General features: G+C 41.9%; 7 protein-coding genes across 9 annotated transcripts in view; 2 read left to right on the top strand and 5 right to left on the bottom strand.

Moving 5' to 3' along the window:
• Positions 1-1,423: 1,423 nt before the first annotated feature.
• Positions 1,424-5,063, top strand: LOC124049026 (ubiquitin-conjugating enzyme E2 G1-like). Its single transcript, XM_046370312.1, has 6 exons — positions 1,424-1,715; positions 2,252-2,354; positions 2,444-2,541; positions 3,787-3,965; positions 4,199-4,308; positions 4,483-5,063. The coding sequence occupies exons 1-5, from the start codon at positions 1,673-1,675 to the stop codon at positions 4,283-4,285; spliced, it is 510 nt and encodes a 169-aa protein (XP_046226268.1). The 5' UTR covers positions 1,424-1,672; the 3' UTR covers positions 4,286-4,308; positions 4,483-5,063.
• Positions 4,707-7,985, bottom strand: LOC124049025 (actin-related protein 2/3 complex subunit 3-B). The gene is made up of 7 exons (XM_046370311.1): positions 7,851-7,985; positions 7,298-7,397; positions 6,922-6,998; positions 6,458-6,526; positions 6,168-6,294; positions 5,963-6,057; positions 4,707-5,827 (listed from the first exon to the last, which is right to left on the bottom strand). The coding sequence occupies exons 1-7, from the start codon at positions 7,854-7,856 to the stop codon at positions 5,765-5,767; spliced, it is 537 nt and encodes a 178-aa protein (XP_046226267.1). The 5' UTR covers positions 7,857-7,985; the 3' UTR covers positions 4,707-5,764.
• Positions 7,986-8,037: 52 nt separating this feature from the next.
• Positions 8,038-10,492, bottom strand: gpn3 (GPN-loop GTPase 3). Its single transcript, XM_046370310.1, has 8 exons — positions 10,267-10,492; positions 9,724-9,832; positions 9,472-9,639; positions 9,196-9,320; positions 8,962-9,077; positions 8,714-8,810; positions 8,478-8,606; positions 8,038-8,319 (listed from the first exon to the last, which is right to left on the bottom strand). Exons 1-8 carry the CDS (start codon positions 10,312-10,314, stop codon positions 8,254-8,256), a joined length of 858 nt encoding a protein of 285 aa, XP_046226266.1. The 5' UTR covers positions 10,315-10,492; the 3' UTR covers positions 8,038-8,253.
• Positions 10,493-12,823: 2,331 nt separating this feature from the next.
• Positions 12,824-15,539, bottom strand: vps29 (VPS29 retromer complex component). Of its 2 annotated transcripts, XM_046368222.1 has the most exons (5): positions 15,409-15,438; positions 14,627-14,638; positions 13,685-13,876; positions 13,325-13,560; positions 12,824-13,172 (listed from the first exon to the last, which is right to left on the bottom strand). In XM_046368222.1, exons 1-5 carry the CDS (start codon positions 15,409-15,411, stop codon positions 13,055-13,057), a joined length of 561 nt encoding a protein of 186 aa, XP_046224178.1. In that variant the 5' UTR covers positions 15,412-15,438; the 3' UTR covers positions 12,824-13,054. The 2 variants fall into 2 exon arrangements, with proteins under 2 accessions (XP_046224178.1, XP_046224180.1); XM_046368224.1 differs by lacking the exon at positions 14,627-14,638 and having other exon boundaries at positions 15,409-15,539.
• A 257-nt stretch (positions 15,540-15,796) lies between these two features.
• Positions 15,797-24,953, bottom strand: noc4l (nucleolar complex associated 4 homolog). The gene is made up of 15 exons (XM_046368225.1): positions 24,767-24,953; positions 24,481-24,601; positions 22,451-22,557; positions 21,448-21,555; positions 20,987-21,136; positions 20,660-20,762; positions 19,720-19,754; positions 19,565-19,615; positions 19,354-19,465; positions 17,442-17,502; positions 17,077-17,187; positions 16,787-16,950; positions 16,531-16,613; positions 16,323-16,436; positions 15,797-16,070 (listed from the first exon to the last, which is right to left on the bottom strand). The coding sequence occupies exons 1-15, from the start codon at positions 24,917-24,919 to the stop codon at positions 15,945-15,947; spliced, it is 1,599 nt and encodes a 532-aa protein (XP_046224181.1). The 5' UTR covers positions 24,920-24,953; the 3' UTR covers positions 15,797-15,944.
• A 291-nt stretch (positions 24,954-25,244) lies between these two features.
• LOC124047896 (tRNA pseudouridine synthase A-like) lies at positions 25,245-28,934 on the bottom strand. The gene is made up of 6 exons (XM_046368226.1): positions 28,757-28,934; positions 27,861-28,093; positions 26,929-27,066; positions 26,636-26,738; positions 25,626-26,323; positions 25,245-25,428 (listed from the first exon to the last, which is right to left on the bottom strand). The coding sequence occupies exons 2-6, from the start codon at positions 28,059-28,061 to the stop codon at positions 25,390-25,392; spliced, it is 1,179 nt and encodes a 392-aa protein (XP_046224182.1). The 5' UTR covers positions 28,062-28,093; positions 28,757-28,934; the 3' UTR covers positions 25,245-25,389.
• An 11,843-nt stretch (positions 28,935-40,777) lies between these two features.
• LOC124049027 (sarcoplasmic/endoplasmic reticulum calcium ATPase 2-like) overlaps positions 40,778-69,935 on the top strand; it is a 50,038-nt gene continuing 20,880 nt past the window's right edge. The window contains exons 1-6 of one of the 2 annotated variants that reach the window (XM_046370314.1): positions 40,778-43,365; positions 43,734-43,751; positions 43,841-43,923; positions 47,684-47,788; positions 57,153-57,291; positions 69,346-69,426. In XM_046370314.1, the coding sequence (XP_046226270.1) occupies positions 43,248-43,365; positions 43,734-43,751; positions 43,841-43,923; positions 47,684-47,788; positions 57,153-57,291; positions 69,346-69,426 (544 nt within the window). In that variant the 5' untranslated portion in view covers positions 40,778-43,247. The remainder of the gene's footprint in view (positions 43,366-43,733; positions 43,752-43,840; positions 43,924-47,683; positions 47,789-57,152; positions 57,292-69,345; positions 69,427-69,935) is intronic. The other variant, XM_046370313.1, reaches the window with a different exon arrangement.

A 69,935-nucleotide genomic window follows, 5' to 3' on the forward strand; every position in this document is an offset into this window, starting at 1 on the left:
ATTTGTGCACAACATTTGAGAGAAATAAGCTTTTGGTGTGTATGGAAAATTTATGGGATCTTTTATTTCAGCTCATGAAACATGGGGCCAACACTTTACATTGCAATTATATTTTTGGTTCAGTGTAATTGTATCCATTGGTATGTTATAATTTCAAGATATAAAGAAGGTAATGTTCCATGAAGAAATATTGTGTAGCTTTCCTTCAGCTGTTTAAAAGTATTTATGCAGTAATGGAAGAAATGTAAAATGATTTATCTTGCTACATCCATTTTAGGACATCTAAATGAATTATAAGTCACCATTCATTGATCCTGGGAGAATATAATTTATGTCTCATGAGTTTAGATCAATGTTGTACCCCATCAGAATCCAACATATACGCTTGTTTTACTCCAATGTTTGGAAGCAAAGTAAATGTAAACAAACACTATATGGCCTCAAAACCTAGTTAAAACTATAATTGTGATATCATGGGTTGTCAGTTTTGCAACCACAGCTTTGTATTTGAGTGGTTTACACATCCCTCAGTATTTCTACCTAAACAGGGACGGGGACAAAACTATTGCACATGTCTTGCTCTTTCTTCTTGGCGTTTCAGAGTAGGGCACCGATTAAATGTGTTATCTTTTGGGGGATAGCATTACAGGAGTGGTAGATGCACGTCGCTTAAATCGAATGATTAGAAGGAACTACGCCTATCGGTTTTACTGTCGTTTGATGAAGTGGTTCTCCCGATTTATGTAAAAGTTGGGTATGTGAAATATGCTGTGAGACCCTATGTACAGAAATTGCTGCAGAGGTACAAATGTAAAACATTGGACACGTGGAAAGTGTAAATAAATAAATGTGTAGTAGTTGAAGAGTCAGATTAAGCATGTTTCTGTAGTTGTGAAAGGAATCACCTTCCCAAATCCCCGGAGTGCCCTGTAAGGATGAAGGTCGCAGTAGCTCGGATCAGGACTATCAAGCAGGTTTTCTACGTAGAGACAGTGAAAATTGTTGAAGGGGTGAGTAGAGTAGAGATGGTAGTGGATGTCCCACATCTACAGTGAATGCCATGCAGGAGAAGGATCCCGACACACGAACAGTGAAGAAGGTGGACTTTGTTTCGTTCACTTGCACTAGTCAAACGAATCAAAAATCGAATTAGAAGCGGCAAATAGGTTTCTGGGTCTTTACAGCCGAAATGTTACACGGACTACTGAATGAAGAGGTTGCTGTGCTGTGTATGGATCTGGATAGGCATTTAAATCCAACTGAAGGAGTACAGTGTTTTGTTTGAAATGTAGCGTGCATTTGCTTAGTGTTTTTGTTGTTGTTGGTAATTAGTATGAATTTGTTCATCCAAAACATATTTTGTTTTTGGGGTGTTTTTACTACCTCGTATAATAGGTGGCGGCAATACATCTAATGAGTGTAGTCTGCCAATAAACCTCGAAGAAGACTACGAGCAAGGCGCATGCGGTGTTAGTGTGGGGCTTTTGCTAGCTTAGCCGTGTAACAAGCTGTGCATCCCTGCGCGAAACGATCAACCAAATAGGCCTTATTCTAACATCGGAAGCAGGCTACTGTAGTTGGGTATCTCTCTAATTCTTTGTTGTGTTATATTTTATGTTAGAGTTAGGTCAGGTCCTTGTCTATATTAGTTAGCTCAACTAATCCACATAAAATGACTGATCAATCATCACTGCTGCTTCGAAAACAACTAGCAGGTAAAATAGCTCGCTACACAACCGTTAGCTAACTTAACGTTAAACTACCACGCTTTTTACCGTTAACTTTCTACCTAACGTTAGTGGCTAATCACTTGTAGTCGAATTATGCTGGTTTTGCTTGTATTGAATATGTCAACTTAGTTAGCTATTTACAGCTATTAGCTACGCAATGCAAATTCACAGCTGATAAATGTTTAGCTAGCTAACGCGTGACATACCAATTTTTTGCTTGTAGTTAGCTAGCAAGCTGGCTAGTTAACTAGCGAAACACAACATTGATAGTAACGTTAACACGTTAGTAGCTATTTTGCTAAGGCTTGTGGAGTAGTGTACCGGGTACGTCACTTCAAAGCCAGCTGTCTCAAACTACATACGTTTCCATTGTAACTGGTTAGCTAACTAACAAAGTGAGTTGAATTCCAGTAGGATGTTTGAGAAAAGCTTGACAACACGCACGGCTAACGTTACAAGTAAAGCACATTTTCCAGGCTGGGGTATTGGGTAACGTCAGTGTGTTTGTTGAATCATTTTAGAGCTCAACAAGAACCCCGTGGAGGGATTTTCTGCTGGTCTCATAGACGATGATGACATCCATCAGTGGGAGGTTGTCGTTATTGGCCCTCAAGATACATTATTGTGAGTATGTTTTACTAACTTCGTGTGTTTGGAAAAGTCATTTGCTACCGTCCATCTGATTTGCAAATGGTCTCATCTTCTCTTTACAGTGAGGGTGGTTTCTTTAAAGCCTACCTGACCTTTCCCCATGACTACCCTCATAGGCCCCCGAAGATGAAGTTCATCACAGAAATATGGCATCCCAATGGTAATTGGTTTCATGTGCTATTCTTACTTAGGCCTTTTGTATTCCTTGTGGAACATAAGCCATCGTGGAATGCTTCCATCCCTTTCTGTGCTCGCTCCACTTTCACACCTGCTGCCAAACTAACCCAGATTTAGATGCTAGATTGTGGAGACAATTTATAGATCGACAGGTAAGGGTGCTCTCGAGCGGCTAGGTGTTCTTTACTCTTCGGCCATCAGATTTTCCACCACTGCACTCTGTACTCCTCTGTAAACTGGCCCTCTCTGTATACCGGTGCAAGACCACTGGTTGATGCTTATTTATAAAAACCATCTTGGGCCTCACTCCTCCTGTCTGAGATACCTACAGCAACCCTCATCTTCCAGCACCCATTCTGACAGTCACATTCTGTTAAAGGCCCACATCCCTGGATCGCTCCTCTTTTCAGTTCCCTACAGCTAGCCACAGCAACAAGCTGCAAAACACTCAAACTGGAGTTTTATCTCCATCTCTACACTCTTACTGACACTTGTGGCTGCGTCGTGTTTTTGTCTCTACAATTTTGTGCTGTTTTCTGTGCCTAACAATGTTTGTGTTGCCATGTTTTGTTGTCTTAGGTCTCTCTTTATGTTGTGGTGTCTCTTGTTGTGATGTGTGTCTTGTCCTACATTTAAATTGTTTATCCCAGCCTGTCCCCATAGGCCTCTTGCTAGGCTGTCATTGTAAATAAGAATTTGTTCTTTGACTTGCCTGGTTAAATGAAGATTAAAAATATAATGTGCTATCCTCTCTAGGCCTAGCGATGTCAGACCATCTGCTCTGTGCTTGGTCTAGGTGGTTTTAGGTCTTCCTCTTTAGCATTTGCCTTGTGTTCTATGTTAGGGCCTGTTTTGTGATTGATTTATTGTTTCTTCTTAGTGTGTGTCCTATCCAGCACCGTTTCCTCTTAAGTTGTGCTTCTATTGGGACCTGTTTTTAAAATTTCCCACAGCCTGATGTTGCTGATGCAGTCTGGCCAGTGGACTCCCAGAAGTCGAATAAGACGGTGTTTAATGAATGACTTTAGTTCAGCATGTTCGTAGTAGTTATCCATGTTTCAGATCCGTACAGAAGAATGTATTTGACATTTTGAGTTAGTCTTCAGTTTTGTTTCATGTGCCATCTAGCCAAAGATCTGTTTGTCAGCTGGTAATATAATAATATATAATAATATAATATGGTCAGCACAGGTTGATTCCTGTCCTCCCCCTCTCCTCCCTCTCTCAGTGGCAAAGAATGGTGACGTGTGTATCTCCATTCTGCATGAGCCCGGAGAGGACAAGTTTGGCTATGAGAAGCCTGAGGAGCGCTGGCTGCCCATCCACACTGTAGAGACCATCATGATCAGTGTCATCTCCATGCTGGCCGACCCGAACGGCGACTCACCCGCCAACGTGGACGCAGCCGTTAAGTCCCATAAATTCCACCATACATCTTCAGACAGGGGAAACATGCATTCCATTCAGTTAGAAAAGGCTGAAATTATGGTGCTAGTTTGTTTTTATGGTCTCGATGGGAAATTTCACTGCTCATGATTTTTCTTGATATTTGGTAGTGCTGAAGGATACTCCACCATTTAGTTGATTGTAGTGATTGTTAAATCCAGGGTTTTGATGTACAGTTGTATTGTGCCCTGCAGAAGGAATGGAGAGAGGATCCTTGCGGAGAGTTCAAGAGGAAGGTGGCTCGCTGTGTACGAAAGAGTCAGGAGATGGCGTTTGACTAGGCCCCCTCCTCGACACAAACCCAGTGAGTCCCTTTCTCGATCCACACAGCTATAATTTCACACATGTTGCAGAAAGTGAGACCCATTCAGTGCCTTGGTTGGTCACTAAATAATCTTCCGTTATGTGTTTCCTAGTCAGTCTTGATGCTCCTTTGTCTGTTATATTTTGTCTGCAAACTAACTTTTTTCTTTTTTAGCTGAAATTTTTACCTTGGCGGATACATCATGTCACTCTTCAATAAAGACTTTTGCACCAGTGTTCTGCTCTTAGGAAGATGTGGAATAAAGAAGCCAACCCCTTTTAGTTTTGTAAATAGGTTCAGGGTCAAGTAAATGTGTGTAGATAAACATCCCCCTTGTGGTTATTGTCCAGTTCTCACCTTATACTTATTTATTTAGATGATCATGACAATTCAAGATGTTTTGATGAGCTTATTCTTTATTTTCAACCTGCCACTGAGCCATCTATTTTAGACTTGTCTCTTATGCAATTTTGGAGTTCAGAGTATTTGAAGAGATTGTTACCAACAAAGGCTTTCATTGCCCGTTTTATACCCCTGGAAGCCCATCCCCTCAAGTGTTCTGCAAAGTCCTTTCAAAGAGGTCAATACACTCTGCTGCCTTAAGTTGTTTTCCTGTAAGCAAAGGAAACTGTCTCCAGTGATGTCACCATCTGTCTGGATACATTTGTTTGATCAATATGTTTGGGGATAAACCAAAAACATTAGCATGATGAACAGAGAATATTTTTTTGTAATAAAGATCATCTACAATTTTATTGTGTATGTAAATATGTACTGTATCAAATTAGTTGTACTTTAGGGTGAATGTTTGTACTTGATTCTCCTTGCTGTTATAGCTTAGATATTTAGGGACATGTCAATTTGCCCATTCTTGTGAATCATTTGAGCTTTGGTCACATGTACACAGAAGAGTAATCTTATTTTAGATTTGGCTCAGCCTTTTTGTTTTGTGTGTAGTCTTTAAAGGGTGTGATGAATGAAGTGATGTCACTTTTGGTTAAATGTTTACTCAAGTATAGACATTATCCTGTGCAAGTGGATTAGACTGGCCCTCCGCAACACAATTGTGTTACACAAAATATCTAATAACAGAAGTGGCGATGGATTGTTAGAACAAGAAATAAAACTTGTAGCTCAATAGTTCTACCCATTCACCTGTGTGACGTGAAATTGTAGGCATTTACACCCACAGTTAATGTCTAACTTGAGCCCAATAAAGTTTTGAAAATTATCTTCATGATTTACACAATTAAAAGAATACAATGCTGTTCTTACATTTTGTCAAAGATGGACAGGGACACATTAAGCACCAGCTTAACATGATCAATGAAACAATATCGCGTCCATGTACTCTTCTTATTCAGTATAAAATAATCTTAGCCACACGAAAGCAGAGGCCCGAAAAATCCATCTGCCTCGCATTAGTTTAGAATAACCTCCAGCACTCCTGAGTTGTCTACTGTCCAGGAGCTGAAAGGCTTTTGTTCATGAATTGTTTCTTGACAAAGCACATCCACCACTGAAAAAAAAAAAGTCACAGTCCAGGTTAGTCCATTAAAAGCAGTCCGCAATTTCACTTTATTGTCAATGTTAGTACTTGAGTACACTTGGGATTTAGTGTGACAGATCGGGAAGTCAAATTTTACCGTCTCACCTTGCTGGGTTTGTCTGTCTGGGGGTCAAACACACGGTCACACAGCCTCAGCCCCGTCTCCTGGCGGATCTGCTGCAGGTACGCCCTCATTGTCTCTGATCAGGGACAACCAGAAACCAAATCAGATCAATTAAAGAGAAGTGATTAACGTAATACTGGCATTCCCACATCTCATCCTGCAAGGACTTCTGCTAATGCTCCTTACCCTCTTCCTGCTTGTTGCTGGGCTTTGCATACATGGCGTTGAGAGGGAAGCCAGGTTCTCCAGGGATGGGGAAGTTAGTGATTCCCAGAGTGTACATTTCCTTCTCTCCCTGACCCCTGGAGCTGCACTGTAAACACAAATAATTTGGGAGGGGAGTTCACAATACAAATGTCTTTCTTTGCATTATTCTGAGGACCTAACATTCTATAACTTAGGGAGGGGTTATTTGGATTCATTAGCCATTTAGTTCATTAGAAAATCATGTTGGCAATCAAATCAGATTCAGTTACCTTCTGTAGCTTCTTCAGACATTCAGAAATGTAAAGGGTGACGTAGATCAGAGTCCTGTCTGCCTCGTTCTGGGAAGGGGGACAGGTTGTTAACTCCAAGAATACACCAAGCCTTTTGTATTCTCATTACTACTGACTTTAGTCTATCTGTTATCTGATAACATGAATAGGTGTATGCGAGCAGAGCCTAGTTTCAGTCACCATCCAACTTATGGGCAGCATTGGTTAGAATGCTAACAGAGCTATGAGAAGATTGTATTGCCAATATTGTAGTGTCAATATTCAGAGGCAGGCTGGGGCGTGTTGGAAAACTAGGGCCAAAGCACTGTAGCAAGAGGCCTAAAAAATAGGTACTGTAAAAAAAAAGTCACTTCATTAAAACAGACAGTATTCCTTACATGTCAGGTGACTACTTTTACAGTCACCATTTTAGTCATAGACAAAATAATTCAGTTTTCCTTTACCTTGATTTCATAATTCTTAAAGAAGACGTTGGCTTTGAAATAGTAGATGGCCTCTTCAATGATGTCAGAATCTTTGGCTGAAATAACACGAGTATTGAGTATACAGGAAGTTAGGGAATGATGGACAAGTTCTTCAAAATAAAGAGAATGAACACGCGAATGACTCGTGACACCAAATAAGGAAGAAACATGCACCACCAGGCAACCAAAGTCAGAAGCGAATGAAAAAAACTGATGTGCAGGTTGAAAGAGTATGGAAAGCTCAATTATAAATCACAGAAAAAACATTCATATCACACATGAACTTTGTCCATTATTGTACCCTATTTTCTAAACACCATGTGTGGATGGTACGAGTTTGCAAGCTGAAACGTACTCTCTTTTGCTGCAGGGCCCTTGAACTGGGTTTTTAGTGGCAGCATAGCCATGTTCCCCACCATCTTGGTGTCCCCATCCATCAAGCCAGAGTGGTACGCCTGCGAAGCAAATTGAAAAAGTTGATGTTTGTATAGTATAATGGCCCTTTCGGGAGATTAAGAATGTGTTCTTAACCGTCTTGCCTAGTTAAATAAAAAATAAACAGGATGAGAAGCCAGTGTACCTGATAGCTGTCAATAATACTAGTAGTTACAAAAGAGCAGATTAGCTAGCTAATGTAGAAACTATCCATATTAGCTACAAGCGCTAACATGTTAATTTGCTAGTTTTCATTTAAATTGGCAACTAGTCTGTCTCACTATCATGCAATATTGTACATCAAATTATGTAGCCAACTTCTTCTGGGGAGGTAAAGGCATCACCAATAGCTAGCAATTCTACTGTCTGTACGTCATTAGGGTGCATACAGGCACAATTATCATACAAATAATTCCATTTCAGTATTGCAACTGTTAATTTAAGAGGTGGTCATAATATTGTAATTTACTTACCGGCATTTTGAGAAATAAATGTCAATCTTTTAACTCAGCAAAATAAAAATGTTTCGTTTGCCAGAACACTGCTTCCGCCTGTCCCACCCAACAGAATTACAGGAAGTAGATAGATGCGGTGTGTAGAATATTTGAATGGCCACAGGGTGGTGCCAATTTAACATTTTCAGAGCAATACTTGTGTGAAAACTGTTTTACAATAGTTTTTATTCAAAAAAATAAGGGGGGGTTGCAATATCAGGGTCACAATACACTATACACAATCTTAAAATGATAACTAAAAACATTTTAAACAGACATAATAAGTCTATAAATAAATATTATGTGGCATGATACTGCAATTAACATTTCCCTCTGACCATTAAATGTTACTCTTTTCTTTCTGGGCCTCTTATGTCACCTCTCAGTCCTCTACTTTGTCCTGAAATAAATCATCATAATTTGTGTTGTCAGGCTCCTCCTCAGGCTCCTAAGGACAGAAAAACAAGTAAAGTGAGTGAAAGGTTTTAAGTAGTTGGGAGCGCACTTAGTATACTTAGAAATGTAGTACATTACTTCCAAAAGCAGGATTATAGTTAAGCACTAGGCATACGTTTCAGTCCACATAGTTGATTTTTATGTACTTACCTTTGGCTCCTTGAACTCCAAGTCTTCTCCGTATTGTATGGAAAAGTCAATGTGCTGAAGCACTATGTTGATGCCTTCCTCATCTGTGCGGTCAAATGGCAGGAATCTCACCATGCTGTAGTCGTCAATCTGGAAAACAAACAAACATATATATATATTTTAAATGAATTCCAAATTCAGAAAAAAACATTGCTGCCTTTTCTCTGAGCATGGCTGTGTGCACAGCAGGAACTTACCAAGCCACAGATGGCTTTGGTCAGCTTCTTGAACTTCTTGCTCCTAATGGTGACAGAGTTGTCCTCCATCATTGAGTACATGTCTGGGTCCAGGTATCTGCATGGAGAGAGTGAGATCTGTCAGTGTCAGCCAATACAGGTCCGCTAAGCATGCATTCAGAGCCAGACACAAACAAAATCAGATAAACAAAGACCACAGTAACAGATAAACACATAAAAAGGAGGAATGCTTTCGTTCTGGCACATACTTTTCAATTTCCTTTTTGGCCTTGGGACTCAGCAGATCCATTTTAGTCATTATGTTGACTGTTGGAATCTCCAAAGAGACCATGGCACTCAAAGCAGCCATGATACCAGAAATGAACTGGGATGGGAGAAAATTGTTTAGCAATTAACTTCAAATACTACTGTCAGAGCATATTATTGACAGAGTAAAAGTCAGCATGATCAGGAATAAGGTGGGTTAATAGTGGCCAGATTACCTTGAAGGTCTCCACCATGAACTGCGAGTCTACCAGGAAGACGCCACAAACACGGAATTCCCATTGCTGGAGCTTCTCTACGAGCTGCCTCATCACAGGGAGGTGTGTGTAGAGCTCTATTTGACCTGCAGACATCAACAACCCCATCATAATAATTTTAGTTATTACCACTCTCACTACAACATCAGCACAAACTTCTCAACAACTATGATCATCATGTTCAAAATCAGATCCATCAGTCATGTTCCTTGCCCCTCTCTATGAATAGGACTTTACCAGGACAGTCAAACAGTATGTAGTCATCCTCCACGTGGCCCAGGCTCTCCTCCAGCCAGTCAAAGTTGTTGGCAAAGTACTCCATGCAGAACACCAGCCCTCCATTTGGGCCGAACCTCAGTGACTCATCCTCCATCACATCATCCACCATAATCAGCTCCCGGATATCTGAGGGTAGAAAAACAACCAGTCAGTGCCACTCACTGTAATATAAACAGGACTATCACAGAACTCCTCAGAGATGTGTTTTACCTGCCATGACCGGGTAATCAAAGTGTTCAGCGGCTGGGTCTAGGTTGACCACCTGTACAGAGCGGTTTATGGCTTCTGCATGCTGGATCAGTGTAGAGCAGTAGGTACTCTACAGATAGGGGAGATTAATAAACCACAGCGGACTGAAATATCTGTGACAAAAACATACGTGATGATATGATAACTTTTAATAGGATAAATCAAGCAACATCTACAGTACAAGCATATTAGAAAAGTGCTGGAACTGCATTTCTGACATTGACAAGTCATGGTCAATGGCAGTGCATGTAGCTCAGACCTTGGATGTTGCAACTAAACTAGTAAGCGCTAACTATCTTAATATGTGAATTGGCTTTAATTGTAAAGCATAGCCTAGCCCTGCTCGTTTAGCTACATTTTGGAATGACATGGAACAAACAGCAAACACTTAACGTTAGCTAGTTACTAGCTACCCACTGAAGCTAACAGTAACGTTTCAGTGTTGTGGATAGCTAACGACTTTAGCTAAAAACATTAGCTAGCTAGCTTAGTTAGTTATCTTACCTTTCCACTTCCCGCAGGGCCCATCACGAGTTGAGCATAACGAGGCATTTATACTATAATATCCCAAGGACTGAAACTACACAAAACTATTTTAGTCGCTTAACTATTAAAGAGTAATGTTGCTAAACCATATGTCGGCGGCTACATTCACAGCCAACATGCTTGCAGGCAGAAGACATTCGCTAACTACGGGTATTGTGTGAAGACCAAAAGTTGTCGTTCGAGTGAGCAGTAGATTTTCACGCATGCGTACAAATAATCTTACCTACACACCAATGTCAAGAATCGACAGCAATTTAGATTTTGTCAGTCAATATTATTGCTACTGCTGGTTTTGAATGAAAAAAACAGGTGATATTTGCAGAAAATGCCAAGACTATGTCAGAGTGCATCGGATGAAACACGATGATGGTATCTTGCCAAAACTTTATGGCTGTCTCAGTGCAATAATGGTCTTGATGTCATTTTCCAATATTACCTGTTTTGAACACTATGTAGGACAAATTACATTGCACGTTTCTAACCATGTGTCTATGTCCCTTATTGAAATAGTACAATTAATTATTTTAAATGATATATTTAAAAGTTATAGATTACATTCGTTTATAGCGTTCAATTAAATTTAACATTGACATAAAGTAATAGAATAGGTCAATTCACTTCGTCAATAAATACATTCAATAGATCAAGACAATGAAAATACATATTTTCTATTGTAGAATTTCATAATTCAAAGAAATGTAACTTTAGGAAAAACAACATGTTTTCAATATCATGATGTGTAGATTGCAATCTGAGACGAGTTTTCTAACGGGGACTGTGGCAGCGCGTTAATTTGCGGGAAAACTGAGATGACAAAATAACCAATAAGCACTATAATTATGTGGAAACAGCAAGCATATTTGTGAGGTACATCTTTATCAAAATATTTCAAATATCAAAATGAAGAATGTTGCATATTTGCAGGCAGCAGTGTGGTTTCCCTTGGAGTAACAGCCGCTCTTCTTGCTAGGGCCACTCCTCTTGGTCAACATCAAGCTCCAAGGCAACCAGAGCTCCAAGGCAACCAGACCCTTAGTCTCAGTAGGAAAGCAAAACCATATTAACATTCATGCATAATGTTGTAGTGTTTTCCTAAAGCCTTAGGAAGGCTCAAATCAATGGGGACTCATGCTGTCCATGTGGGGTCAGACGACATTAGGAACACTAGCTTGGAACTACTGAAAATTGATTTTAAAGAATTGATTCCCACTCCAAAAAGCAGCAAATTAATGCAGGCCCGATGCAATCACTGGGCCACGTCTGAAAGATTCAGCAGGCTACTGGCATGTCACACTTGGCTAAAAGACTACAGCATTTGGAGCTGACACCAGGACAAAAGCATTACATATCCACGATTGCTGATGCTTACAGAGCATGCACATAAACTCATCCAGAAACATGACCTAAAATGTGCTTCACAGATGCATCAGGACAGAGAAAACTAGGGGTTACTCTATAACCATGGTGGACACATCCTGCAAGGAGGTTGGGGACAGTGAAGTACTACAATGATGATGATGTTTAAGATTGGTGGTCATACCTGTTTGAGGCATAAGAAGTGTTCATAGGATTCACATTTTTTTTGTAGGTTCCATAAGGGAGAAGGACCGAGTCCTAGATGTGCATCCAGAAGTTGGATGAACACCCATGTTAAGTCATGAGACAAATTAACATCATTCCAAAATTCACAGCAAGACCACGCCTCGACCACATTGTGGACCAAAGGACATATGGGTCAACCATTCTACCAAATATCCCCAATCAACAAATGAGGTGTATGGCGTTTACTTTTTTAGAATCTGATGTCAAAAACGGTCCTTTTTCTTTGCCTGTGGCTAACCCTACAGGACATCACCAGGTTAATCTGTGTCAAAAGACAGGAAATCCAGAAAGCAGGACTAAAGTCCTCAGGGCAGTTTTTTACTACATGCTTACATCTGTGCCTTTATCAGTGTTCATAAAAAGACAACCTGGAGTTAAATGGCTGATGACTGAGTGAATGCATGAGCTCACTGTCTATGGGGGAGCAAGACCACTTATTCTCAATCATATGACTGCATCACTCATTTGTTTTCAGTGTTTTTACATGTGGTGTAATTTTCTAAGTGTTAAAGGGATACTTCGAAATGTTGGCAATGAGGCCCGTTATCTACTTCCCCAGAGTCAGATGATCTTGTGGATATCATTTTATGTCTCTGTGTCAAGTTTCACGAGCCAATGCTAACTAGTATTTGCACAATGACTGGAAGTCTATGGGGTATCTGCTAGCATACTTCATTGCCAAAATCCTGAAGTATCCCTAAAAGGGTTTTCTTTGTCTTACAATTTAATATGAACAGGTGGCTGAGAATGAAATGGGATTCTTATTGTGGGTGAAATTAGTAAGAGAAGGCTCACTACAGGAAAATAAAAGGCCATGGACCTACATGTACTTACAGGACATTTTACATGACAATACATATAATTCAAAAAGTGGCACCAAATATTTATTTGAATGACATTATGCAAACACGTGTGACAATTGCATTTTTTAATTTTATTTTTACAGACACCACATGGTGGGTGGAACACATGCCAATGCGGATGACATAAAATATTATAAATTTCTTTATAGAGTTAAGTTAGCAAACAGTTATGGTAGAGCATTTTTTGTGGTTATGTAGTTGGAGCTGCAGGTAGAAAGGAATGAAACGATACACTGAACGACAGCACCCCTTGCCTCACCCCTCCCTTTTCAGCCCTGGGTTTAGGATTTCTTGTACTCAATCCTCTCCACTTTGACGTCATCTCCTATGAGCTGGTATACGTACGTCACCACTGTGGATGCTTGGATGTCCATCAATACAAAGGATGGGATGATGTTGCTGAGGAGAAGCCAAACAGGGGAGAGGAATGCTCATGTTTACACATCAGTGGAATACTAGCAGTTAGCAACTTACCAAGTCACTTTAAAAACATCTGCTAAATGACCCAATAAATATGTCAATGGCTTAATTTGTAGAAATTCCACCATTACCTTTCCAGTGCATTGTAGGCTCCAGTTGCTGAGCCGGGGTTGATGTAGAACTTGTTCTCGTTTTCGAAGGCCTCAAACTTGTGCGTGTGTCCAGAGATGAGGATGTCAACGTCGAGCTGCCTCTGCAACAGGGCCAGGCTTGCCATGTCCCCCCAGGGGATCACCTGGTGCCCATGGATCAGGCCGATCTTAAACTGACCTACTGTCACCACCTTCTGCTCCGGGTAGTTCAGGTTCTATAGGGAAGAGAAGGCAGAAAACACCACAGCTCATCCACTTACCTTACCTATTAAAAGATTATACATACATTTTGATATAATGGATCATGCAATAAAGCATAAGGGAAGCGGATATAAAAACCTCATCAAAGTCTCCCCTGACAATGTGTACGTCCCCAGCCAGTGTCTTCAGGTAGTCATAGCTCTCCTTGGTGCAGAGGTTTCCTGTACAGAGGATGTGCTGGATCTTGCCTGGCACCAACAGCTTCTTAAACTTGGCTGGTAGGGTGTTGCATCGGTGGGGGATGTGCAGGTCACCTAACACCAGGACCAACTGGCATCAAAACAGTGGATGGAGAGATGAGATATGTTGGCAGTTACAGGAGGGAGCCCTGTCATACTTACAAAATGTAGGCTGTCCATAAGGAGGATGACATCAAGTTTGGAGTCCATACCATTTCAACTCAGTCAACTCAGGAAATGAAATTCAACATGTGACTTGCAAATGTTCAACAAGTCTGTCGTATTGAATTTCAATTCATCTTAAAAATGCCACAACTTTGGTCCTTGAGTTGGAAGATAACTAAGTTCTCGAGTAGGGTATATCAATACTCCATGGTAATTAGAAGATCGTTGCCAATTTGATCAAGGACTAAAGCTTCTTGTCCCATTCCGCAGAATACTCTATCCCCACAGATATATCAGTTTGTCTGAACAGCGACAAACAAATAATTAAGGCATATTTATTTTTCCACATCACACATTAGAAAGGTCATACTACATCAATTATCCAGCAAAGGGTGTGTACCCAAAATAACAGTTTGTTTTTAGAGTTACCTCTAAATGTATCAAACAGATTGCTCAATAACCTCACCTGAATGCATGGCAACATTCTTGGTGTGTATGTGTGTTAGTATGGAAAATGTCTTTATTACCAGGACATCATTATAAGGCTAACCCTTAGAGTTTAGCGAGATATGGGGTGTTACGATGACAGGCATCCCTCCATTAGTCTACAAAACAAGCCTCCAGAAGAGGTAGAACAGGCAGAGTACAGGGTCCAACACAGAGAGCGTGCACTTACCCGGTGACCAGCCTGAATACAGAGCAGAAGAAGATTGGAGAAGGGGTAGGGTGGGAAGCAGGATGTGTGTGGAGAGATTGACATGAAGCAAGATCAAAGATAGGAAAGGAAAAAATAAAACCAGGTGGGAAAATAGTGAAAACTTAATTTTTAATTTAAGGAAACATTCCAAACAAATAAGTGTTAGTAAGGTGACAATAGATGATAGCCTTAATTGTTAGTGGGTTGCAAGTAAGATCATAACTATAGCGTGAGTGATTATAGTAGTGCCCCTACCAAACACTAAAGTTGGGTTTGTGCACTGACACAAAATGTCAAAAGGTCCATAAAGTTGAAATCAAACTAAAATGACTGAATTTAAATACGTAACTTGCTGCGATGAGTAGGCATGAGAAGTGACATGGTGGTAGCTAAACAACCAGAGAAAATGAAGAAATCACCTGCTAGCTGAGACATGGATAAGGAAATTAGCTAACGTTAGCTAGCTACTCGAGCAAACTCAATCTCATCACACAGATTCACAGACAATGACAAATTTAAAGTAGAACCCAATGCAGATTGAAAGGGTGATTGATTTGAGCAGTACTGCGTTGTTATTCAGACCACTTTTTTGTCATGTGATCATCGTTCATCCATCTCGGGCTAGCTAGCAGACCAACATGCTTTATATGCGATAAGAGTTTACGGTCACAAAGCAATTAGTCCATACATCCACATACAAGCAATGTTCACGAAAAATAAACAAGGTAAAAAAATCTAATATTTAATTTATTTTCACTTACCATCGTCTATTTTGCTGTTGGGCTTCAGGAAGCAGCTACGCAAGAAAACGTAATGACGTTAGGAGTAAGTCACGCAATCAGCCAATGAATGCCGAGCAATCCTACGGAGGCCAATGTCGAACATACTCGAATGTGAGCAAGGTGGATTCCTGCCATTTTTTAAAATTCATTGCTTTACTTTCTATTTCAATGCCCCCATTCGAATGCATTATAGACATAATGAGTTGTGAATGTATCTTTCAAGTGCTACTCCCTCCCTGTCAAACATTTAAATTCTGTATAAAATTATATCAGTCTCACAGAGATTGCAGACATTCACACCAATGAGTCAACAGCTACAAAACATTGTAAATCTTATCTGACAATAAGCCTAAATTATAAACACAGCTCACAGTTTTCTAGAAAGGTTTATTGGTTTATTTAACTAATTCCAAACAGAAATATGTAATCGTGGATGTGGAATGAAAAGGGGATACGGGGGAGAGACAGTGAGGTCCAGAGAGCTAGGTGTGCGAGTGTCCTGGGGTTGTTTGTCTCTACTCTAGAGAGAAATTCAGGCCCAGCACCCCCACCCCCCCAGAGCCCTGCAGCAGCTGGGTGGCAGGGTCAAACTCCAGCGGCACAGTCTTGCTCTGCTTATGCTTCAGGTCCCGCTCCATCAGCTGTGTGCAGACACAGAGCCACATTCCATCAACAACATGATCAAAGCCATGCATGTACACATGTATGCACACAATTTACAGTGACAGACACCAATACACTGACAAAGTAACATGCTAACAAATGATAAGACATTACACGTTACAATTGAGATTAATATCCTCCCCAACAAAGTAAAACCACTTGGGAATGTGAATCACCATGAGGACCAAAAAGGGGACGGAAGGACATTGAGTTTGGTCATGTCACCTCACCTCATAGGTGGATAGCTCCAGCAGCTCACTAATGGCATCCTCCTGCTGTGACAGTGGCTTGTTGATCGCCATGGCAGCCGTGGCCACATCAGGGTGGTAATGCTTCTGCAGGGTCTACACTCAGGAGAGGAGAGTGAAGAGCACAGTGAGTTTGGCTGTGTTCATCTCTATGTATCATGTTCTTGTTTCTCTGGATACCCCTACACACCTGAAGCTCCCACAGGCTGCTCTCCAGGGCGTGGCACTGGGAGGGGTCCTCCTCCTCCATCAGGTAAGGGTCATCACAGGCTTCTGTCCAAACACACAGGAAATGACAAGCCATGTCAAACAACCTATCTATTGGAAAGCCCTTTTAAGACCTAGCCTATATGTCAAACCACCACATCAACATTATCATCATAATCAAATTAATTCATTCCCATCTCCACACAGGTGAATGAATGGGGTGAAATGGGGACACTTACCGTCTGCTGCACTAGGCCGGTGAATGAGGACTCGGCAGGCAGGGTGGCGGCGGATCAGGTTGCAGATGAAGGGCAGTATCATGAGCAGAACAGCAGGTGGCGCCGTGAGGGCCAGGCGGGACAGACGCTTGGCAAACGCTGCCACCAAGTAGACTGGCAAGTGACTGGAGAGAGAAAGAAAAGACACCATGGACAAATAGTTGATAACTGTTAACTGATTTACAGAAAGCATGATGATAAAATGCCAGTCATCGATAGTTAATGGAGTGATCATGACAGAGCGGTCTTACGTGGAGGAGAGGAAGAGGTTAGCTAAGTGGAAAAAGCGTGCTCTGTACTTCACATGGAAAACAGAGGGCTCCAGCAGGCTGTACAACTTCTTGTAGAAATCGGGATAATCTCTGCAAACACACAGGCACACACTTAAACGGTTATTACTCGAATAGTCACTTGACTCTAGTGTTGAGGGAAAGTAACTCCAACTTAAAAATATTCAATAGCTAGGACCAGGTTTTTTTTGTTCCTATGATAGTGGATCATGTCTACCTCTGTTTAAATAGTTTGCATCCAATGCAAAAACCTAAACCTTCAGAAGCTGAGGAAGACAATGTTTGCTGGTTCAGTACCTTCTGCACTAAGAGTGTGGAATACTCACAGGTTGTGCTGATGGATGAGCACAAACAAGCCATTGAGAGCCAGCAGACTGATTGCCCCTCCTGTACAGACACAGAAAAAACAATATACAAGGAATTAACTTTCCCAGTCGTACAAAATAAAGCTACACAGAATACCACTGTGGGTGATGAGTATGGCTGTATTACAGAAGTTCTAACACACTTATGGTTACAGTACACCACAAATAATATACAGTGCCTTGCGAAAGTATTCGGCCCCCTTGAACTTTGCGACCTTTTGCCACATTTCAGGCTTCAAACAAAGATATAAAACTATTTTTTTTGTGAAGAATCAACAACAAGTGGAACACAATCATTAAGTGGAACGACATTTATTGAATATTTCAAACTTTTTTAACAAATCAAAAACTGGAAAATTGGGCGTGCAAAATTATTCAGCCCCCTTAAGTTAATACTTTGTAGCTTTGCGATTACAGCTGTAAGTCGCTTGGGGTATGTCTATCAGTTTTGCACATCGAGAGACTGAAATTTTTCCCAATTCCTCCTTGCAAAACAGCTCGAGCTCAGTGAGGTTGGATGGAGAGCATTTGTGAACAGCAGTTTTCAGTTCTTTCCACAGATTCTCGATTGGATTCAGGTCTGGACTTTTACTTGGCCATTCTAACACCTGGATATGTTTATTTTTGAACCATTCCATTGTAGATTTTGCTTTATGTTTTGGATCATTGTCTTGTTGGAAGACAAATCTCCGTCCCAGTCTCAGGTCTTTTGCAGACTCCATCAGGTTTTCTTCCAGAATGGTCCTGTATTTGGCTCCATCCATCTTCCCATCAATTTTAACCATCTTCCCTGTCCCTGCTGAAGAAAAGCAGGCCCAAACCATGATGCTGCCACCACCATGTTTGACAGTGGGGATGGTGTGTTCAGGGTGATAAGCTGTGTTGCTTTTACGCCAAACATAACATTTTGCATTGTTGCCAAAAAGTTCAATTTTGGTTTCATTTGACCAGAGCACCTTCCACATGTTTGGTGTGTCTCCCAGGTGGCTTGTGGCAAACTTTAAACGACACTTTTTATGGACATCTTTAAGAAATGGCTTTCTTCTTGCCACTCTTCCATAAAGGCCAGATTTGTGCAATATACGACTGATTGTTGTCCTATGGACAGAGTCTCCCACCTCAGCTGTAGATCTCTGCAGTTCATCCAGAGTGATCATGGGCCTCTTGGCTGCATCTATAATCAGTCTTCTCCTTGTATGAGCTGAAAGTTTAGAGGGACGGCCAGGTCTTGGTAGATTTGCAGTGGTCTGATACTCCTTCCATTTCAATATTATCGCTTGCACAGTGCTCCTTGGGATGTTTAAAGCTTGGGAAATATTTTTGTATCCAAATCCGGCTTTAAACTTCTTCACAACAGTATCTCAGACCTGCCTGGTGTGTTCCTTGTTCTTCATGATGCTCTCTGCGCTTTTAATGGACCTCTGAGACTATCACAGTGCAGGTGCATTTATATGGAGACTTGATTACACACAGGTGGATTGTATTTATCATCATTAGTCATTTAGGTCAACATTGGATCATTCAGAGATCCTCACTGAACTTCTGGTGAGAGTTTGCTGCACTGAAAGTAAAGGGGCTGAATAATTTTGCACGCCCAATTTTTCAGTTTTTGATTTGTTAAAAAAGTTTGAAATATCCAATAAATGTCGTTCCACTTCATGATTGTGTCCCACTTGTTGTTGATTCTTCACAAAAAAATACAGTTTTATATCTTTATGTTTGAAGCCTGATGTGTGGCAAGAGGTTGCAAAGTTCAAGGGGGCCGAATACTTTTGCAAGGCACTGTATTTCTCGCAGTACTCTTCTCTTTCAGTACAGTGTGGCATCTAGTCAGATTGTTCTATAGGGGACAAACTATGGAAACTCAACTCACCAACATCATATGCTGCAGTCAGGAAGTCGATCATCAGTGTGGGATTGCTTATGTGGGGCAGGATGGAGTCATGGAGGATCACCAGCACCTTCTTGTACATGTTGCTGGGCAACTACAGGGTATGAAAGACATGAGACTAAAAATCTGGGACTCTAGACTGGAACAAAAGACAAGTTCAAAGGTGGTCTATATGTTAAAGTGGATCTTATACCTTATACTTCAGAAACCCGAGCCACAACCGCTCAAAGGTACGCTTGTGTTCCTGATGGGAAGGAGATATAATCATTACATTAACAGTTATAGCAATACTTCTAATCATGAGACACAAAAGCATGTTTTCTCCAGATGATGGGGGGCTTTGCTTACTTTTAGTTTGGCTGCTTTCCAGTCTTCATGTTTAGCTGTAAAATGAACCAAGGGGCAAACAATCACACAATAAGTTAAGGCTGAGGCTGCGCAACAGAAGGAAGTCTGGAAGCTTCTTCCCCAGAGCTAAAGAACCGAATCCCGTTCTGTGTATGTGTTATTTTACACACACATTTTTCTCCGTAGCTGCTGCTCACCCTCTCATTTCTCACCCCCTCCCAAAAAACATTACAACTTTGACTGCCTCGCCAATGTTTGCAATGATGATGAAAAAATAACATTAAATCGCTATTTAGACTGCCTGTCTGTTGTGCTTACGTTTTATAATAGCCTACTGTTACAACAGACAAAGTTTGTTCAATCATCTTTTCTACAACATGTCGAAGGTTGCCGGCTACACCAGACAAAGACGTCCGATCATCGCTCCTGAGCAGCTAAACACATCTGTGCGTAGAGAATCCCACGCATACACAGAAGCTTCAGGTGTTTAGCTGAAGAGGCATCCAGAGAAGTTGGCAACTCAGCTACTCGGATAATTTAATGGCACCTTTGCACAACAATGGTGATGGTGCATAAAGATGGAGGAATTCAGAAATGACATCATTGTTTTTAACACTACCCACAGAGTTCTTAAACTATGGCGCACAACATGGTTCAATGTACCAGTAAACCAGCAAAATTTACTTTTTTGTTTTTTCAAATTGCTACTGTCTCGGAGCTAGAATTCGGGCCATGTATACTGTGCTAATGCAGTAAAAAAACTGAGCAATGTACAATACGACGAACTAAGCATTTGTGCTAAGTACATGGGGGCCTCCATCTTTATGCACCTTCCCCATTGAATAATATGGACAATTTTAAGAACATGTTGCATACAAGTTACTAAAAATGCAATGTTTTCATTTGAATATATAGAATAAGAGCAAAAGAGCATGCTGACCTTCCTGTTTGACCATGTAGTTGGTGAGTTCTGACCCCTGACTAGGCATGTTGATATTGGACAGCAGTGTGAACACATTGTTCTGGTAAATGGGCATCACTGCCTGAAGAGACAAGACAAGACCATTCTAAACAAACAACATCAGTCAGATATGACAGCCCAACACTTGAGCTAAGGCGTGGAGCACAAGTCAACTGAGGCGATTAAAGACAAAATAGTGAAGAATGTTAAAAATACATAACTGCTATAGAATAAACATCTAAACAAGTTACAATACACCATCTCATGTAGAGCCTCCAAACAGACACCAGTCCTGGCGGGGCTTACCCCTTTGGTTTTGTCCATCACCCTGCCCACGTTCTCACGGACAGAGCTCATGACGTAGTAACGCACATCCTCCATATCCAGGTACTCCTGAAATGTGGAGATAAGAAGCGCCATATCCTCGTCCTGAGAGAGCAGCCGCTCCACCACTGCCTGTTCACAGAGCAACGGATCGTTACAGACAGAATCTCAATGTAACAGGTGTGGGTCAGTCGGTGGAGCATAGCGCTTGTAACGCCAAGGATTGTGGGATCGATTCCTGCTGGTGCCTCCCGTACTAACAATGTCTGCACACATGACTAAGTTGCTTTGAATAAAAGCGGCTCATAAATGGCATAAATACAGGCGGTTCAGTTTCAAACTTGCATCTTTGGTGCGCAAATGCACCCTTATGACAGTTTAAATTGTGCAACACTTGCGCCAGGCAACTAACATGTAGTACAGTATTTAATTGAAACCCCTACCTGGATGAGTTCTCTCGGGAAGCTGTAGTGTTCACTCCAGTCCAAGTCTTGGAGGGGGAACTTTCCTTCCATGGAGGCAAACTGCATCAGTGCACACAGGGCACTCTCCTGCATCGGAATAAATAACATCGTCAGCCCAAACACACAACATTTGACTAAATCCTTCATTTAGAATAAGTACATTACACACACACACCACACGTCACTAATGATTAGGACCAATGGTTTTTCTTTACCGTATGACCAGACCCCAGATAAACACCAGGCCCTAATAAATCAGAACTTATGAAGCAGCTGACCTTTTATTCTAGGACCTAAATCAGACTGAGATACCAATTACTGATATACAGTCCGAAACAAAGCACTGCAAAAAGTTTAATTACAAGCCAGAATGTTAAATAAAATAAAATTTTAACTTACTTAAACAGTTGTCTGTGCAGTTGGTCCTTTAGTGGGTCAACATTTTTGACAAAATATCCACAGGAAAGTATTACTTACCAGACTTTTTAGAGTGCCAGTACTGCTGTTGAAATGTATACCCCGAGCACATGTGCAAAACCATGTAAACACCTGCAAGACTTCAGTTAGTATGAATGCATTAAGTGCATGTACTTCCGTCTTGTGCACGTGCTTTAGGTCAAGAGCAAACAACTCTTGATTGCCACAGACTGAGACTTGCGTTTTGAAGTTGTTTTAATAATAGTTTCCTGTGGATATTTTGTGTCAAATTTCAACCCACTGAAGGACAAACCTGATGGCCAATCGGCAGATTACGTTCAAATATAATTTTATACAACATTTGTGACCGACAAGGGACATTTAGTTGTTTTTTCCCCCTATGTACCACAATTGGGACTAACTAGGGCCCAGAGTTTTCTTAGCCTGGTTGCCAGTGTTTCTGTTCTCAAGGAGTAGGAAAGAGTTCAAACTGATCTGGGACCAGGCCAGTCTTCCCCCCTGGCCCAAACAATGAACTTTTGGTGTTGACAAAAAGGTAACTCGCCTTAATCTGGTATGATTCATGGCTGATGTGCTCCAGCAGCAGCTCCAAACAACCGTTGTATCGGTGGCGCATGAACATGCAGTACTTCTCATCCGCACTGCGATCACCTGCCAGGACACAAAAAGTCAGTCACCGGCATAGTCTGAGGCCCAAGCAACATAGAGATACAAGACACCTAAAGGTATATTTTTTTGTTGCAAAGTCTAACTCTATAGATGTAACTGAACAAAATACTTTCCCAAACAGACTACATACGTTGTCCTTGTACTTGGTGAGGAAATGCCACAAAAATACTGAAGAAAAATATAAAACACAACATGTAAAGTGCTGGTCTCATGTTTCATCAGCTTTCACTAGCTTTAAGCACCAGCTGTCAGAGCAGCTCACAACATCTGTACATAGCCCATCTATAAATTGTACGAATAACTACCTCTTCCCCTACTGTATTTATTTTGCTCCTTTGCACCCCAGTATTTCTACTGTGCACACTCATCTGTCAAATCTACCAGTGTATTAATTGCTACATTGTATTTACTTTGCCACCATGGCCTATTTATTGCCTTCACCTCCCTTATCTCACCTCATTTGCTCACATTGTATATAGACATATTTTTCTATATAGACTTATTGACTGTATGTTCGTTTTACTCCATGTGTAACTCTGTGTTGCTATATGTGTCGAACTGCTTTGCTTTATCTTGGCCAGATCACAGTTGTAAATGAGAACTTGTTCTCAACTGGCCTACCTGGTTAAATAAAGGTGAAATAACATTGTTAAATGAGCTGAAATAAAAGATCCCAGATATGATCCATACACACACAGAAAAAAATATTCTCCCAAATTGTGTGAACAAATTTGTTTACATCCCTGTTAGTGAGAATTTCTCCTGTATCAAGATAATCCATCCACCTGACAGGAGTGGCATATCAAGAAGCTGATTAAACAGCATGATCGTTATACAGGTGCACATTGTGCTGGGGACAATAAAAGGACACTCTGAAATGTGCAGTTTTGTCACAATGCCACAGCTGTCTCAAGTTGAGGGAGCATGCAATTGGCATGTTGACTGCAGGAATGTCCACCAGAGCTGTAGCCAGAGAACTGAAGGTTCATTTCTCTACCATAAGCTGCCTCAACCGGTTTCACAACCACCTGTAACCACACCAGCCCAGGACCTCCACATCTGGCTTCTTCACCTGCGGGATAGTCTGAGACCAGCTACCCAGACAGCTGATGTAACCGAGGAGTATTGTTGTCTGCAATAAAGACTTTTTGTGAGGAAAAAGCCATTCTGATTGGCTGGGCCTGGCTCCCCAGTGGATGAGCCTGGCTCCCCAGTGGATGAGCCTGGCTCCCCAGTGGATGAGCCTGGCTCCCCAGTGGATGAGCCTGGCTCCCCAGTGGATGAGCCTGGCTCCCCAGTGGATGAGCCTGGCTCCCCAGTGGATGAGCCTGGCTCCCCAGTGGATGAGCCTGGCTCCCCAGTGGATGAGCCTGGCTCCCCAGTGGATGAGCCTGGCTCCCCAGTGGATGAGCCTGGCTCCCCAGTGGATGGGCCTGGCTCCCCAGTGGATGAGCCTGGCTCCCCAGTGGATGAGCCTGGCTCCCCAGTGGATGGGCCTGGCTCCCCAGTGGATGAGCCTGGCTCCCCAGTGGATGAGCCTGGCTCCCCAGTGGATGAGCCTGGCTCCCCAGTGGATGAGCCTGGCTCCCCAGTGGATGAGCCTGGCTCCCCAGTGGATGAGCCTGGCTCCCCAGTGGATGAGCCTGGCTCCCCAGTGGATGAGCCTGGCTCCCCAGTGGATGAGCCTGGCTCCCCAGTGGATGAGCCTGGCTCCCACCCATGGCTGCGCCCCTGCCCAGTCATGTGAAATCAATAGATTAGACCATAATGAATTTATTTCCATTGACTAATTTCCTTATGTGAACTGTAACCCAGTAAAATAGTTTCTAGTTGCGTTTATATATTTTTAGTATACCTTTTTTCTGGTTGCCAGATCTGGAGTTGCAGAGCAAAACTGATACTCACCACCAATCAACAACTCTTCTTTGGGCAGTTGCCCAACATACAGCTCTCCCCTCTCCAACAACGTGCTGAACAGTTTAGTACATCCATCAATCGCACAAACAACGTTCTTCTCTTTCTCTGACTGAGGATGAAAGTGGGGAGAATGTGCATTGGTATGTAATATATATCGTCAATCACCATGAGAACCATGGGGCCAAATATAGGGGGGGCTAGCTAACTTTCCAAAACCAAGAGGCAAAGCTAACATTGAACACGCACATTAGACCGTTTCTGTTAAGTTACATACCTGAAGATACTCAAGAACGTCGAACACATCGTTGGCATGTTTCTTGCTCTGAATAATCAGATCTACTTTACCGTTGATGTCTATTTTAGGTGTTTTCACATCATTTACGGTTAAGTTCTCCGAACTCACGTTGCACCTCTTCGAAGCCGCCATTTTTCCCCCAGATGAGGATAGTGTTGATGTCCTTTACGTTCTAATTTCGCCCCCTTGCGGTCGGCGTGTAATACTGTGCTGGGCCTGGCCAAATATCTAAAATAAATATTCTAGCTGTACTGTAACAAATGTACTTCCATAATTTACATGTGACATTCCAAAACAAATTGAAAGATTTATAAAACACCATCATTCCTATCATTGCATCCTGTCTTAGACCTACATGTCTTATCAATTTGTGTTTGTTTCATGAAACACATCCAACTAACAAATCCTTACAAATAAAATGTGTTAAAGATTTTACGAGAAAGGATTCACACAATGGTTTAAAAATAACAAAAATGTTTATTAAAATGTCTTCATTATTGAGTAAATCAGTGGCATTACTGACAAAGCATTTCCAAAGCAAAACAAAAGCTCATTCTTGAGATACAGCAAAGCAAAAGGTGTCTTTCCACTTGCCAGAGACTTCAAAGTGCAGAATCTGATCTATTGCCCTCCTCATCATCCTGAAAATGGAAAATGGTTTTATGAGTTTCAAAAAAGGGAGGGTGATGGCACCTCCCAAAAACACAGCAGGTTTTATGAGGTCTGGGTGCTAAGTGCTTATAGTTGATGATTCATCTAATAATGTTAAACATTTTGTAGGACAAAGAACCACTGATAATTGAACTGGCAAATATATAATTGTGTTGTATTCACCCACCTGCTCCCTATCCTTATCCTGCGCTCCTGTTGCAGTTGCCTCAAAGTCATGTATGGGCAGTGTGGCCATCCAGCTAGCCATGGACCCTTCCTTGCACTCTGTCTCCACAATACTGGGGTAGATGTGCTCCTCCTTGAAAGCCAAGATGGCCTGCTCCTCTTCAGTCCACTCCAGGCACTCATGGAGGCCGTCCCCACCAAACCGCTTGTTGTACCTGTCAAAGTGCACCTTCTCCAGCACCAGGCCCAGCCCAGGGGCTTTGGGCACGTCCACTTTCTCCTCACCCCAGCTTCGCTTTAACACTTCGTCCCCCGAATAGCCCTTCACCACAGCTATCACCAGGCCGATCATCTTCCGGATCTGATGCATCATGAAGCTCTGGCCACGCACAGTAATCTCTGCGAACTCGGCGCCGCCACGCACAAAGGGCTCACCACAGGACATCTCTGTGATGTAGCGGCGGGCGCTGGGGTCCCGCGCGGCCTTCTGGGAGGTGAAGTTGTGAAAGTTATGGGTGCCCTTGTAGCTGCCAAACAGCTGGTTTACTCTCTGCAGTGTCTCTGGCTCAAGGCGGAATGCAGCAGAATTGTTGGTGTAATAGTCCTTTGGGGAGAAGGCCACAGTGGGGAGCATATAGGAGTATGTGCGGGCATCACAGCTGTTTTTAGAATTGAAGCCCCCAGTCACTCGTTTCAGACCTATAGGGACAAAAGACCACAAACGATGCAGAACAACATTGGTAACTAAACCGTTCTTGTCTTTAAAGTTTTCTTTTTGATATCAATTGTTTTTATTATATGTTCATGCCAATAGGCAGAATAAACAGCATTGGACAAACAACATTGCATTGTCAGTGCATGTCCAACACATTTTCACATAACACCTTGAATCAATTACTTCCCAAAAGGGACCACCAAGACCTCCTAGTCTTTATACAAGAACCATAGGCTGCTGTGTGACGGTTTTAGGCTTGTCTCCAACACATTTGACAGGAAGCAGTGCGATCTCACCCAGCACTCTGATCTGTGGTGGAAGATTGGAGTTGATCTTTTCCATTACGTCTTCAATCATCCACAGTTTTAGAGAGACCACCTGACCTGCTGCAGAAACACCCTGACAGAAAACAAATTAAGCTGATCACAAAGCAAGGAAATAACAATGAATTTGTGTTTGAGGCCACACAAAGTGTGTCTTTTCCTGTGCATTTCATTTCTTCAGGTATAAAACAAATGTAATGATACTTGCTCAAGGGATGCATTTGGGCAGACAGCTACTAAGCCTTTTCCATGCTTGCCTCCCATACCTTATCTGTTCTCGCACATCTTTGGAACGACATTTTTTTCATGTCATCTCCATGGTTGTCTGGGATGCACCCAGACTTAATCAGTGCTGTGACCAGCTCATCCTCAATGGTTTTGAACTGGGAGGATCCAGCATTTCTCTGAAACACAAAACACAGCAGATTAAGTCAATCTAAACGCAACAATTTCAACGAGTTACAGTTCATATAAGGAAATCAGTCAATTGAAATGAGGGCCTAATCTAGAGATTTCACATGATTCGGCAGGGGCGCAGCCAAGCGTGGGCATAGAACCCCCCACTGGTGAGCCAGGCCCAGCCAATCAGAATGTTTTTCCCCCACAGAAGGGCTTTATTACAGACAGAAATACTCCTGTTTCTTCAGCTGTCTGGTCTCAGATGATCTCACAAGTGAAGATGCCAGATGTGGAGGTCCTGGGCTAGAGTGGTTACACATGGTCTGCTGTTGTGAGGCCGGTTGGACGCATTGCCAATGGTAGCAAAATGAACATTAAAATTCTCTGGCAACAGCTCTGGTGGACATTCCTGCAGTCAGCATGCTAATTGCACGATCCCTGAGACCTAAGACATCTGTGGCATTGTGTTGTGCGACAAAAATGCACAACACAATGCCGCTAGCACAAGGTGCACCAAGGTGCACCTGTGTAATGATCAAACGTTTCATAAGCATCTTGATATGTCACACCTGTCAGGTGGATGGATTATCTTGGCAAAAGAGAAATGCCCACTAATATGGTTGTAAACAAATGTCCGTATGGAACATTTCTGGGATCTTTTATTTCAGCTCATGAAACATGGGACCAACATGTTGAGTTTATATTTTTGTACAGTATATTTAGAAAGCTGCACCTAAATGGAGGACTAGCTATTTTTATTAAATCATCCCTTTATGAAAATATTAAGATTAATACCAACCTGCATACCGTAGTAACCTTTGCCTGAATATGCCAAAAGCAGGACCACTTTTCTTTTGGGGTGTTTCCTCTCATTGCCAGTTGGTTCTACAGACTTCAGCTTCTTTCTGATGTGTCCATTCTCACCCGACTCTCCATTTTCTTCCTCCACTCGTTTCAGTGGCTTGATCAGCATATTTCCTGACCCTTCTTCACTCATCATCCACCGGATCCCTGCACACTTGTAAAGCCAACCTGGTGAAAACACAGATAGCTAGTTAAAGGGATAGTATTGTGAGTGAGATAAGAGCTAGAGTTTCCACCCTGTTCCTTTCACCTAATAAATCACTTCATATCTAAAAAAAAATCATATCTGAGAAGGGGAGTGAAGGAGACCAGAACGGAGGGAACAACCTTCTAAAATGAAATCCAACCGTGGGCTTAAGGCTGAAATCGATACCTAGACCCTTATCCCTAGGTACTCTAGAATCACTACAGACAACATATCCAATCATTTCAGATCTACATGACTTCCTGCCTGGAGGAGGAGGAGCTAATGGTCATCATTACATGAAAGTTTACGAACATTAGAACACCACAACAATATGGATTCTCTTAATTTGACTTTCTTCCAAAGTAGTCAGATCATTTCGTTCAATTAGGTTTACTGTTGCTTCTGATAAGCAACACTGGTGGACAAATATTCATCATTTCTCAAGTGATAATTTAAATGACATATGCTAATGTTTTAGGTTCTGAAGATCTAAATAGGAGCCAGCTAGCTATCGTTACCGATTCAGCACGGCAAACTAGCTTCCTCACACAACAAATACAAATTGCCTATGGTTTGCTACCTAGCCAGCTAACTAGCTACCATGACCAGCAATAAATAGAAACAATCCTTTGCAGGAGACTCACGTGTGATCCACAAAAAATCGTTAAATACACGTCTTGCTTATAGCACAACTTTGGCAGTTAATCCATTTACGACAGCTGTACAATCTGAAACAAAAATGCAAGAAACCCTTTACAAGCTAGATAGCTATCACTGCAGGCAGCAACAGCGACACACATGGGCAAAATAAACTTTGACCTTCTCCTTCTTCTTCTATGATATAATGGCGGTTCCGCAAACAAACGTTAAAGGTGCATGCCGCCACTTACTGTGCTGGAGTGTGTGGTCAATCACGGGTTACAACATAAGCTCCACATTTCTAAATCCTTCTACCTGACTCATTACTTCTGAGAAAAAAAGAGCCCTACTAACTTCTAAAATCCCTTTCCAAACTCAATAACCATAGCCTTTCACCTCTCTTCAACATACAACAATATAACATGTTTCACCATTTCATCTACTATACACTCCAGACACAAACCATTCACATGCTTGCCAACCAGATGTGATGATGATTTCAAGCCACATTACAACCTGTGTTGTGATAATTGCGTTGTTTGCTCTATAACCTGTTAATTCCTATGCTTTGCAACTATGATATATAGGCCTAAAGGCCAAGATAATAAGAAGACACAGTGGCAGAATAAATTCAACCACACCTATGTTTTATCACAAAACAAGATAGTAGCCTCTGTCCAGTGAAGTACACAAAGAATATTGCATGTACAGTAACAGACCGTTACATCACCTACAGCATGGCCAAGCAAGTTAATGTATCCGAAATGTGCAGACCACTAAACAACTATTAATGTAGAACAACAGACAGTTGCCGCATGTCGCAAAGAAAACAGAAGCTGCCTCCACTATTCTAGGACCATTTCAACTTCAACATTTCAACATCCACAAATCACTTCTGCTTAGTCTAATACAGTCACAACTAAAAGATATCATAAACAATTTAGTCCAATCAACATAAGCTAAATATGATGTGGCTGTCCATGGTTCTGATTTCTGTTTGAGTGCGCATGTGTGTGTACGTGCACATGCGTTTGCGCAAGTAGAAAAACATGTTGACTCAACCTACTTGTAGAGAAACACCAATGCCATCCTCCTCTCTTTCAAGTTGACGAAACGGTCTATCACTCTGTCATACAGTAAAGTATTTTTTTTTTATTGTCCTAGGCTACCTGGCTAAAATTCTTGCTCTCTAGCCTAACTTCCATTCTTGGGCAACGTTAGCTAGTTAACATTAGCCTTCTACATCTAGCTACAAAGGGAACTTCCATCCTCTCAGGCCAGGGGCACAACAATGTATGACATAACGGTTTGATCAGAATTGGCATTATAATCGTTGGCTAGTACAGAGGATCAAGTAAAAGCACAAGTCCAAATCCCTTTCTCCAGCCATGGCTAATTTAGGAAAGGGACCATTTTAGCTAGCTGGCAAGCTAACCATCGGAGGACAACAACACAATGAGATAGAACAACAAGTTTTTCTGTCAATGACGAATGATCTCAATGGGATTTGATAGGACTGACACCAAATCCAAATTGGCTTCCCTTGACACTTTTTTTGTGCACCAGGAGCATTCACAGTTGAGATCACTTAGTTTAGCTCAACGCTGATTGGCTATTTATTTATAGTTTTTTTGTCAAGGGAGGCCAGATGCCCGCTGGCTTCCCTTCCCTTCAATGCTGTGGGCTACAATGTCATACTTGTTTGTTCCCAGACACCATCAGATAGATGGCCTACACATAGAGAGAGAGAGAGGGGTGCTGTTTCGCTCACTCGGATGCTTTCTCCTGTGAGATACAGTATTTATGGATGCCAAGGATGCATTTCCTTGGCATCCATGAATACACGCCACTGCCACCAACCTTTCTTTGGAGGGCATATACAGGTCATTCGGAAAGTATACAGACCCCTTGACTTTTTCCACATATTGTTATACCCTTATTCTAAAATGTATTAAATTGTTATTTTTTTCCCCACATACATTTACATACAATACCCATAATGACAAAGCAAAAACAGGTTTTTAGAAATGTTTGCAAATATATTTTTAAAATACTGAAATATCACATTTACATAAGTACTGAGACCCTTTACTCAGTACTTTGTTGAAGCACACCAGTGATTACACCCTAGAGTCTTCTTGGGTATGATGCTACAAGCTTGGCACAGATGTATTTGGGAAGTTTCTTCTCTGCAGATCCTCTCAAGCTCTGTCCCTATTTTCAGGCACTATCTGTGCCCACTAGAGTGCAGTAGATCATCACAGATATACTGTATGCCCATGAAAAGCAAGGGTCAGAGTTGAGGGCTCAATTCCATCAAATGTGCAGCCGCACATGTACATATCTACCCTCGGTCAAATACAATCACAAAGGTTTTTGATTAATGTTATAATGCGAAGTATACTCACCTCACAGCTCTCATCAGATCTCACAATAAGACACATCCGTAATTTGTAAGCAAAGACACTGAATAATAGCAAATAACATTTTTGATTAAATCCTGTCATGACAGTGTGTTATAATAACAAATGTTATTATTTTACCATTTCCCCCAATTTCCCCCCAACCATCTCCTATGTCTAATGGTGGTATACTGGTCACAAGTCTACTACATGTAGAGACGCCATGAATGACACATCAACCAGCGTTATCATCCTTAATCAATAGAGTGAATTTTCCCTATTTCTATGTCAAACCAGATTCTTTCTCCCAATTTTTCACAGCACCTTATAAGGTGATCATCTGACAAACTGCCCAGAGGAAGTTGTCAAACAGACTTAATATGGGAAAAGAACACAAGCAGCCACATTCCATTTCCACACAAGTAAAACCATTTGGTAATATAAGTAGGAAACGGTGTGTGTGTGTGTGTTGGTGGTGGGAGTCTGGGGGGGGGGGATAATATATTTATATTGTTTGTTTCAAATCTGAGATAATGGACATGACATGATATTTTACCGTGATGTTAAGTCTGCAACAGTCAGCCTGTCTGTATCTCTATCTCTGTCAACGGTAATACTGGGGACCCACTGTTCATGATGGATTTCAGTCCATCTGAACATCAATAAGAAACCATTTACCTTAAGCTTTTACATGAACCTTTGCATTGTATGGGAGTAATGTGCATTAAACATCTACTGCCCATTTTAAAAGCTCTGGGACTAGTTGATGGGCAGATCTCCATAACAACCCCACATCAGCTGAACAATGTCAGCCCTCCTACATCTTATCTGGCGTGGCAGAAAAGTTGCAGACCCTTGTTTTATTGTTTCCATCAGAGGTCTACACGAAACTCTATCTATTTTCCTCATTGGGGGTTGATGTATGAAAAGACACACTAGTCACAGTATCTATAAATAACCATAATCTCAGACAGACAACAGGCCAGCTGTAAGAGACAGCAACCATCTCCTACTATAATCCACCTCCCCGAATAACTCACAACCCAGGGGTGATATTCACATTCACAAGATTTTGTACAGACTCGACTTCTTGGGGCAGTTTCCTGGACATAGATTACACCTTATCCTGGACCAAAAAGCATGTTCAATTCTGCATTGAGTGTGCATTTTATTCCAGGACAATTTTTCTTATTTAACTAGGCAAGTCAGTTAAGAACAAATTCTTATTTACAATGACAGCCTACAGGGGCACAGTGAGTTAACTGCCTTGTTCAGGGGCAGAATGACCGATCTTTACCTTGTCAGCTCTGGGATTTGATCCAACAACCTTTCAGTTACAGGCCCAATGCTCTAACCACTAGGCTACCTGCCAACCCTAGGCTTAACCTGTGTCCAGGAACCTGCACCCTTGGTTGGTATGATATCAGGAAATGTGAATCATACACTCACATAGGCCTACAAATAATAAAGTATAACTTTATAGAACTCTGCAACAACATTTAATGTATTATTTTTAGCTGCCACAGCACATGCTAATAGACCCTGATATGGCAATAGATAGCCTAATGGGTAATGGGGTGACCTGTGTTGAATCCACATCTATATCTATCAGAGCATGGGGCTCATCTCTCACAGACCTAATAATACCAGTATCTGTGGGGAATCCTCTGCATACAGATAGTGATGACAGTGAGGCTTCTAGACACCTAAAGCCGTATCGGCTATATCCAGGAATGCCAAAGTTCCAAAAGCTGGGCCTAAAATACTGTTTAAGAGATTCAACAAAATATTTTGCTGTGACTCTTATGTGGGTGATGTTAACAATATTTGTTGGTCTGATGTGATTAATAATTATTGATAAACATACACCTGTTAAGACACTGACTGTTAGAACTGTTAAGGCTCCATGGATTGATGAGGAATTTAAAAATTGTATGGTTGAAAGAGATGGGGAAAAAGGAGTGGCTAATAAGTCTGATATAAATAAACTCAACAAAAAGAAGAAGAAACCAAGATCAATGATATAAAGAATGATGGAAAAAACATTGAAGTACTTTAAATTAAATTATGGGCAGAAAGACACATTCAACTCCATCTTTCATCAAATCAGATGGCTTATTCATCACAAAACCATTTTATGTTGCCAATTACTTTAATGATTACTTTATTGGCAAAGTGGGCAAACTTAGGCAGAAAATGCCAACAACGAACAGTGAGCCACCACATTCATATATAAAAAAACAAATAATGAAAGAAAAGTATTGCAAGTTTGAATTTTGTAAAGTTAATGTGGGAGAGGTGGAAAAATGATTGTTATCGATCAATAATGACAAACAACCTGGCATTGACAACTTAGATGGAAAGCTACTGAGGATGGTAGCTGGCTCTATAGCCACTCCTATCGGTCATATCTTTAATCTGAGCCTAGAGGAAAGTTTTTGTCCTCAGGCCTGGACAGAAGCCAAAGAAATTCCACTACCCAAGTGTGGTCTTTACTGGTTCTAACAGCAGACCTATACCCTTGCTGCCAGCTCTTGGCATACTGTTGGGAAAAAATTGTGTTTGACCAAATGTTAAATAAATTAACAACAGACTTTCAGCATTCTTATAGAGAAGGGCACTCAACATGTACTGCACTGCACAAATGACTGATAATTGGTTGAAGGAAATTGATAATAAGAAGATTGTGGGAGCTGTACTGTTAGATTTCAGTGCGGCCTTTGATATTATTGACTATAACCTGCTGTTGAAAAAACATGTGTTGTGGCTTTTCAACCTCTGCCATATTGTGGTTTCAGAGCTATCTATCTAACAGAACTCAAAGGGTTTTCTTTAATGGAAGCTTTTCTAATGTTAAACATGTAAAGTGTGGTATACCGCAGGGCAGCTCTCTAGGCCCTCTACTCTTTTCTATTTTTACCAATGACCTGCCACTGGCATTAAACACAAAGCATGTGGGACCATGTTTGCTGATGATTCAACCATTTCCGCATCAGGAACCACAGCTAATGAAGTCACTGAAACCCTTAACAAGGAGTTGCAGTTTATTTTGGAATGGGTGGCCAGTAATAAACAGGTCCTGAACATCTCTAAAAATAAGAGCATTGTATTTGGTACAAATCATTCCCTAAGTTCTAGACCTCATCTGAATCTGGTAATGAATTGTGTGGCTGTTGAACAAGTTGAAGAGACTAAATTACATGTAGATTCAATGGTTGTAAACATTGGGAGAGGTCTGTCCATAATAAAGAGATTATCTGCTTTTTTGACACCACACTCCACAAAGCAAGTTTTGCTGGCTCTAGTTTTGTCTTATCTTGATTATTGTCCAGTCATGTGGTTGAGTGTTGCAAGGAAAGACCAGATTGAGCTGCAGCTGGCCCAGAACAGAGCAGCACATATTGCTCTTCATTGTAATTAGAGCGCTAATATCAATACTATGCATGCCAGTCTCTCTTGGCTAAGAGTTGAGGGGAGACTGACTGCATCACTTCTTTTTTATAAGAAACATTCATGTGTTGAATATCCCCAATTGTTTTCATAGTCAACTTACACACAGTTCTGACACACACACTTACCCCACCAGACATGCCACCAGGGGTCTTTTCACAGTTCCCAAATCCAGAACAAATTCGAGAAAGCATACAGTATTATATAGAGCCATTATTACAATGAACTCTGTTCCATCTCACATTGCTGAAATAAATAATAAATCTGGTTTCAACAAACAGATAAAGCAACACCTCATGGCACAACGTCTCTCCCCTATTTGACCTTGATAGTTTGGGTGTATGTATTGATATGTAGGCTACATGTGCCTTTAAAACATTTTTTTACGTAGTTCTGTCCTTGAGCTGTTCTTGTCTATTAATGTTTTGTATTATGTCACGTTTCATGTTTTGTGTGGACCCCAGGAAGAGTAGCTGCTGCTTTTGCAACAGCTAATGGGGATCCTAATAAAATACCAAAATAACCACATACAGGCACACACACTGCCAATACACATGCATTATACTAACCAAAAATATTATCCATCTCTTACTTTGTGTTGAATGTGAGTTACTTTGTGCAAGATAGCTGTTACTGTCATGCAGGTGAATGAGGACCCAAAAGCGACTTGGCGAAAACAGAGTATTTAATCCAGAATAAACTTTACAAAACAAAAAGCATAATACTACACGTAAAGACGAGAACAGACTGGAGACTTGATCGAGAACTGCAGGTTGCCTCGGGAAGGCACTTGAACCTAGCAGACTCAGACACCTGCTCACCACGCAGCATCTGAGGGAAACACGACACGACAGGGCAAAACATAGACACAGCACAGTGAATTATTGATGAGGATCCGACAGGGCAGGTACGGGAAACAAGGAGAGAAATAGGGACTCTAATCAGGGAAAAGGATCGGGAACAGGTGTGGGAAGACTAAATGATGATTAGGGGAATAGGAACAGCTGGGAGCAGGAACGGAACGATAGAGAGAAGAGAGAGCGAGAGAGTGAGAGAGGGAGGGGGAGAGAGAGGGATAGAAAGAGGGAAAGAACCTAATAAGACCAGCAGAGGGAAACGAATAGAATGGGAAGCACAGGGACAAGACATGATAATTAATGACAAAACATGACAGTTACAGCATGTTCTCCACTCACTGACTATCATCTTCCACTGGAGTAGGGGTTTCATGCAAGCCATTTATTAGTGGTGGCCTGATTGAACATGTTGGAGCCAGGCAGCAAATAGTGTCTCACACTGGGGATGCTGAGGAGCTATAGAAAAATCTGATGTGGTCTTGAGTGGAGGAGGGCAGCCTCTCATATCCTCTTCCTGCATTGACAGAACAACTACTGTGAGTGAGGGAGAAGTGACAGGTCAATGACTCACATGAGCAGAGTCAAAGGTTTTTTAGTGGGATTCTCACAAATGAGACTAAATTATCTGGACCAAGATTGTATGAAAACACTGAATACGCAATTGACCTCCAGAAACCCATCAGTTCACCTATGACGTGTTGGTGATCACAGTCCACCAATGCAAACCAATAGATAATGGACCTCTCTGAATCATACCTCACAACCCAGGTCTGCTCTCCACTGCAATCAATGAGGGAAAAAACATAGACAACATGGATTTTAACTGGGCTTTTATCAAACCGGATGAGTGAATGTAATTCTAGTATTATTTATTTTTGCTGACCTTAGCAGATTTGTGTTAATATTAGCTGTCAGTTGTATGTTCAGGCCAGGCATCACAGGCTGAAATTATATGTTTGCATCTGCCTATCAATTTTGAGATTTGTTGGTATTTTGGTCCATTAATATTAGTACTTTCAAAAAGTAAACCTAAAGATGTCATACTATCGCCAGCAACATTTTATGATTTTTAACCACTTTAAAATGAACATACAGCCATCATTTCAAAGCTCACTACATTGAATTACACATAATTTAAAAGACAATGTAACAGAGAATGTAACAAACTGTACTATATGTGGTAACTTACATTGAAAAGATGGAGATTGGGTCTAAATAGGTATTTGGCGTTTGCTAGTCTAAATTCAGTGTAGGCTACACTTGTCTTTAACTGCCAGCCATTTCCCGAAAACAAGACTCTTCCCACATGACAACTCATTTTACTCAGGTCCAGAAGAATATACATTCATCAAATTTTGTGTGGTTATCCTTAGATATATTCTCGAGACTTGTTGATATGTTATCCATGTTTTATTCTATGTTGTCCATTTTTCTTTAGAAAAATGTGGCAAAAAGTAATTTTATGTACATGTGTTTAGTATTTTACAAATAGAAAGATGAAAAAATAATTTATCCACAATCTGCTCTTAAGTGTGTCTTAAAGAGCAACTTCGCCGCTTTTCAACCTCATAATTATATTTCCAGTACTAAACCAGTGTCTACATGTGAAAACTGCAAAATTTTCCACATTTTGCAAAAAGTTATATAACATTACAAAGTTATACCTGATGACATCACCAAATGTTAAAACATTTTAAAAACCGTGATTTTGTAACACTATGTAACACTACTGTATGCTCTCGTTGGTTGGCCCTCGCTTCATACTCGTCGCCAAACCCACTGGCTACAGGTTATCTACAAGTCTCTGCTAGGTAAAGCCCCACCTTATCTTAGCTCACTGATCACCATAGCAGCACCCACTCGTAGCACGCGCTCCAGCAGGTATATCTCACTGGTCACCCCCAAAGCCAATTCCTCCTTTGGTCTTCTTTCATTCCAGTTCTCTGCTGCCCATGACTGGAACAAATTGCAAATATCTCTGAAGCTGGAGACTCACATCTCCCTCACTAACTTTAAGCACCAGCTGTCAGAGTAGCTTACAGATCACTGCATCTGTACATAGCCCATCTGTAAACAGCCCATCTATCTACCTACCTCATCCCCATACTGGTATCTATTTATTAATTTATTTTGCTCCTTTGCACCTCACTCCAGTGTTTAATTGCTATATTGTAATTACTTCGCCACCATGGCCTATTTATTTCCTTAACTTACCTCATTTGCACTCACTGTAAATAGACTTTTTGTTTTCTTTTGTTCTACTGTATTATTGACTGTATGTTTTGTTTATTCCATGTGTAACTCTGTGTTGTTGCATGTGTCAAATTGCTACGTTTTATCTTGGCCAGGTCGCAGTTGCAAATGAGAACTTGTTCTCAACTAGCCTACCTGGTTAAATAAAGGTGAAATAAAAAAATGAAATAAAAAATGAGATTTGTGGTATTGTGTGGCGCAAGAAAATACTCTCCCTCTGTTCAGAGGGACGTTGCAGGTTTTGAAAATCACCTTTTTTTACATTTAATCCTACCCTGTGATGTTATAGACAACCTTTTTTTATTACCTTTCTTTTTAACCACAGATCATATAAACTCACCATTTTCAGATATTTAAACACTGGTCTTGTGCTGGAGATAATGAACATAAGGTTACAAAGTGGCATAATTGGCCTTTAACAAAATTAAACCAAAGTATTAGGCTGATTTGTGATTAAGGCATAAGTGTCCCAAAAAATGTTTTTACAGGAAATGCAAATATGCACATATTTCATTAGTTATTAACTAATTTGCTCATTTTAATACAATATTTCGGGGGGAAAAAATATATTTATTTGTATCTACATTCAACTGGTAAAATATTATTATGATATGATTAAGGGGGACGGGGGACTTTTTGATAACCGTGTAAATCTCTCTCTAAATGACGTGCAGGACCATGCAGGGATTTGCAATCTTGCATGATGTCTACTTGGATACTAATTAGCGTTATCTAACCTGAGAGTAAATAGAGCCGAATATATTGATAGAAGTCGCCTTGTCCTAGAGAGATTTACATGGTTATCAAAACGTCACGCCCGGGTAAGCCTACACGAAACACAGTGCTTATTTTAATATAAGTGTTTCAGAAATCCCCAATGAGAAAATGAATGGCGAAAAAACTATTAGAACCATTTCCCTTTTTGACTGGTAGATTTTGGGAGGGTATTATGATGCCTCCACTGTGGGGCTATATCTGCAACATGCCAATTTTATGGAAACACATCTCTGGCGGTTAAAGGCGTTATTGTTTTTATGCGAATTGTGAATATTTGCATGAAAATATGTGGCCAATTGATGGAATCCTAGCTAATGTTTGTATGTTTTGACCCTCAAGTGATATGCTAAGATTATTTTACAGTTAATCTATCAGGTTTTTTACACTAGCTGGTTTTATATAAATATTATAATAAAAATGCTCTAAATATTACCAGATACATTATATGAATGGGCTGTAATATTAAAGAAAATATATGTAACGCTGCATTAATGTGCTAGTCGGAACTAGGAGACTCGAAAATGTCCGACCAAATAACCAACCAGTTAGCACAAATCTCACATTTCCAAGTTTCCTAGTTCCGACTAGCACGTGAACGCGGCATAATTCTTTGAGGAAAGTGAGCTGGAAACAGTAGACGTAACGTGGGTTGATCCGTTGATAAACAAATAGTCAAACTTTACTCGGCACGGCTGTGCTGTGCCTGCTTCAGAGATGTTAGGAGATAGTGATGGAGAAGAAAGTGAAGCAAGTATGGAGCATAGTGGTACAAATAAAGGGGGAGTAAAAAAGATAAAAATACAAAGAAAACTGGAGAGACAGGGAGTGGTGGTTTGAAGGGGAGCGAGAGGTCAATGGAGGCAGATATGAAGAAGAAAAGGACGTTTGAGGAGAGCAACATAGTTGCTAACACCAACGGCAGTTCGGAGGTAGAGTGCCGAGGAAGTGCAAGATAAGTCGCGAGGGGAGTATAAAGTGATTCTGAAGTTTAGGGAGGAAGGGAAAGTTGGGGGGTTAGGTTGACGGCTATTATAAAATAGTTGATTGGGGAAGTTGTCAAGGCTAACGTGTTAAGAGATGGGAGCTTGTTGGTGTTCTGTAAGGACATGGCGCAGAGGGAAACAGCTCTGAGTGAAGCACATAGGTTGGTGTCGAGCAGCAGAGGTGATCAAGCAGGGAAGCAGTGGATTAAAGGGGTGATAACAGGAGTGCCTGTGAGTGTTAGCAAGTGACAACTTGAGACGAGGCGTTCTAGTAAATACACTTCAAGGACCCGGTACTGCCAGATAAAGTAACCATAGGATATGAGTTATTATATACTGGGTGGTTTGGGCCCTGATTGTTGATTGGCTGACAGCCGTTGTATATCAGACTGTATACCACGGGTACAACAACACCTTTCTTTTAACTGCTCGCAATAAGGCACCTCTGGGAGGTTTGAGATCTTAGTTATAGTGGTAGTACTACAATGGAATGCTCAAACCCTGTTGGCTAATGAGCAGCAGTTCAAGCAGTTCATTGTGGATATGCCAGATAAGCCTGATGTGATTTGGCTCTAACCAACTGTGAAGTTTATCATGCAGGGACATGTAGTGGTTCGTTGGGACAGAGATGTATGGGGGGTGCCACCTTCATAAAGCAAGGATGTAGTTATAGGATGCTAGGCAAAGGTATTGACCAGGATGAATGTGTGGTTGAGAGGAGGGGTGCTAGTGGTAGTGAACTACTATAATCCTTGTCAGATATTGGACCTGGAAGTGCTGGAGATGGTGGAGTGCTAGGATAGAGGTTAAGTGGTGTGGCCATTTTAATGCCCAGAACATGCTCGGGGGGTGCAAGTGATGGGAAATCTTACAGAAGATCTGGTGTGCCTGAATGATGGCTGAGGGACCAGGATTGATGTAGCCACAGGGAAAGAGACTGCCTTGGACCTCACTCTGGTATCTAGGTTTGGAAGGGCAAAGTAAGATCAGTTTCAGGAGCTGAGTGAGCAGGTGATGGCTCGGGTGGATATAAAGGGAATGTGGATAGTATGAATAGCTTTAGTGGGGGCAGCTACTGAGGCTATACCTTAGAGTTCACTTACTAACTTACTTCCTGGAGAGCAGGGAGCTAGTATTGCCACATCAGAGTGGGTTTAGGAAGGGGAGGGGAACTATGGACCCAGTGCTCTGCTTAGAAGCAGAGGTCAGGAAGGCTCAGTGAACAAGGAGACTGTTGTAGCTGTCGTTTCTGATGTGGAGATGAGGGGTTGTTAAAGCTTGATATTATGGATGCAGGAGGAAGAACGTACAAATGGATAAATTATTTCCTGTTTGGAAGGTTTATCCAGGTGAGGGTGGGGACGTCTCTATCAGACATCTACCTGGTGGATAACGGTACACCGCAGGGTAGTGTGATTAGTCCTCTGTTCTCAATCATGATCAATGATGTTTACTCTCAGGTACGGCTGTATATTGGGAGGTCGTTATTTGTAGATGATGGGGCCTTATGGGAGAGGGGAAGTAATGTGCCATTACAGGAAGCAATTGAAGAGGTAGAACAGTGAGCATTCATGTGGGGATTCAGGTTCTCTCTAGAGATAACTTAGACAGTGTTTTTTACCAGGAGGAAGGTGGGAGATGAGGAATGCTTGAGGTTATATGGGAGAAACTTGGAGAGGGTGAGGGCCTTCGGGTTCCTTGGGGTATACTTTGGCACTAGGCTGACCTGGGCAGAACACATTGAGAGAGTGACAGGTAAGTGTAAGAAGGTGCTAAATGTGATGCGCTGTCTGACGGGGAAGGAGTGGGGGGACGGACCATGTATGTTGCATCGATCTGATCCGTAATAGACTATGGTAGCATAGAGTATGGTTCGGCAGCCCAAACCTTATTGGAAAGGCTAGATGTCATTCAGGGGCAAGGACTCAGAATATGTAGTGGGGTGTTTCGGACCTCCCCAGTGGCTGCACTACAGGTGGAGATGGGAGATTTCCCATTGCAGATTAGGAGACAGCAGCAGCAGCATTCTGCAAAAGGGATTTTACAGGCATGATGGAAAACATGAGCGAGCACAGAACACAAGCTTTGGGTGGGTAATACCCAGGCGAGGGAGGTGGGACTGTATGCAAGAGAGTTTAGTCCAACGGTACCTATTCCTGTAAATCCACCATGGCTACTCCCACCTTCAGTAGTTGATCTAGAAGTGTTGGAGAGACTATGGAAAGATAGGATGGGTGTTGATCCATCTTATTTGTTTAATAGATAGATGCATACTGTGTATCAGGATTTTATGGCCATTTACACAGATCATTCAAAAGATCCAAGGACAGGACGTACTGGGTCAGCATTTGAAGTGCAGGACTGTGGGGTGACAGTCAGGAAATGTATTTCAGATCATCTGGTTGGCCATACTGTTGGCCTTGCAATGTGTGGAGTAAGTCAAGCCAGACAGAGTAGTTATTTGCTCTGATTCATGTGCAGTGTTGATGAGTCTGCAGTCCTTTAGCTCACGTAGCAGACAAGACCTGCTTTATGATGTACTACAAACCCATGGCAGGATTAAACAGATGGGTATACAGATAAGATTGACTTGGTTCCCAGTCAGTGGAGGCTGCTGAGGTGAAGACTGCTCATAATAATGGCTGGAACGGAGCAAATGGAGGATTTACCAGGAGCCTGTCCTCCTCAATTAAGGTACCACCAACCTCCTGTGGTCCCAGCCCATGTGGGGGTGGAGGGGAACTTGGTAGTTGATGTACCCGCTAAACAAGCACTTAAAAGTGGGGATGTTGTAGTTTCAATGAGCAAGGCAAAGGCAAAAGACCGATATGGACAGTGATGGTGCAGAGATGGCAGGAGCAGTGAAGTAGAGTTACTAAGGGCAGGCAATTATGTAATATTTTTTCTAAGAGCAACGGGGCTGGCAGGTAGAATTTACTTTCTCTTGGTCTCTGGCCCACACTCCAGTACAGTAGGTGGTGGTAAGACACAATAACATTGGATGCCAACTGCTGATAAACCCCACCGAAGAAGATCAGTTTGTCAGAAGTTACTACAACCACAAAGTCGCAATTGGCTATCACAAAACTTGTCTTAATTTAAGGTTAGGCATAATGTTAGTAGGGTGGTTAGGGTTCAAATACGATTTTTTTCAGATACATTTTTGAAATAGACTGTGGTAACTAGTGAGGACCGAAAGATCGGGAAGAAAAATGGATTTCCGGAGTCTATCCAACCAATAAGCGCATTCCACATGCGGACACCAAGCGCAGCATTCAGAGCATGCGAAAGGGTAGTGAACAAATGCGATTGGTGCTGATGGGGAAAGCAGTGAATCCGCGGCAGCACACATGAACAAATAGACAGCGGACATCCACGAAGGCTGTACTTGTCAGACCTACCGCGTAACCACCTGCATTATCCAACGACAGAGACGCATTTTTTAAGTTATTGCCCCTTCAAAAAATGAAAATAGTTTTGATAGTGGTATGAATTATCCGTATTTCATGGTTGTCTGGAACATTGTAGCCAACCGGCGAATTTGACGGGGGAAGGCATCGGTCTCCTAACAAGTGTGAGGACTAACAGCCACCATTTTCATTGCACGTCAGGTTATTTAGTGTTTGGGAAATCAAATACATTTCAAGATATTCGTATGAGTTTTTGGCAGCGTGAGTTTGGGGAAGACACAAATTAAGTGAGTAATCAGTGGGGGTTGTCGAGGTTTCAGCTAACGTTAGCGAGCTAGTGTGTGACCTCGCACAGATCCTCACCATGGAGAACGCTCACACAAAGACAGTGGAGGAAGTTTACAGCCATTTCAACGTGAACGAAAGCACAGGTCTAGGTTTAGACCAGGTGAAGAGGCAGCGGGAAAAATGGGGACCTAACGGTGAGTAACATGTTGCTGAAATGTGATATCCCTTTCCTGGCCACACGGTGTACGGCCTGCTAAACTCGCTACGCCGCTGGCATTCTTCAGCAACCGGCTTGTTTGAGAACGAAATGCTGACGTCACGAACATGTACAGTCTCGTGTGTTGAAACAATTTCAGTGAACGAGCTAAAGCAAAATGCTGTACATTTAAAGTGGTCAGCCTGTTCTAAACGATGTTCAGTATGTCTTCCAGTCCACGTCAATTTAATGTATTTTCCCCTTTGAAATTCTTATTCGTAATCGGATAACTTATTTTCGGTTGTAACCTTCCTCTCTCACTGTTGTCCTCTATTTCTGGTGTGGTATCCTTTGGATGAATCGCAGAATTGCCTGCTGAGGAGGGTAAGTAAATCGTTCAATTTTTTTTTGTTAATTTACTTTTTATAGGTATCCAATTATTTGGATGCAATCAAACCCTCTTCTTTTCTTAGGAAAGTCTTTATGGGAACTTGTAGCTGAACAGTTTGGAGATCTACTTGTGAGGATTCTTCTTCTTGCGGCCTGCATATCCTTTGTAAGTATATAATTACTTTATTGAAATGAGGATGATGGTATGCTTCATATGTCCAGAATAAGTGTATGAGCATAATTGTTGGGGAACACACAAATCCCCTCTAGGGCAGATGGCACTGAAGAGTGTTTTCTTAAGAAATTGCAAAATCCTGTCTCTCCATTAGGCCTTGTACCCACAGCTCCAGCCTCATGTCGGTTTTGTATGGTATCTGACTGTCTATTCCGGTGAAAATGTGATGTTATGTGAATGTGATGCATTCATCCAATAATTTAGGGATAATTGGTTGTTGCACCTACTTGTAATGTCATTACATCCTAGTCTGCTATGTTGAGAACATCATTGATGGAGATTGAGTTTCTAGTTGTTAGTGAGTCACTGGTCGTCAGCCATTTTCTTGCACCTATTTGGAGCCTCCTTTTCCTGCTGTTGCCCAATTATGCCTAATTTACTCCTTTTAGGCCCCATCATATCCCTTCTATTGAAGTCCTTCAGGGGAAGCAGTTGATCTGGACATAAACAATGTTTGGGTTATGTCACAAGTGGCCTCACTAGTTGTGATCCTGGTGAGTGCCAAGTTCACCTCTCTGTGACCCCATTTCCCTTCCTGTTGGCTCGTATTCAACGCCACATCACTGTAGATATCACCAGCAGCGGGGACAGTCACACACAGTGATGTTCAGGAATCTGGCCTGTAAATCACATCCAGCAGTGGCCGGGTCTCTCTCTCTCTCACACACACACGAGAGTCCTAAACGTGCTTGAGCTGTCAAGATGTTCACATTTTTCATTGGCATTTGTTGCGATAGGCTGTACCTCTAACTGGGTGAAGAGGAGAATCCTAGTATATGACTTTTCTAGTTCTGGCCTAGATTCTGATTGAGGAGACAACTTACTTCTTAACCTGTTGTTCTGAAATGGTCTTTGAGCAACAATAGACTCATTCACTGGATAAGATTTGATGATATGGGACTGATGCTGTCATTACTCTAAACACATTTACCAATACATGGTAGCGCTCTGGATAAGAGCGTCTGCTAAATGACTTAAATGTAAATGTAAATGTAGTGAGAGGCTTTCAATCCTCTATTCATTGCGCAAATGAGTCATATTATTGACTGTTAACGCCAGAGAGCTTGACAAGGATAATTAGGTGGGCTCTGAGTAGAGGTCGACCGATTATGATTTTTCAACGCCGATACTGATTATTGGAGGACCCCAAAAAAAGCGGATACTGATTAATTGGCCGATTTAATTTTTTTTATTTTTTTTTATTTGTAATAATGCCAATTACAACAATACTGAATGAACACTTATTATAACTTAATATAATACATTAATAAAATCAATTTAGGCTCAAATAAATAATGAAACGTTCAATTTGGTTTAAATAATGCAAAAACAAAGTGTTGAAGAATGTAAAAGTGCAATATGTGCCATGTAAGAAAGCTTACGTTTAAGTTCCTTGCTCAGAACATGAGAACATATGAAAGCTGGTGGTTCCTTTTAACATGAGACTTCAATATTCCCAGGTAAGAAGTTTTAGGTTGTAGTTATTATAGGACTGTTTCTTGCTATACGATTTTGTATTTCATATACCTTTGACTATTGGATGTTTTTATAGGCACTTTACAGTGTAACAGTGTAGCTTCCATCACTCTCCTCTCCCTACCTGGGCTCGAACCAGGAACACATCGATAACAGCCATCCTTGAAGCAGCGTTACCCATGCAGAGCAAGGGGAACAAGAACACATCGATAACAGCCATCCTTGAAGCAGCGTTACCCATGCAGAGCAAGGGGAACAACCACTCCAAGCGAGTGAAGTTTGAAACGCCATTAGCGCGCACCCCGCTAACTAACTAGCCATTTCACATTGGTTACACAAGCCTCATCTTGGGAGTTGATAGGCTTGAAGTCATAAACAGCTGCTGGTAAACGCACAAAAATGCCATTTGAATGAATGCTTACGAACCTGCTGGTGCCTACCATCGCTCAGTCAGACTGCTCTATCAAATCATAGACTTAATTATAACATAATAACACACATACGAGCCTTAGGTCATTAATATGGTAGAATCTGGAAACTATCATCTCGAAAACAAGACGTTTATTCTTTCAGTGAAATACGGAACCGTTCTGTATTTTATCTAACGGGTGGCATCCATACGTTTAAATATTGCTGTTACATTGCACAACCTTCACTGTTATGTCATAATTACGTAAAATTCTGGCAAATTAGGCGGCCCAAACTGTTGCATATACACCGACTCTGCGTGCAATGAACGCAAGAGAAGTGACATTTTCATCTGGTTAATATTGCCTGCTAACTTGGATTTTTGTTTGCTAAATATGCAGTTTTAAAAATATATACTTCAATATATACTTCTGTGTATTGATTTTAAGAAAGGCATTGATGTCCATGGTTAGGTACAAATTGGAGCAACAATACGCACCCCATCGATTATATGCAACGCAGGACACGCTAGATAAACTAGTAATATCATCAACCATGTGTAGTTAACTATTGATTATGATTGATTGATTTTTATAAGTTTAAGGCTAGCTAGCAAATTACCTTGGCTTACTGCATTCTCTTAACAGGCAGGCTCCTCGTGGAGTGCAATGAGGCAGGTGGTTAGAGCGTTGGACTAGTTAACTATAAGGTTGCAAGATTGAATCCCCCGAGCTGATAAGGTAAAATCAGTCGTTCTGCCCCTGAACAAGGCAGTTAAGTTGACTCACCGTTCCTAGGCCGTCATTGAAATTAAGAATGCGTTCTTAACTGACTTGCCTAGTTAAATAAAGGTGTATAAAAAAAAGAATCGGACAAATCTGTGCCCAAAAATACCCTAATTACTCGGCCATTCTGATTAATCGATTGACCTCTAGCTCTGAGTTAATGATGCTGAGGCCTCTAGTGTACTCTACTGCCTATCTCCCTGTTCATGATTGACTGTCGGAGACATCAAAATAAAATAAGAGGATGGTTTTTTTTTTTCTCTTCATTCAAAGAAGTGGTCATTCCATAGCATACAAGTTCAAGCTTGGCCTTTATGAGCACTGTTGTGTGGGAAGCTACCGCTCTAGCCCTAGTGTAGCCTAGTTTGAGATTTCTAGAGATTTCTTTTTCTTTCTTTTCAGTAATTTCTACCGCTGTTCCCTCTATCTCCAAGTCATTTCTATGAGGTAAAGAGGTTGGGCCTCAGCAGATGAAATTGCTTATTTTCTGTTATGTAATGTGGTTATTCAAACCACTGGTTTAAACCCATGCATCCTATTTCACTGGCTGAGAAGGACTTAATGGAAATGAACACCACTTTAAAGAGCAGTCACTCACTGTTGAGAGGACAAAATGCTTCGCTAGAGACTGGATGCCTGAACAGGGTAGAGTTGTGTGGTGCTTTGAAATGGCATGTTCATGATTAGATTTGATTGATGTAGCTGAAAGTCCTGCAGCTGACATAACAATTAGGTGTTTGATGGGCTTGTGCTGACAATCACACTTTCAGCCCTGACGAGCATTGTCACTCTCCAAATGCTACTTTTCACCCAAATTGAATTACTTACTGTTACCAAGTGATTGCCTTTGCTCTGGTTTTGCAATAGTGCTCCAGGCTCTTATCTTGACCCTTGCCTCTGGCTCGCCTCGTCTCCGCCACACCCTAAAGCTGGTATAACTGACACATTGATATCTGCAACTGCAGGGCATAAAATGAATGTATTTATTTTGTATTGCTGTCTGACTTGTCTGCCTGTTTCAGGTGCTGGCCTGGTTTGAGGAGGGAGAGGAGACCATCACAGCCTTCGTGGAGCCTTTTGTAATTTTGCTGATTCTGATAGCAAATGCCATTGTGGGTGTCTGGCAGGTAAGCAGATCTTTTTTTTACAACCCTTTTCTTTTAATATGGTGAACTTGGTTATTTTTTGGTTTGATAGACTGTCTCACCCTAAGAGGAATATAATTAATAGTAGTAGGCCTAGCTTATGATAGGATCAGGCCATATCTACAGATAACCGATTGCCTCATTCACTATAAATTGAGGGAATTGATTGTGTGTGTGGAAGAAGCTGAAATTTATGTACAAATTGTAGCAAAGCTGTTTTAACTCTGGCTGGTTTAATGAGTTTCAAGGTCACTCCAGTTAGTAACAACCATTAGTTGCCTGTGATTGGTCACTGAGCTGGTTCCCCTGATGGCAGGGATTGGATCCCAGGAAGAGGGTTTGGAGGGATCCCTGTGGACATCCTCCTGCCAGTTAAACGCCTGCCTGCCCAAACCAATCCGCCGAACCACAGGGAGAGAAAATGCCATGAATATAATAACAGTTCAAAATAGAACCAAGCTTAGCGTGGCACCAGAGGCTATTCTTCTCAGTCCTTTATGGCACAGGAGAATGAACATATACACTGGGTATATAGCTAGGCCTACACAGTGCCTTTGGAAAGTATTCAGACCCCTTGACTTTTTCCACATTTTGTTACATTACAGCCTTATTCAAAAATGTATTACATTTTTTTTAATCATCAATCTACACACTACCCCATAATGACAAGGCAATGTTTAAAAAGATAATAAATGTACATTTTACATAAGTAATCAGACCCTTTATTCAGTACTTTGTTGAAGCACTGTTGGCAGCGATTACAGCATCGAGTCTTCTTGGGTATGATGCTACAAGCTTGGCACATGTATTTGTGGAGTTTCTCCCCTTCCTCTCTGCAGATCCTCACTAGATCTGTCATGTTGGATGGGGAGTATCGATGCACAGCTATTTTCAGGTCTCCAGAGATGTTCGATCGAGTTAAAGTCCGGGCTCTGGCTGGGCCGCTCAAGGAATATTCAGAGACTAGTCCCGAAGCTACTAATGCGTTATTTTGGCTGTGTGCTTAGGGTTGTTGTCCTGTTGGAAAGGTGAACCTTCACCCCAGTTTGAGGTCCTGAGCGCTCTGGAGTAGGTTTTAATCAATGACTTCTCTACTTTTCGTTCATCTTTCCCTTGATCCTGACTAGTCTCCCAGTCCTGCCAAATAGTTAAACCTGGGTTTCATTGGACCAGAGAATCTTGTTTCTCATGGTTTGAGAGTCCTTTAGGTGCCTTTTGGCAAACTACAAGCGGCTGTGGTGGCTTCCATCTGGTCACTCTACCATAAAGGCCTGATTGGTGGAGTGCTACAGAGATGGTTGTCCTTCTGGAAGGTTCTCCCATCTCCACAGACGAATTCTGGAACTTTGTCAGAGTGACCATCGGGTTCTTGGTCACCTCCTTGACTAAGGCCCTTCTCCCCCAATTGCTCAGTTTGGCCGGGCGGCTAACTCTAGGAAGAGTCTTGGTTGATCCAAACATCTTCCATTTAAGAATGATAGAGGCCACTGTGTTCTTGTGGACCTTCAATGCTGCAGACATTTGTTGATATCCTTCCCCAGATCTGTGCCTCGACACAATCCTGTCTCGGCGCTCTAAGGACAATTCCTTCGACCTCATGGCATGGTTTTTGCCCTGGCGTCAACTGTGTGCCTTTCAAATCATGTCCAATCAATTGAATTTACCACAGGTGGACTCCAATCAAGTTGTAGAAACATCTCAAGGAGGATCAATGGAAACAGGATGCACCTGTGCTCAATTTCTCATAGCGAAGGGTTTGAAAACTGTTTTTACTTTTAATACATTTGCAAAAATTCTAAACTGTTTTTACTTTGTCATAATGGGGTATTTTGTGTAGATTGCTGAGGATTTTTTTTTTTAATAAGGCTAAGTATCAAAATGTGGGGAAGGGGTCTGAATCATTTCTGAATGCACTGTATGCATCTATCTACACACAATACCCCATGATGACAAAGCGAAAAATAGATTTAGACATTTTAGCAAATGTATTAAAATAAAGACCCCTTATTTACATATGTATTCAGACCCGTTGCTACTGTATGAGACTAGAAATTGTGCTCAGGTGTATCCTGTTTCCATTGAACATCCTTGAGCTGTTTCTTCAACTTGATTGGAGTCTAATTCCATATTAATGCCCATGATTTTTGAATGAGACGTTCGACAAGCAGGTGTCCACATACTTTTGGTCATGTGTGTGAATACAGCATGTTACTTTGATCTGTGGTAAAAAAAAAAAAAATGAAGATTATATAATCAAACTCAGCAAAAAAAAGAAACGTCCTCACTTTCAACTGCGCTTATTTTCAGCAAACTTAACATGTGAAAATATTTGTATGAACTTAACAAGATTCAACAACTGAGACATAAACTGAACAATTCCACAGACATGTGACTAACAGAAAGTAATGTTTCCCTGAACAAAGGGGGAGTCAAAATCAAAAGTAACAGTAAGTATCTGGTGTGGCCACCAGCTGCATTAAGCACTGCAGTGCATCTGAACTGCACCAGATTTGCCAGTTCCTGCTGTGAGATATTACCCCACTCTTCCATCAAGGCACTTGCAAGTTCAGGCATTTCTGGGGTTTGGCCCTAGCCCTCACCCTCTGATCAAACAGGTGCCAGACGTGCTCAATGGGATTAAAATCCGGGTTCTTTGCTGGCCATGGCAGAACACTGACATTCCTGTCTTGCAGGAAATCATGCACAAAACGACCAGTATGGCTGGTGGTATTGTCATGTAAGGATGAGCCTGCAGGTAGGGTACCACATGAGGGAGGAGGAGGTCTTCCCTGTAACGCACAGCGTTGCGATTGCCTGCAATGACAACAAGCTCAGTCGGATGATGCTGTGACACAATGCCCCAGACACACCGCCCCTCCACCTCCAAATCGATCCTGCTTCAGAGTACATGCCTCGGTGTAACGCTCATTCCTTCGACGATAAACGCGAATCCCACCATCACCCCTGGTGAGACAAAACCGCGACTCGTCAGTGAAGAGCACTTTTAGCCAGTCCTGTGTGGTCCAGCGACGGTGGATTTGTGCCTATAGGAGATGTTGTTGTCGGTGATGTCTGGTGAGGACCTGCCTTTACAACAGGCCTACAAGCCCCCAGTCCAGCCTCTCACAGCCTATTGCAGACAGTCTGAGCACTGATGGAGGGACTGTGCGTTCCTGGTGTAACTTGGGCAGTTGTTGTTGCCATCCTGTACCTGTCCTGCAGGTGTGATCTTTGGATGTACCGATCCTGTGCAGGTGTTGATCCACGTTGTCTGCCACTGTGAGGATGATCAGCTGTCCGTCGGGTCTCCCTGTAGCGCCATCTTAGTCGTCTCGCAGTACGGACATTGCAATTTATTGCCCTGGCCATATCTGCAGTTCTCATGCCACCTTGCAGCATGCATAAGGCACGTTCAGGCAGGTGAGTAGGGACCCTGGGCATCTTTATTTTGGTGTTTTTCAGAGTCAGTAGAAAGGACTTTTTAGTGTCCTAAGTTTTCATAACTTTGACCTTAATTGCCACCGTCTGTAAGCTGTTAGTGTCTTAGCGTTCAACCCACAGGTGCATGTTCATAAATTGTTTATGGTTCATTGAACAAGCATGGGAACAGTGTTTAAACCCTTTACAATGAAGATCTGTGAAGTTATTAGGATTTTTACAAATTTTCTTTGAAAGACGGGGTCCTGAAAAGGGGACTGGCTGACTTTGCTGATTAGTATACATTTCCTCAATAAAGAACTTAGGGCTGATGTGATTGTCCCACCTAGCTAGCTTAAGGTGAATGTTCTAGACCACGCAGTTTAATTGAGAGGGACAGAATGTTGGAAAGCATTTCACGAGCCACACACTGTACTGAGCGGCAGAGGTGTGTTCAGTGGCAGTGTGAACCGTGCAGCCGATTGTTCTCAAATGAGAGCCGAGAAGGGGCTTGGTGCGAATTACAATGAGTCTTTTTGAAGTGTGGGTAATCTCATTTACATCCTGCACATAAAGAAAAATACTTGGCTCTCAATTAGAGGTTTGTCCAAGCCACAGTATCCAGGGTGTATTCTGAATTGAATGACTCACCACAGGGTTCTATGGCTAGAGACAGATTTCATTCTCTTGGTTGAGGAATATAGTCCACAGTTTGGCAGGATGCAAAAGCCATATGGCAAGAAAGACTTCTGTACTAAACTTGAGTAGTCAATGACACCACTGACCGAAAATATATAACTAGCTAAACAGACTATATGGACCTGCTTTAATGGGATTCCTTCCAGCTGTGGGTGGACATTTGCTCAACAGGACACTCTTTCTAGTTTTCTTATCACCTCTAAATCTTGTTGCCTAATGCGCACGGCGGGGGCTAGGAGTCCCTGTGCCCATCAAGCAGCGATCCGCTCTTGTCTCTGCTCCCACTCGGATTGAAAAAGAAAGCAGAAAGGTAATTAGGTTGTGTGCCTGCTCCTGCTTCCAAGGTGCACACAGCCAAATCAATGATCCATCCGGTCCATGACTGGCCACTTGACCGCCTTGGGCTTTGCCAGAAGTCTACAGGAAACAACAAGCAGTGAGACATACCCGTACAACGATACAGGTAGTGTCAGTGAGACTTTTCTTTTACCCCTAAAAGGACCCAAGACTGAGGAGGGAAAACTTGGCATGTGGGTGGAAAAGGGGGGGGGGGGCATGGGGTTTCAGGCCAGTCAGGGTAATGAATGGAGACTAAAATAAAACTAAGGAGGAGAAAGTGGGATGAGGGTTTCTGCATTAGTGAGAAACGAAGGCAGGAAGGGAAAATAGGACCTCTTTTCTCTCTGCTCCTGACCTGGGGATTCCAGTGGGATGTTTGTGCTATCTTTAGCCTGAATGGGGAGTTATCTAATTAAATCTGGCGTTTTACAATGACAACTCAATACAGGCTACTCCTTTCTCATAACCAAAGTTTTACTATCCAACTCCATTCCCCTCGGCATCTAGGGATTTCGTGACACCTGGGAGCTAAAGTAAACCTTCTCTTTCATCTCGACTAGAGTGACTGGAATCACACATCTTCCAAAATTCTTGCAGTACCTTAAACATCTGTTGGTTTCCAGTGTTTTTTTTTTCTGGCTTGGGTTTTAAGTGACACAAGCATGTTTGAACAGCTGGGGCTAAAAAACCTTGGTTTGCGAGTTATAAAGCGTCAAAGCTCATGAGACCTGATTCATCCTGTCGAGACTGAGTACTCCAGCGTTGCACACATTGATGACGAATAGTCCTGCTAGAGTAAAGTAACTCATCTAAATGTCCCGTAGCAAAAAAAGGGATGGAATGACAAGGCTGAATTCATTGGGTTTATGTCTGACCTTTTCATGTGAGGATCCCACCGTACTGCTGAGTAGTGTATGGGTTACTTGCCTTACTCTACCATTGTGATAGCCCCATGAGCAGTAGAGAGAATAACTAGAGTGAAGTCTAGCTTTCTTGACTCAATCTAGCAAAACCATGTTCTGTAGAACTGCACAGACTGTGCTCCAGGGGAGGACTATGCAGTTAATTACTTTTCCACTTTATGCAGTGAGTAGGCAAGAAGAATAGCTATGTGGATCACTAATCTTTAATTAAGTTGATCAATCAAACTGTATAAGAGATGTATAGGCTAATCACATTGTGTTTTCCCTTGAGCAAAAGTTAATCTACTTTGCTGGCAACACCATTACATAGCCATGATTCAACCGACTGACTAACTTATAAACATAATGACTAGGGCTTTAAATTAGGATTTGTGCTTTAAGGAAATATTCAGACCCCTTGGCTTTTTCCACATTTTTACATTACAGCCTGATTTGTAAAAATGCTGATTTTAAAAAATAAATAGTTACATTAAATGTTTTAAATCCGATCTACACACAACCCCATAATGACCAAGTGACAACAGGTTTAGATTTTTTTGCACATTCTTTTTTTATACCTTTATTTACATAAGTATTCAGACCTTGTGCTAGGAGACTCAATTGAGTTCAGGTGTATTCTGTTTCCATTGATCATCCTTGATGTATCTAAAATTTGGAGTCCACTTGTGCTAAATTGGATATGATTTGGAAAGGCACATACCTGTCTATATAAGGTCCCACAGTTGACAGTAAATGTCAGAGCAAAGCCAAGCCATGAGGTCAAAGGAATTATCCGTAGGTCCAAGACAGGATTGTGTCGAGTTAGATTTGCAGAAGGCTACGAAAACATTTCTGCAGCACTGAAGGTCCCTAAAAACAGTGGCTTCCATCATTCTTAAATGGAAGAAGTTTTAAACCACCAAGCCAAACTGCGCAATCGGGGGAGAAGAGCCTTGGTCAGGGACGTGGGCAAGAACCCGAAAGTCACTCTGATAGAGCTTTAGAGTTCCTCTATGGAGATGGGAGAACCTTCCAGAAGGACAATCATCTCTGCAGCACTCTATCAATCAGGCCTTTATGGTAGGGCCAGGCGGAAGCCACTCCTCAGTAAAAGGCACTTGACAGCCCGCTTGGAGTTTGCCAAAAGGTATCTACAGGACTCTGACCGTGAGAAATAATATTCTCGTCTGATGAAACGAGACTAAACTCTGGCCTGAATCTCAAGTGTCACTTCTGGAGGAAACCTGGCACCATCCCTACAGTGAATCTTGGTGGTGGCAGCATCATACTGTGGGGATGTTTTTCAGAGGCAGGGACTGGGAGACTAGTCAGAGTTGGGGCAAAGATGAACAGAGCTAAGTACAGAGAGATTCCTGATGACAACCTGCTCAGGACCTCAGACTGAGGGCAAAGGTTCACCTTCCAACAGGACAACAACCCTAAGCACACAGCCAAGAGAATGCAGGAGTGGCTTCGGGACACGTCTCTGAATATTCCTTGAGTGACCCAGCCAGAGCCCGGACTTTAACTCGATCAAAAATCTCTGGAGAGACCTGAAAATAGCTGTGCCTTGTGAAAGGCTACCCAAAACGTTTGACCCAAGTTAAACAATTTAAAGGTGCTACCAAATACTAATTGAGTGTATGTAAACTTCTGACCCACTGGGAATGTGATGAAAGAAATTAAAGCTGAAATCATTTTCTCTCTTTTTCCTGACATTTCACATTCTTAAAAAATAGTGGTGATCCTAACTGACCTACATTTGAATTTTTACTAGGATTTAATGTTAGGAGTTGTGAAACTGAGTTTAAATGTATTTGGTTAAGGTTTATGTAAACTTCCGACTTCAACTGTAAATGTGATATTTTTTATTTTTTATATACGTTTGCAAACATTTCTAAACCAGTTTTTGCTTTGTCATTATGGGGTTTTGTGTGTAGATTGATGGGTGGGGGAGGAAACAATTTAATACATTTTAGAACAAGGCTGTAACGTACCAATGTGAAATCAAGTTGTCTGAATTCTATCCGACTGCACTATACATGTTATATCACTACTGCTGTATCATCAAATGAATTATCTAAGTGAGTCTCAGAAATAAATGTAATGTTAACAGTGTATGGATTTCATGAACCTACTTTTATTCTTATGTGCTATTTTCAGTACTTTCCTGGGTATCTTATCAGAGAGGGACATAATATTGAAACGAGCAAACAAAGCAAGAGGCGAAAAAAATAAACATTCAGCATTCCCTTAATCAGTTGGTAAGGTGTTCTCCGATTATGACCAGGCCCCAAAAAATTACCAGAGCGATGGGTATGCTTATAGCCGCGGGTATGCGCCCGTTCTTGGTGGTGGAGAATGGGGTGTTTCGGCACCTCGAAAGTGCCAGAGCAACATTACAAATTTCGCCCTCTTGCACCCATTTCAGCAAAGGGTAGTTAGTACCTGCTCTATATAAGCAAGCTAAATCTGAAGTCAATGAATTGGCCAATGCACTGTGTGTTGCACTTACTTCAGATGGATGGACTTTCAGTGCTACAGAGAGCTACTTAGTGATGTCCCATTCTGGGGTAATGTGACTGGCTATGAAAAGTACTATGAAAGTCACGTGCCATTTAAAAAAACATTTTTGTAAGAAATTGTAGCATAGGCCTATGCAATGTTTGCATTGATTTACATTGATTATTTTTGTGTTGCGTGAATCGTGTTTTAATTTTAGAGAAGACTAAGTGTGGTTCACCGCGGTTTACGTGTGTTTTACCTATGCGGAATTTCCTGGGGCTGTTGTCTCTGGTCCCTAACTCCTCGATCATCTCTCGGGCCTTCTGCTGCACCTCACTGCTCCCAAAGACTTACACCTCACCTCGTAGTCCCCCTTGTTGATCTACAACACGCACACAGGGAGGTTACCTCTATGGGGGTGGTTTTGATTAGGTGTAGTATTGAAAATGCATTTTTTAAATTTTTTATGCTAACATGCTACTGCTGCTACTAAGCAAATGTAATGTCTAACGTTAAGTTCATTTACTCTAGCATGCCATATTCAGTTAAATTAGGCTAGCGATGGCAGTTGTGGACACCGGCACTTATGGTAGTTGGGACAGATGATATGCTCTGTTGAAGTTTGTAAGAGGAGCCGTTATCTGTCAGGTTGTTTGCCATTGTATAAGCAAACAAAGCTTGTCTGGGGACGTTGGGATATGGTGACGAACATGTTCAGAATACCTTTTGAATTCTTCTCAGTCTTTGACCAAACTACTTCAATACATGCGCCTTGGACCAATCAATGCCCACCGGTTATCACGGCAACTGTTAACTACCTACAACACTTTCCCTGCAGCCTGTATTTTTAATGGAGATGTTGTCCGTGTTCCCATCCAATGAGGCCAGCGGGTGTGCCCTGTCCAGAGTGCTGCCAGGCTGGCTGCTTGTGACGGTACCTCTGGGATTAATCCCATGGGGAGGGAAATGTCAGCAGATCGCTGGTAGTTGATTGGGGGTTGGCGAGACGGAGGGTTTAATTGTGGTACACTGTGCTCCAGTCCTCGGCTATATCTGATGGCATACTGACTGTGATGTTAAACATACAAGATGTTAAAAATATAAGTCCATTGAATTCCCAGCGTTGACTGAGCCAGGAATGTATTGTTTCCTTAAATCTGAAATTGAGCCCTTTTAAGTGTAATGGCCATATTTTCATTTGATCCTATTGTTTGTTTTTTCTTTGGCGTGATGAGATCAACAGATCAGCGTTGTAAAAACGGTGGTATTTCTGGCTATTACAATGTCCAATGATTTGTTGTTGGATACACTTCTCGTTGGGTTTGCTTCCTTTCCCAGCTTAAGGGTCACTGGTCAAGTGATCGTTCTCATTCTTTAACCATCTCTAAATGCTCTTTGTGTGGGATCTGGTCGTCAACCCACATGTGAAGCTTACATTTATCTCTGAAAAATATTGATTTAATCTGATTGCTTTTGTCTTACAGGAGCGAAATGCAGAGAATGCCATTGAAGCGCTCAAAGAGTACGAGCCGGAGATGGGAAAGGTGTACCGGCAGGACAGGAAGAGTGTGCAGAGGATCAAGTCCAAGGACCTTGTACCAGGGGACATCGTGGAGGTGGCCGGTAAGATGTTTAGAGCGTTGGGCCAGTAACTGGAAGGTTGCTGGTTTGAATCCCCGAGCTGACAAGGTAAAATTATGTCTTTCTCCCCCTGAGCAAGGCAGTTAACCCACTGTTCCCCGGGCGCCGAAGACGTGGATGTCGAATTATGGCAGCCTCCCGCACCTCTGATTCAGAAGGTTTGGGTTAAATCGAAGACACATGTCAGTTGAAGGCATTCTGTTGTGCAACTGATTAGGTATCCCCCTTTCCAATACACTGAGCATCCGGCCCACCAGCTGATTTTAGGTGGGGTGATGTTGTAGTATTTTTAGGTTTAAGTAAACACTCCAGGCTAGACTTAAACAACAACTCGAGCCTAAACGTTTGCCCACCCTGCTCCGTCCCAGTGATGCATGTCTGCTTAGCTTTGATGACCCAGTGTTGTGTGATCACAGAATATTGTTTCAGAGTGCAGGTGTCAGTTTATTAGGGATGTGTATCTTTCCCTTTAAAGATGATTCAATACGCATCTAGATACAGGGATGATACGTTTTTAGTTTGGTTAGAGTATTAATTGATACGATTTGATGCAGTAACATTTGTTACATAAACATTCATTTTCCATTCTAAATTCAGATCTACTGCTGTTAAGCTCATGAACTGGGTGCCCTCTGAGCTGGGCGATATGGCCAAAATATTCTATCATGGTATTTATAAAAATTTAAAAGAGGGTATTTTTAGTTATTTAATATTCTACATTTGCTTTATGTGTAGTGAGTGATCCAAGGGTGATAACATAATATATATATATATATATATATATATATATATATATATATATATATATATATATATATATTAAGTGATTTCAATTAGTCTTTCTCCATTCTTGTTGTTTTATGCTGTTCAATTAAACTTCAACAAACAAATTTCAGCACTTTTATAATTTCTGCATTTCCTGCACTCAATTGCAGTGGTGGAAAAAGTACCCAACCGTCATACTTGAGTCAAGTAAAAGTCACCAAGTAAAATACAAATTACGTAAAAGTCACCAAGTAAAATACAAATTACGTAAAAGTCTAAAAGTATTTGGTTTTTGGTTTTAAATATACTTAACTATCAAAAGTATAAATCATTTCAAGTTCATTTTTATTAAGGAAAGGAACCAATTGGCACCATTATGTATTTTTTAAAATTAATTTACTGATGGCCAGGGGCATCTCCAACACTCAGACATAATTTACAAACAAAGCATTTGTGTTTGAGTCCTCCAGATTAGAGGCAGTAGATGACCAGGGATGGTCTCTTGATAAGTGCATGAATTGGACCATTTTCCTGTCCTGCGAATTAAAATGCCAGGCAGGAGTTATTGTGACAGGGTAGGAACTAGTGTTGATACGTGTTTCCTAGGGGACCCTATAAGCTTTGGCTACTTTGCATGTTTTCTCTTAGCTACTTCATGTAGCTAACATATTCTTGCTTTGAATATTCCTCTTTGATTTAGAAGATACTGTTGCACAAACAGGACACCATCAGGCTGTATTAGCTAGCTACTTTTGCTCTTACTCAGTACATTTATTAGCTGGCTAGCTATTAGCATTAGCGGCTAACAATTAGTCTCATGATTTATAGCAACTTTCTAAGAAAATAAACTAGATGTTTGCTGATGTAATTATCACAAACTTACAGTGTCATTATAGAACGCTAGTGGATTTATATTAAGACGCAAAGTGAAAACAGCATTGTCATCAACATTGTTGCATGTGCTACATAGACCATGCAGACTGAAGTGTCTGAAGTGAAGTGCCTCCTGGTTGAGGGAACATCAAATGCGCTATTTGAGTGACATGGGGCGTGGCTAGGTCTGTGTGGAAAGTGGCTCGGAGAGAGATGACTCAAAGTAAACTATAAAGAATGACATTACACATGGCGTATCACATTTAACAAACCAAACATACAAATACAGGTATAGAAGGTAAAGTAAAAACCCAAACCGGTCCCTGCATCAATACTGGTATATCATAAAATACGGTATACCGCCCAGCCCTACTCTGAGACCTGTGTGTGTAAATTATGTATGTCTATGGTGTATGTACAGTAGTAGCCAAAAGTTTTAAGAATGACACAAATATTAATTTTCAAGGTCTGCTGCCTCAGTGTCTTCAGATATTTTTGTCAGATGTTACTATGGAATATTGAAGCATTTCATAAGTGTCAGGCTTTTATTTACATGAAGTTGATGCAAAGAGTCAATATTTGCAGTGTTGACCCTTCTTTTTCAAGACCTCTGCTATCCACCCTGGCATGCTGTCAATTAACTTCTGGGCCACTTGTCCCGAAGCCACTCCTGCATTGTCTTGGCCGTGTGCTTAGGGTTGTTGTCCTGTTGGAAGGTGAACCTTCACCCCAGTCTGAGGTCCTGAGCCCTCTGGAGCAGGTTTTCATCATGGATCTCTTTGTACTTTGCACCGTTCATCTTTGCCTCAATCCTAACTAGTCTCCTAGGCCCTGCCTCTGAAAAACATCCCCACAGCATGATGCTGCGACCACCATGCTTCACCATAGGGGTGGTGTCAGGTTTCCTCCAGATGTAACGCTTGGCATTCATGCCTAAGAGTTCATTAGACCAGAGAATCTTGTTTTTCATGGCCTGGGGGTCCTTTAGGTGTCTGTTCATTTTTTTACTAATAAAGCCTAACATCACGTAAGTTGTTGTAGAATTGAATGCTGAAGGAGCTGCGCAGTTGTGCAAGATCAGGAACGGGCCACCTACCTCTCGTTGGTCAGCGTGCGAAGCTGGGCACAGTACGCAGTTTGACTAAGCTATTGCCTGGGGTTTTTCGTGATACAAAATTGCTTGTAGATCAATGACTGTCAACCCAGTTACATGCAGTTCGACATTGACGGAGAGGACGCATCAGTTACAAAAGATTAGAGGTGTTTTCAGAAAGAATTTAATGTAACAGTAGAACTTTAGACCGCCCCCTCGCCCTTACCGGGCGCGAACCAGGGACCGACCCCCTGCACACATCAACAACAGTCACCCTCGAAGCATCGTTACCCATCGCTCCACAAAAGCTGCGGCCCTTGCAGAGCAAAGGGAACTACTACTTCAAGGTCTCAGAGCAAGTGACGTCACCGAATGAAACTCTATTTAGCACGCACCGCTAACTAAGCTAGCCGTTTCACCTCCGTTCCGCGGTGCATGACCCACGGAACGATGCACTTGTATCTTACACATCGGCACCAGATTCAAATGTTTATCAGTGAATCGTTACATCCCTACCGTTTTTATAGGTGCGTTTCATACGCATGAGTTCATTTATTTATTTTGGCACATCCATGTTCCTTCATGTAAGAAGAGCGATCAAAGCTTTGTTGCTCCTCATCTGTGCTCTCCCCAGTCGTCTCCCTGTCACGCTAAACCAGGAGAGAGAACACCGCCTGACATTTGCTCTGCTAATTGATTTACAGAAACTTTCACTGCCATTGATGCACCCCCACACTATTTGATCTTGGCTGGTGAATGTTGTTTCAAAGTCTGGTTTAGACAACTTAGATGAGCCATACCTTTTATAGAGTTGGACCGTTCATTGGAATTAAGTTGAAAAGTCAGACCTGAGTTGAACCCTTTTGTTTGCTTCATCACTGCAATGCTCTACACTTGTCAGACTCCCCCAACAATGAATCCTCTCAATGTAAAACTGGCAACTCTTCAGCCCGCTCTGTCTGCCCCTCTCTCTCATATGGAATGGCACTGGAGGAGTTTGTTTGAATGTGAACTCCACCCATGCTGTTGTAAAATCTACATGTACAGTCACCTGTCTGCAGTGGGACAGGTAGGCTCTGCTGAAAGTGCAAGTAATTTTCCATAGCAGGCTCTCATCAACAGTGTTTGACATGTAGATGAGTCTCTCACCCAACTCATACATCTGTTCTGCTTAACACTGCTCATCTCCCTGACCAATACAATAGTGGCACCAGGTGAGTGGAGTTGCCCGTTACATAAGAGCTTGAGAGCTGTAAACTGTTTGAGGGTCATATGAAATTAGTCTCTGTGTGGGTGGGGGGTGATTTCTAGGACATGGGGATTGCATATTGGATTAGAATAGGGTTACAGTGAAACCAGAATACTGTGGCCTCAAACTCCATGTCCCCTCAGGCTCTTGGCATCCACAACTCTTTCCCACGACTTACTTCCTCTTGTCATCCGGACCCAGCCTCCTCAGATTGGCTTTTCTCCTTCAGCTTCAACCAATTCATGGCCTGTCCCCTTTTACTCTCCTTGTCTTGTTCTCTCTGTCACCCAGCGTCCTAGAAAATTACTTTTCTTTCTCTCTGCTTCAAAGGAAAGGTTGGAGGTGGTTGAGGGGGTTTGCCTATTACTTAAGACGGCTGCCTTTTCCCACTCCTGCCACTGCACTCAGGAAGTCAAATGAAGGGCTTTAGTTAACCCCTCATACTGCAATTCCAGAGTAACAAGAGTAACTACATACCAGTAAGGCAGAATATGTGGATGTTTGTGCGGTGAATAAGGAAAGGAGTTGATGCATGATATGAATGCTATGCCACTAAGTAGCATCTGTGTTATATCCTGGCCCAGAGTCCCTAGAGCTGCCAAAGAGGAATCTTAAGTCTTTTCAAGAGTAAGGGTTTAAACAGAGTTCTGCAGTGTGTGTACATCGGTGACCGTTTGTTATCTCGTGAATATCCCGCCTTTTGGCTTTATCTAAGCAGAGCGCACAATGTTCAGTCCTTCCGCCTAACCCCCCCTGAAGAGTGAGTCAGAGCTGACAGGCTGGGCTGGAGCTGCTGTCTCCACCTTTCTGGAGCCCAGTGACATTGGAGGTCTACCGGCAAGATGATACCATCTACCTACCTTCCACTTACTGTACATTTTAATTCATTTGTTTACTTGTCAAAAAACACGCACAGTTTTGTTTGCAGTCTACACCGAAATGTTTAGTCAATCTCTTACACACTGATTTGCTGCTCATCTGGAAACAGTCAAGCCAATCGGTGCTGTCATGTCAAATCCCAAACGCTACACCTGCCTTCCTTTAGACTGCATCAATAATCCGGTATATCCCCACTGTTAAACCATAGTAAACACGTTTTCCATGACTCAGTGGTTTTTATGTAAGTTTCTTAAAATAGTCTGTCCCCAAAAAGTCTGTCAGCAATGGTATTGGCTGCCTCCAGGTGTCCTTTTGGGGTCATACCAGACTGCAACCACCATGGGGTCAGGAGTCTTTCTCTTCCTCTGAGGTTGTGGAAGGGGGAAGGGGTTAGGGAGATGGGTTGGCAACAGCTTGCTACCAACCCCTCAGGTACTAAAAACACAATGATGTTAACGTGGTTGGAGAGAATGACCTGAACATGAGCTGTGGCGCGTGCCAGAAACCTTAGTGCCTTCATCACCTCGTCAGCTGTGGCTTTCACTTGAACCGCCTGCCATCAACCCCCCGAGTGGGAGAGTGCAACCATGCATTCACACGGGACAGACGTGAGGAGGAACGAGAGCCGGAGCCTGGGCTAAGCAGCTGTCAAGACTAGGTTTAGCTTAGTGTTGCTGCTTACAGTGGCATTCTCAGGCACTCTGCAATAGGTTGCTTTCTATATATATTCCCTCATTCTCCTCCCTCGTTTTTCTATTCACCCACAGTTGGCTATGAGTAACAGGGATTCTGTGTTGTAAAATGTTGGAACATCGGCAGTAATTCATCTTTCACCACTCCTCCAAATACATTTTTTTCTTCCAACTGAGCTGACCACCACCACCTCCCACCTTGCCATGGCAATATCCCTGACCCCTTGGAGCAACAACATCCTGTATATAGGAGTCAAACAAGAATGGCCTTTCTCTTGGTCTCTGTGTGGCTGGCTCACTTTGGTCTGCATGTGTGACCCAGTTTTATGTGTGTGAGTTGGACCACCGCAGGCTCTGGTTTGTGGTCTTGTTGCCTTCTACATACAACATACCACCTCCATGGCAGTGCTGGCAAGGTGGTCCAAGGGGCATAGACAGGATCTAATGTTTACAAAGGGCACAATTTTATCAGATAAATCATTAGTGAACTTTACTTGCAATTTCCTTTCATGTGTTTAGGCTTTTGTCCTCAAGCGATCTGTTTAACTCTACCCCATCAGTCTTTCCCTCTTATTCTCATCTGGCTCTCTTCATCCTCCCTTTTCTGTTTTTCATTTTTTCTTTCTTCATTACACAACTGACACTAAGGGGCTGTCTGATTTTATTAGGTCATGGATGTAAGTTAACACAGCATGCTGTGCATCTCCAGCTCTTTGTTTTATGTACCTTGGGTTTGATGATGGCTCTTTTCTCTTTCCATTCATGAGAACAGCAGGTGGTTCCCTAGGGACTTTGACTGCTTGAAACTACCTGGAAACTTTGTGCCTACGTGCAACCTCGCCAAAGAGCTATAGGTGCTAAATCAAACCTGCCTGGCCACTGAGGAGTCATGGGCTTGCGAGTGGTGGTGCCACTACTCTCCTTAAGTAGGCGATAATAGGCAACACGAGGTCATTTTGACTTCTGCAATGGCCATGTAGCATTTACAGTGATATAGCAGAAGTCAGGGCATTCATACTTCTTGCGCATCGCAGAGCAGTGCAGAGTTGTTGTCAAGGAAGTGCGCTTGTGTTTCATACAGGATGTACTGTCCCCACCCACCATCAACAAATCAAAAATGCTGAGCTATACAGAGCCCCCCGCGTTGTTAAATTTGGGAGGCGCTTGGTGATGTATAGGTTTGATTTGGACTCTGCATGCCTCTGGAGGCTCCGCAATTGCATCACAACCTCCATATGGCGCCTCCAACCACATTTTCAGATCGTGCATAAATGGGCTTTTAGTCTAGGGCGCCCAATGGATGAGTTCACTGAGGTGTGCATGCATACGGTACCAGTCAAAAGTTTGGACACCTTCTCATTCCAGGGATTGTCTTTATTTTTACTATTTTCTACATTGTAGAATAATAGTGAAGGCATCAAAACTATGAAATGACACACATGGAATCATGTAGTAACCAATAAAGTACTAAACTAATCAAAATATTTGATAGATTCTTCAAAGCAGCCACTCTTTGCCTTGACAGCTTTGCACACTCTTGGCATTCTCTCAACCAGCTTCATGAGGAATGCTTTTCCAACAGTCTTGAAGGAGTTGCAACATATGTTGAGCACTTGTTGGCTCCTTTTCCTTAACTCTGCAGTCCAACTCATCCCAAACAATCTCAATTGGGTTGAGGTCGGGTGATTTGTGGAGGCCAGGTCATCTGATGCAGCACTCATCACTCTCCTTGGTTAAATAGCCCTCGCACAGCCTGGATGTGTGTTTTGGGTCATTGTCCTCTTAGAAAAACAAATAACATATCCACTAAGCGCAAACTAGATGGGATGGCGTATCGCTGCAAAATGCTATGGTAGCCGTGCTGGTTAAGTGTGCCTTGAATTCTAAATAAATCAGTGTCACCAGCAAAGCAAAGCACCCCCACACTCCTCTGCGTAACAAAGACACGGAGGTTGGAAAAAAATCTAAAATTTGGACTCCAGACCAAAGGACAGATTTCCACCGGTCTAGTGTTCATTGCTCGTGTTTCTTGGCCCAAGCAAGTCTCTTATTATTGGTGTCCTTTTAGTAGTGCTGTCTTTGCAGCAAATTGACAATGAAAGCCTGATTTCACGCAGTCTGCTCTGAACAGTTGATGTTGAGGTGTTTGTTACTTGAACTCTGAAGCCTTTTTTTGGGCTGCTATCTCAGGTGCAGTTATCTCAAATTAACTTATCCTCTGCAGAAGAGGTAACTCTGGGTCTTCATTTCTTGTGGCTGTCCTCATGAGAGCCAAAGCACTTATAGTTTTTGCGACTGCACTTGAAGAAACGTTCAACGTTCTTAAAAAGCTTCGTATTGACTGACCATGTCTTGAAGTAATAATGGACTGTCGTTTCTCTTATTTGAGCTATTTTTTACATATGGACTTGGTCTTTTACCAAATAGGGCGATCTTCTGTATCCCACCCGTATCTTGTCACAACAACTAATTGGCTCAAACGCATTAAGAATGAAAGGAATTCCACAAAATAACTTTTTAACAAAGCACACCTGTTAATTGAAATACATTCCAGGTGACAACCTCATGAAGCTGGTTGAGAGAATGCCAATAGTGTGCAAAGCTGTCATCAAGACAGTGTGGCTACTTTGAAGAATCTGACATTTGTATTTTAACACTTTTTTTGGTTACTAGATTCCATATGTGTTTATTTCATAGTTTTGATGTCTTCACTACTCTACAATGTAGAAAATAGTTGAAAAAATAAAAACCCTTGAATGAGTTGGTGTCCCGACTTTTGACTGTTCCTGTTCGACTAAAACAGCCTAACAACCAAACAATGACCAGTCGACTAATTGGGGTCAGCCCTAGACTAATGACACAAATAGGGCTGTGTCTTTCCTCAATAACTGTTTATCTATGGAGTTATTCATAAATGCCCTTAATTTCTTTCATTGAGCTTTGGTTTTTGGATTCACCATTGATGGCAACGATCCTGTCAAAAACATGCTGTTAGGCTACTTGATGATCAACTTGTCGAATGAAGGCCTATTCTTACAAGTGCTCTGCTCTCATTGTATTCAAAAGTAGGTTACCCTACTCCATGACCCTTTTGTGTATTGGGAACGTTGTTCGCTATTAGCTAGTTTTGTTTAGGGGCACTTTGACTGACTTCATAAATTAGTCCGCAGGGGGCTTGGGAAAACTTTTGTCATTGTATTTCTTTCGATCTACCCTCATCTCGCTCCATCCTTTCTCTCCTACCAATTCATCCTTCAATCTCCCATCGATTTTATCTGCACTGAACAAAAATATAAATGCAACATATAAAGTGTTTGTTTCCTGAGCTGAAATAAAAGATCCCAGAAATGTTTCCGTATACACAAGTTATTTCTCATTTGTTTACATCCTGTTAGTGAGTATTTCCCCCGTGCCAAGACGATTCATCCACCTGACAGGAGTGGCATATCAAGAAGCTGATTAAATGCATGAACATTACACAGGTGCACTTTGTGCTGGGGACAAAAGGCCACTAAAATGTGCAGTTGTCACACAACACAATGCCGCAGATGTCTCAAGTTGAGTGCAATTGATATGCTGACTGCAGGAATGTCCACCAGAGTTGTTGCTAGAGGATTTAATGTTAATTTCTCTACCAATTAGCAACCTCCAATGTTTTAGAGCAGCGTTTCCCAATCTTGCTCCTGGGATGTTTTTTTTTTTTGTGCTAGCACTACACAGCTGTTTCAAATAAGGGTATTCCACAGGCCACAATCAACAGCCTGGTCAACTCCGTGAGATGTCGCACTGCATGGGTCAAATGGTGGTCACACCAAATACTGACTGGTTGTCTGATCCACACCCTTACCTTCTTTTAAGTGATCTTTGACCAACCAATGCATATGTATTCCCAGACATGTCAAAACTATAGATTTGGACCTAATTACTTTTTCAATTGACTGATTTCCTTATGAACCGTAACGTTGGAAGATCTTTGAAGTTGCTGCATGTTGTGTATTATTTTTGTTCAGTATAGTTTGAAGCCTGGCGGGTGGCAATGAAGTTTTGACAGCCACCTAGGATGAAGATGATAGCGCTCCATTCAAAACTTTACAGCTGTTTGTACATTTTTAAGGCTGGGGTTTTATCAGAATGTTTATAGGGATGAAGCTAGAAATAGGTAGCTGCTCTTCAAGTGTTTTGTGTACTCCCTAGCCTCTTGTCCCTATGGTGGCTCTATAGTGAGTTTCTTGTGTATAGAGACAGTGCTGGCTAGGTGGCCTCCCCTGTTCCATGAGGGCCGTAGCAGAGACTCTTGCCCAGCAGTGTTCACATCTAAACCCCCCCGCTACTGCACTGTAGAACTGATCAAAATAGTTTTCCCATTTTTGGATATGCCTTTCGCAGGTCTCATGCAATTCGCCTGTCCCCCCCCCCCCCCCCTCCTCCTAGCACTGAGGAGGGCCAAGGGTCTGTTTACATGTCTGTCAGAACTCTGTCCTCTGGAGAAGGAATTTGTCAGGGGCTCTTGTTTGTACAGTAGGCCTTTTTGGTTGTCTGTCTATATAAAGTAGTTTATTCTGTAAAATTACATCAAAAGAACAAGCCCTTTTTAAATTCTGCTTTCTTAATCAACCTGCCTGAAGCAATTTATCAATATAATTTGGAATTCCTGTGTTCTTTCAGGCCGACAGTAGGATACGCTGATACCCTCTCAGCCATAGCTAATAAATGTGAAGAGCCTTTAATGAGCTCTTGTGACTGTCCCATTCAGTGGTGTGAAGAGTATTTTGGAATTTAAGTTTAACTTTTGTTTTACTGGCAATTACCAAAGCCCTGTGAATGGAAAGAATGACCTACCTTTTATTTTTGTCCCGCGCACTAGTTTAATGGAACATTAATATTGTTTTACATATCATTTTCTCTCTGCTGTTATCCAGTTGTATTTTTCAGGAGCCTACATTCTGCACATTTGAGTGAGCCTGTGTGTGTGTGTGTGTGGTGTGTGTGTGTGTGTGTGTGTGTGTGTCTGGAGAGTTGGACATGCCCTGTGAACAGCATTAGTTTTGACCCTCTTGCTCATGAAGGAACTAATTGAGTTTGATGAAGCTGTTCTGTCTTCAGAGGTTTGGACAGCATATTTCACTAACATTTTGAACATCTCATGACTCAATTATGCCTTCAAAATGCCCCGTCCTCATGCACCTTATGCCTAATTTGTTTTAGATGTTTTGTGCTTAATCTGTGAACTACAGGTTAGAATGTACCATTTACTGATGTTATCCTCCTTCAGTATAATCCACTCAACTCAGACCTGCTTTAGTTGTACTTAAAGGAAATGTTCACCCATGTTGAATGTTATATTGTTTTTGTGCGTCTGTGTGATCTATCGATTCCCTGGGTCATTTCATGGTTTAATGTGTATCTGAGTTATTGGCGTTCAAGCAGGCAGGAAGCCGGCCAGTATGACGTAGCACTGTGATAAAGTCGCTGTCACTACACAAAGTTTAATAGGAATATGACTTTTAGATAGCAAAACGTCTGTCATACATCTCAGATTAATGCAGGCAGGATGTCATAACTTGGAAGGGTGTCTTCTCTCGAATGAGCCATTCATCATATTTTTGCGATATTCCTAACCTCGTTAAATTAAATAACACATTTCTCGGAGGGTCAAGCACATTTTTTATTATTTGTCTGCCTCGTTGGTCCTGGGTGCATTGCAGTTGCCAGAGATATTATAGAAAGGAGATAGGAATCCAATGAATGAAGAAACGTACAACTCCCCACCCAGCAGACTGTCGACCAATCGGGTTCACGTTGTCATTCTGCGTCACGCGGTTGCTAAGCCATCGTCATGCAATCCCTTCTCAGTCAGTGTAAATGTCGAAACATGCCTGTTTTTCTAGAAAGTGGGTAATGTCAGGATTCCAAAGCTATACGATAATCCAGATAGCAAGTACATTTTCTCACACCTTGGAAAAGAGTTCCAATGTTGTACTCCTTGTTGATGCTCAAAATGCACTGTGCGGCCCTTTTTTTGTGTGACTAGCATGGGCAACGTTTCCCATCTCAAGTGTATCTGCTGTTGCGAATGTCAGACTCCACTATTTGAGGCAAATCGATCTGCAGGTTGAACATGGTGAGATTGTAGACTCCTAAATTGACAGTGCAGTTTGTTTTGGTGGTTTTTATCTATCTACTTTATATTCTGATATTGCCTTATGTATTATTGTGTGTTGCTTTGTTTGCTTGCTAGCACATAGAGAGCATCGCATTGCTTTTTGTAGTCGTAAGAGATGTCACAACAATTTTCCATGTTGCTACCAACTTTATAATGCCAAAATGAAACATTTGTTCACAGAAGTTAAATGTAATGTAATGTAAATGTAAGTTATCGTTTTCACATAAGTGTTATTTAACAATGTAAATGAAAAGAAATGTGTGTTTTAGGGTGTATTTTTCCTTTAATGGTCTCCCTCCATTTTGTTTGTTTTTCTCCACAGTTGGCGATAAAGTTCCTGCAGATATTCGACTCACCTCCATCAAATCCACAACCCTGAGGGTGGACCAGTCCATTCTGACAGGTGAGATCTAGGCTTTGGCCTTGTTTCTTATCAGTCCATGTATTTCTCATGTTATGCATGATACACTACATGACAGTATGTGGACACCTGTTTCTCGAACATCTCATTCCAGAATGATGGAAACTCTACTGGGAATGCATTTCACTAGATGCTGTAACATTGCTGCAGTTACTTGCTTACATTCAGCTGCAAGAGTGTTAGTGAGGTCTGGCACTGATATTGGGCGTTTAGGCCTGGCTCACAGTTGGCGTTCCAATTCATCCCAAAGGTGTTATATGAGGTTGTGGTCAGGGCTCTGTGCAGGGCAATCAAGTTCTTCCATACTGATTTCAACAAACCATTTCTTTATGGACCTCGCTTTGTGCACAGGGGCATTGGCATTCTGAAACCAGAAAGGCCTTCCCCAAACTGTTGCCACAAAGTTGGAAACACAGAATTGTCTAATGTCATTGTATGCTGTAGTGCGAAGATATCCCTTCACTGGAACTAAGTGGCCTAGCCCAAACCAT

This window comes from Oncorhynchus gorbuscha, linkage group LG11, assembly GCF_021184085.1.
Source record: "Oncorhynchus gorbuscha isolate QuinsamMale2020 ecotype Even-year linkage group LG11, OgorEven_v1.0, whole genome shotgun sequence".
NCBI lineage: Eukaryota > Metazoa > Chordata > Actinopteri > Salmoniformes > Salmonidae > Oncorhynchus > Oncorhynchus gorbuscha.

Excerpts from the sequence above, each read along its gene's own strand:
- LOC124049026 (XM_046370312.1), top strand. The coding sequence starts at position 1,673 with ATGACTGATCAATCATCACTGCTGCTTCGAAAACAACTAGCAG. Across the intron at positions 2,355-2,443 it reads GGCCCTCAAGATACATTATT|TGAGGGTGGTTTCTTTAAAG; the intron begins GTGAGTATGTTT and ends TTCTCTTTACAG. Across the intron at positions 3,966-4,198 it reads CCGCCAACGTGGACGCAGCC|AAGGAATGGAGAGAGGATCC; the intron begins GTTAAGTCCCAT and ends TGTGCCCTGCAG.
- LOC124049025 (XM_046370311.1), bottom strand. Across the intron at positions 6,999-7,297 it reads GGGCCCTGCAGCAAAAGAGA|CCAAAGATTCTGACATCATT; the intron begins GTACGTTTCAGC and ends GTGTTATTTCAG. Across the intron at positions 6,295-6,457 it reads GTCTGAAGAAGCTACAGAAG|TGCAGCTCCAGGGGTCAGGG; the intron begins GTAACTGAATCT and ends TTGTGTTTACAG.
- gpn3 (XM_046370310.1), bottom strand. The coding sequence starts at position 10,314 with ATGCCTCGTTATGCTCAACTCGTGATGGGCCCTGCGGGAAGTGGAAAG. Across the intron at positions 9,833-10,266 it reads GCCCTGCGGGAAGTGGAAAG|AGTACCTACTGCTCTACACT; the intron begins GTAAGATAACTA and ends CCCTATCTGTAG. Across the intron at positions 9,321-9,471 it reads CATACTGTTTGACTGTCCTG|GTCAAATAGAGCTCTACACA; the intron begins GTAAAGTCCTAT and ends TGATGTCTGCAG.
- vps29 (XM_046368222.1), bottom strand. Across the intron at positions 13,561-13,684 it reads TCAGGGGAGACTTTGATGAG|AACCTGAACTACCCGGAGCA; the intron begins GTTTTTATATCC and ends TCTTCCCTATAG. Across the intron at positions 13,173-13,324 it reads GCCTACAATGCACTGGAAAG|CAACATCATCCCATCCTTTG; the intron begins GTAATGGTGGAA and ends GCTTCTCCTCAG.
- noc4l (XM_046368225.1), bottom strand. The coding sequence starts at position 24,919 with ATGGCGGCTTCGAAGAGGTGCAACGTGAGTTCGGAGAACTTAACCGTA. Across the intron at positions 21,137-21,447 it reads TCCCGAGAGAACTCATCCAG|GCAGTGGTGGAGCGGCTGCT; the intron begins GTAGGGGTTTCA and ends CTCTGTGAACAG. Across the intron at positions 16,071-16,322 it reads TGGAGCTATCCACCTATGAG|CTGATGGAGCGGGACCTGAA; the intron begins GTGAGGTGACAT and ends GTCTGCACACAG.
- LOC124047896 (XM_046368226.1), bottom strand. The coding sequence starts at position 28,061 with ATGATGAGTGAAGAAGGGTCAGGAAATATGCTGATCAAGCCACTGAAA. Across the intron at positions 26,324-26,635 it reads ACCACAGATCAGAGTGCTGG|GTCTGAAACGAGTGACTGGG; the intron begins GTGAGATCGCAC and ends TTGTCCCTATAG. Across the intron at positions 25,429-25,625 it reads AGGATAAGGATAGGGAGCAG|GATGATGAGGAGGGCAATAG; the intron begins GTGGGTGAATAC and ends TTCCATTTTCAG.